Below are 70,507 nucleotides of genomic sequence, written 5' to 3' on the forward strand. Positions count from 1 at the left end.
TGACTCTTCATCCCGGAGAAATTTTGAGCCTTTTCAACACATCTAGAGAGATTCGAAACATACCCATCGGAGAATTTCACTTCTGATGCCACCCAGTTGAACAACACCGACTTTTTTTCTAAAGACAATCTGAATATCGAAACGGGAACTTGTCCATTGCTTTTTATATGTAACTCACTTCTTGAGCAAATATCCGGCAAGTCCAACCTCGATTTTATGTTGTCTTTTGTCTTCCTTGGGACATCCAATATTGTATTCATGATGTTCTCAAAGAAATTCTTCTCTATATGCATCACATTGAGGTTGTGGCGCAGAAGAAGATCCTTTCAATATGACAACTCCCAAAATATACTCTTTTCATGCCAGTTGTGATGAACACCGTAAGAATCATGCATATTACGAGGAACATGCAACCACCACAACAAACTGTTTCGTTAGCTCCGTAGTAGTCGATTTTCGCTTCAATTTGTTCTCCAGTTAGATATGGAGGAGGAGTGTCTCTCACAACCCTTTTGTGCCTAAACAATTTCTTGTTTCTTCGGTACGGATGGCCAATGGGAAGAAATCGACGGTGACAATCGAACCAACTTGTCTTCCTACCATTCTTCAGTTGAAACGCATATGTCGTTCCATTACAATATGGACAAGCTAATCTCCAATGTGTAGTCCATCCAGACAACATCCCATAGGCAGGAAAGTCACTTGTGGTCCACAAAAGTAGCATCGTAAAATTCGTCTTCGTTGAGCAGTCATACGTCATCACCCCTGTTGACCACAAATCCGTCAACTCTTTTATCAGTGGTTGTAGGAAAACATCCAGAGACCTTTTTGGATGGTTCAGACCAGGTATTAATATGGTCAAGAATAGCAACTCCCGTTGCATGCACATCTCCGGTGGAAGGTTATATGGCATAAGAAAGACTGGCCACAATAAATATTGTCTCCCTGACATTCTGAATGGACTAAATCCATATGTGCATAATCTGAGATACACATTTCGGGTATTGCTAGTGATATCTAGATGTACTTTGTTAAAATGTTTCCAGGCTCTTGCATCTGATGGATGAGTTATCTCACCATCCGTCTGAGTATACTCGGCATGCCATCTCATCTTTCCAGCAGTCTGCTCTGATTGGTACAATCTTTTCAATCTGTCTGTAATTGGTAGGTACCACATCCTTTGGTACGGTACCCTATTATGTTCCCGTCCTTGCGGCTTGAATCGTGGCTTCTTGCAGAATCGACATTCTTCTAACTTTTCATCATCTCCCCAGTTGATCATGCAGTTGTAGATGCAAACATCTATCATTTTCGAAGGCAACCCAAGACTATAAACGAGTTTCTGAGTCTCATAATAAGAATCAGCAGACATATTGTCTTCCGGTAAATACTCTTTAAACAAGTCTGCCCATTCATTCATGCAATTTTCAGGCAGATTATGATCAGTTTTAATATTCATTATTCTAGCAGCCAACGACAATTTAGAGAGACCTTCTCTACAACCACTGTAAAATGGTTGATTCGCCGCATTTAACATTTCATAAAACTTTTTTGCATCTATATTAGGTTCTTCATCTTCATCATGAGTTACGAATGCATCAGCTACCATATCATGAACCCTATCATAATCTACCATCTGCTCCTCCTGATGGTAACTAAGTTCATTATGCAAATGATGATCAACCGGTTCTTCCTGAAAATTGTTATTACTACTACTAGCTTCATTCTGATCATAATTATAATATTCTCCATGTTGAAACCAGATATAGTAATTTGGCGTGAAACCTCTATATATTAAATGCTTCAAAACATTTTCACGATTTGCTAATTTCGAATTATTGCATTCTCGACAAAGACATAACATCTTACCACTTTCTTGGGCGAGCGGTGTGGAATCTGCTCGATGCATAAATGTCTCCAGCCCCGCAAGGTATTCTTTCGTCACTCTCCTGTTAGCATCTCTATGCATATATATCCACCTCCGCAACTCAAAAATATTCCCGAAGCCCGACATTTTTTTTCTTTCACGTTTTTTTTATTGTTGGTGTGTTTAAAATGATGTTCACACGTCCATATTTATAGGAAATTTTCGAATTTGGTAGTTGTGATTTTTCTAGGAATTTACGACGAAATTTAGTTAGGTGGCCGAAAAAACGTGTTACAACTACAAAGTTGGTGGATTCAAAATTTCATCGCTAAGTAGAGTTAAAATATTTCCTCGTAAAGTACACGCTATATTTACGAAGAGTTTACGAGGAAAGCGTATTTCCTCGTAAAAGCCATGTGACATTATTTTGACTTTACGAGGAAATGATTTCGTCGTTATTTTACGAGGAAATAACGCTGATTTTATATTTCCTCGTAAGTTCTTCGTAAAGTCGACGTAAATTTACAAGGGTTAGTTTTCCTTGTTAAGTTTCCTCGCTAAATTTGTGTTTTCTTGTAGTAACATCTAATCTATTAATTTAGGGTCCTATTTTTTATCTACTGTTTAAAAGTCATTGTAAGACCATTTGTTTAACATGTTTTATGTTATATTTTATATTAATCATTTAATATACAACATTTAAACAGAAAATCAGACAGAATATTTTTTTAATTATTAATATGTTATATATTAAATGTATTAGCACTTTAAAATATAAAAAAATCGTGCCCATTTACCTATATTTTAGGAATTATCAATATGATGTGTTAAAAAAAGGGTTAAAATTAGAAATAATGCGAAAGATGTTAAAATGGTGGGTTAACTATTTTAACTTTCATATGTAATATTTATATAACCTTTCATTAAACTTATAAAATTATTTCTAATTTAAAATGTAATTATAATGAAACTAAAAACAAGTGTGAATGCAAAATTAAAAACGTTAAAAAATTCAGTATATATTATATTATATTTAAAATAAAAGCTTTTGCAATATCTAATTTATTAAATTAAATTCTTATGACTTTTTTATGTGTGATCTTTTATTTGGACCATGTCTTAGAAAATTTATTAAATTACACATAATTTAATTACAATATCATTAATATCTTAATCTTTTATTTGAAATACAAATAAGCAACTTTCCTTATAAAATTCAAACAAAATATTTAAAAACACTATTTGCAATTTATTTTTGTAATTAATTCGTTTAAATTCTGATTATTATTAAAATGTAATTAAATATAAAATTAATTCAGTTTTGATTTAAAAATTAAAATTAAAATCACATCAAATAATTTAATTATATTTTACTGATAACTGAAATTTAAATTAATTAATTTTGGGAATAAAAATTTAAAATTTTTTGTAAGAATTTTTTCAAAATATTCATTTGTATTTGAAATAAAAAATTAAAAATTAAAATATATCTAATCTATTTAATTAAAGTTATATTTTGGATTTCATATGTTATATTTTAATTTTGAACTATCAAACACGGGTTCATCTAATCAATTTAAATTTTATTATATAAAATATTTATAAAAAAATCTCTAACGATTTAAAGCTGGATAGAATAGAAAATTAAGATTACAATTAGTAGTTTAGGATGACTCATTTAGAGTTAGATTTGATATCGACTTATGGTTGATACTCCATATGCAAAGACTAATATTCGATTTTTAGATTCCAGGGGCGACGTCCGATCCTTCTTAAAGATAAAAAATACGAACTCAAAAAATCTGTAAAGCAAAATAATTGTTTAAAATGAAACTTAGCCGCGCAAAATAAATATTTAAAATGAAACGTTACCGCGCATGGCGCGGGTTCTATTCTAGTTTTAATATTAAAAAAAAGTGGAACACTTTATCTTTGACGGGTTTCTCCACCCGGGCTAGGGAACGCGCTTCTTGTCGTCTCGTCACCTCCATGTTGAAATTTTTTTGAACCCTAATTCCCAATTTCATATAACCTAAACACGGGTTTGTGGTTTCCTTGATTGTACTTTGTGTTTACAGTCTCTTTGTTTGCCTCTTATGTTTGGTTTTGGGCGCGGGAAGAACCCCCTTTGTTTGGTTTTGGCTCCGACAAGAGAGCTTGCGCGTCAGGTTGAGAAGGAGTTCAGGGAATTTGCTCCAAGCTTGGATACTATATGTCTTTACGGAGGTACACCGATGGGACAGCAAGTGCGGGAGCTCAACTATGGTGTTGATGTTGCTGTTGAGACTCCATGTCGTATCATTGATCTGATGAAAAGGGGAGTTTGTGGTTCTTGATGAAGCGGATCAGATGCTTCAGGTTGGATTTGTGTAGGATGCGGAAGTTATATTGGGAAGTTGCCTGAGAAACGTTAGAGCATGATGTTTTCTGCTATAATGCCGAGTTGGATTAGATCGCTAACCAAAAAGTACCTGAATAATTCTTTGACGATTGATCTCGTGAGTAATCTCACACCTTCTTGTGAATATATTATTTCTTACTGTGATTTTTCTTGCTATTTATCAGTCATGTTTATGTATTGCAAGGATTTATAGTACATTTTTTTCCTTTTCAGGCTCATGGTAAAGGAGGAAAATTCATTGTTGTTCAGGTGGTTATGGTGGTAGTGGTAGATATGGTGGTGATCGTTTAGGAGGATCAGACAACCATTATTCTGGCGGTTCAGACCGTTCTTCCAGTTACAGGGGCTTTGGTTCAGGAGGTTCGTTCATCAGGTTTTGCAGGATTTGGTTCAGGCCGTTCACAGTCAAGTGGAAAGAGCAGCTTTGGTGGTTTTGGATTGAAAGATCCTAACAGATCTTACTGAGAAGTCTTGTGTGAGTTATGATCTGAGCCGGCAATAATGGAGGGCTTGGTGACTTGAGACTTTGAGTAGAGTTTAGTTATAAGCTATATATAAATATGTAGCTCCCTGCCAAATAAATAAACATGTTTTATTTTGAAGTTGTTGTCATCACTAATTTATTTTTTACACTGGTAGAAGAATTGTTCCTTTCTATTTGTATTTGGCCACTTCAATAACTTAGAACGATTCTTTCGTCCACCAGAGAGACAAGAGTATGAACCAAATCAACTCTTGGGAATAGACTAAATCTGGTTATGTTCTCAACTTATCTCAATGGTGAGCCAGAAGAACGGTATGAACCATTAAGGTTGTCAATTCTCACATCTACAAGTCGGGAAGATCATACGTCCCAGTGATTAAACCACCATGAAAAAGACAACTTGATAAGGAAGAAAAATGGATGAAAGAACTGATGGCAGTTACCGGTCTTTGCCATGTCTTGCTTTAAACTTCCTAAGGGTCTTTGTGAGAAGCTCACTAGCGTGATGATTGAATTTTGGTGGGGTGGGAGTGCTGAGAAAAGAAAGATCGCTTGGGTGGCTTGGAAAAAGCTTTGTAAATGAAAGGAACTTGGAGGAATGGGGTTCCGTGATATTGCTTTGTTCAATCAGGCCTTGCTGTGTAAGCAAGCTTGGAGGATATGGGCTAAACCTCACTCCCTACTAGCCCGTGTCATGAAGAGCAGGTACTTTCCAAATGGAACGTTCCTAGAGTGTGGCATAGGTACGCGATCCTCGTATGCTTGGAGAAGCATCATGCATGGAAGGGAACTACTAGTGCAAGGTCTGATGAAGAAAATTGGGGATGGCCAGAGTACACATGTTTGGTATGATAATTGGATCTTGTTAGACGTTCCTCGGCCTCCACGATACAGAACTGATGAGGTTGATTTATCTCTCACAGTCTCTGCACTTATTGATAGAAGATATGGTACTTGGAACGTACAACGAGTCAGGCACCTCTTTGTTGAAGAAGACGCAAACTACATCTTGGGCCTGAAAATTGATATGAACCGAGCTGATGCAGTGGTGTGGGGGCTGGAGCGTAATGGTATGTACAGCACTAAGAGTGGATATAAGCTACTTGAAACTATACAGGAGGTTACTACCCACCCTCAGACGATGCCACCGATGGAGATCTATGGAAAGTGAAAACCTTGCCTAAGCTACGACACTTTCTGTGGAAGGCGCTTGCAGGGGCATTAGCTGTGGCTGATCGTTTTCGGACTCGAGGTCTCCAGATTGATCCTATCTGTAAAGTTTGTCAGTCAGCACCTGAGACAATATGCCATGTCCTATTTAACTGCCCTACCGCTCAGGAGGTCTGGCGTTTGTCTGGCTTTCCTCTGCCTCCGACGGGCGTCTCTCCTAACTCGGTACTGTTAAACTTACAGTATCTACTGCAGTGTAGTACAAAGCAATCGATCCCTCAACATCTTCGTCTTCTGTTTCCCTGGGTCTTATGGCATATCTGGAAGGGGAGGAACGAACTCATCTTTGCTAATACTCGTCTTGGTGCAGCAACAGTTATGGACAAGGCTCGGAATGATTATAATGCTTGGGCAGAGGTTAATACCTTAAATTCATCTCAAGAGTCTGATGACATGGCTGCTGGGAATGCGATCATGAAATGGGAGAAACCATCCCTAAGCTTTGTCAAATGTAACATCGATACATCGTGGGTCAGTGCGACTGAGAACACTGGAGCTTCTTGGCTCCTTCGTAATAGTTCAGGGGAGCCTCTGTTGCATAGCCGACGATCTTTCTCTGCCATTTCTACTAAGCTTGAGGCAGAGCTCTTAAGCTTTTCTTGGGCTATAGATTGTCTCTCAGACTTACGTTTTGGTAAAGTTGTCTTTGAATCATCATCTTACCTTGCGGGCGAAGCGATCCTCAGACCTGAAATGTTCCTTGGTTTTCAAGACCTGTTGGCTCATATCCGTGATAAACTGAGTGGTTTTAGACTGTGGAACATCTCATATGCACAACTCCAAGGCAATAGATGCGCCCACGAAATAGCTCTCAGTGTCACTAGGGATCAGCAGTATCAATCATACATAGCTCGTGGGGGACCATTTTGGCTACGATCGCTGATCAAAGAGGATGCAAAAGAAGACACATGAAGTCTCTTAGAGGGTAAGACCTTATCCTTGACTGGTCTGGTCTCCTTCCTCACCCTCCCCTCTGTCTGTGGTTTCACGATTCTACTTCTGTTGCTTGTTTCTGGGTCCTATTGGTCCCCTTGATTTATTTTCTTGTGTTCTGTTGCTGTTTTCAAACTTGTTTGGACTGAGCTCTATCTCGTCCCCTCCCTTATTTGAATGAAAGTTACTAAGAGTTTAAAAAAAAACATTAATTAAACCAGTTCCAAATTGAACATTAAATTAAGTTTGGTTTACATATACTCATATTTCGTCAATAAATCTGCAACAACATAAATTAAAAAGTCTTGCCACCACATAAGCAAAAAATCTACCAACAATTTTAAGTCAGATATATAACTTTGCCGTAAGAAAATAAGTCAAACTTAAGAAAATAAACCGACCACAAAAATCTACCATTTATAACAAGTCTGCCACCTCATTCCACAGATATATTCTTAAAAATCTGTTTTCTATTTAAATCGGACAATTAACTCTGCCGTGGAAACAAATCTGACATTTTTTTAAAAAAAGTCTGTCATTACTTTAACGGTAGATTTGTTTTTCTACATAGATTTTGTAAACAGATTTATTTTTTTGAAAAAAAAATAAATCTGTCGTGGATCAAATGTTAAGGGTACTTTGGTACGTAATGTTTTTTTTTGTTATAACTATGGGCAAGAGCAATTTCGACCAAAAAAATATTCTAATAATTTTCAAAAAAGTTGTGTCATTCTAGTAATAACACAACTAATTTGTATAATTTTAGTAAAATTCCCTATATAATATTGGTTTTACCTCAAGCGTCACTCGATCATGTAACTTCTGAACTTGTCATATGGTGTTTGTTCATTTGAGCTAACGCCACTCAATGTGATAATTTTTATTTTATTTTAATCAATATATATATATATATATGTACATGGCTAATTTTGTTCAAATACAAAACTTATTCACATGTTAATACCGAAACAAATCTATCAACTGATTATATTTAAAATTTTGCCAAAAATGACTAAAATGTATTCAACATCTCTATTACTAATTCTTTACAGATTAAAATTTATTTATTTATATATGCGACTATTTGTCACATATCTCAAATCTTTAACAAAAAAATTAAATATTTTGATTTAAACTAGTTGCATTATTTCACTTAAAATGAAATCAGCTTTACTAAGAAAATTCAATATATGTATATATAAAGAATATTCTTATTCAGATACAATATTAATCACTTGACTAAATTTTTGATATCAACAAAATTTATAATTATATTTTGAAATATTGCCAAAAAAATCATTAACATATATTAGATATCTATATTACTATATATGGTTTAAATTTATTTATTTACTTTTTTATATGTTGACTATTAACTTAGTTCAACCTTTTAACACAATTTTGAAAAAATTAGAGTTAAATTAGTTGTGTTATTTTTATTTCAAAAGAAATGATTTTTAATTATCTTAAAAATAAATTAAATTCTAAATTAATTAAACCAGTTCAAAATTGAACATTAAATTAAGTTTGGTTTACATATACTCATATTTTCGTCAATAAATCTGCAACAACATAAATTAAAAAGTCTTGCCACCACATAAGCAAAAAATCTACCAATAATTTTAAGTCGGATATATAACTTTACCGTAAGAAAATATGTCAAACTTAAAAAAATAAACCGACCACAAAAATCTACTATTTATAACAAGTCTGCCACCTCATTCCACAGACATATTCTTAAAAATCTATTTTCTATTTAAATCGGACAATTAACTCTGCCGTGGAAACAAATCTGACATTTTTTTTAAAAAAAAGTCTGTCATTACTTTAACGGTAGATTTGTTTTTCTACATAGATTTTATAAACAGATTTATTTTTTTGAATAGATTTATTTTTCTACTTAGATTTTATAAACAGATTTATTTTTTTGAAAAAAAAAAAATCTACCGTCGATCAAATGTTAAGGGTACTTTGGTAATATTTTTTTTGTTATAACTATGGGCAAGAGAAATTTCGACCAAAAAAAGTATTCTAATAATTTTCAAAAAAGTTGTGTCATTCTAGTAATAACACAGCTAATTTATATAATTTTAGTAAAATTCCCTATATAATATTGGTTTTACCTCAAGCGTCACTCGATCATGTAACTTCTGAACTTGTCATATGGTGTTTGTTCATTTGAGCTAACGCCACTCAATGTGATAATTTTTATTTTATTTTTATCAATATATATATATATATATGTACATGGCTAATTTTGTTCAAATACAAAACTTATTCACATGTTAATACTGAAACAAATCTATCAACTGATTATAATTAAAATTTTGCCAAAAAATGACTAAAATGTATTCAACATCTCTATTACTAATTCTTTACAGATTAAAATTTATTTATTTATATATGCGACTATTTGTCACATATCTCAAATCTTTAACAAAAAAAATTAAATATTTTTATTTAAACTAGTTGCATTATTTCACTTAAAATGAAATCAGCTTTACTAAGAAAATTCAATATATGTACATATAAAGAATATTCTTATTCAAATACAATATTAATCACTTGACTAAATTTTTGATATCGACAAAATTTATAATTATATTTTGAAATATTGCCAAAAAATCATTAACATATATTAGATATCTATATTACTATATGTAGGTTTAATTTATTTATTTATATGTTGACTATTAACTTAGTTCAACCTTTTAACACAATTTTGAAAAATTTAGAGTTAAATTAGTTGCGTTATTTTTATTTCAAAAGAAATGATCTTTAGTAAAAAAAATTACTGTATATGATAAATCTTTTGGTCAAATACAAAAATAAATCATTTGACTAATTTTTCGATACCGACAAAAATGATAATTATTATTTAAAAATTACCAAAACCATTAAAATGTATTCAATATCTCACTTATTATTCATAGATTTTAATTTATTTATTTATTGGTACGAAGACTAAATAAAATAGAAATAAAGTCATTCTTTGGTGGAGATAAACCAAAAAAGTGTATATATACTAGTCTCTGATATCAAATTTTAAGAAAACATTGCATTGCTTTCCCTTAAATTAAACACCAAACATGCAACCTTTTAACAAAATTTTGAAAAATTTAGAGTTAAATTAGTTGCGTCATTTTTATTTCAAAAGAAATGATCTTTAGTAAGAAAAATTACTGTATATGATAAATCTTTTGGTCAAATACAAAAATAAATCATTTGACTAATTTTACGATACCGACAAAAAATGATAATTATTATTTAAAAATTACCAAAACCATTAAAATGTATTCAATATCTCACTTATTATTCATAGATTTTAATTTATTTATTTATTGGTACGAAGACTAAATAAAATAGAAATGAAGTCATTCTTTGGTGGAGATAAACCAAAAAAGTGTATATATACTAGTCTCTGATATCAAATTTTAAGAAAACATTGCATTGCTTTCCCTTAAATTAAACACCAAACATGCAACCTTTTAACACAATTTTGAAAAATTTAGAGTTAAATTAGTTGCGTTATTTTTATTTCAAAAGAAATGATCTTTAGTAAGAAAAATTACTGTATATGATAAATCTTTTGGTCAAATACAAAAATAAATCATTTGACTAATTTTTCGATACCGACAAAAAATGATAATTATTATTTAAAAATTACCAAAACCATTAAAATGTATTCAATATCTCACTTATTATTCATAGATTTTAATTTATTTATTTATTGGTACGAAGACTAAATAAAATAGAAATGAAGTCATTCTTTGGTGGAGATAAACCAAAAAAGTGTATATATACTAGTCTCTGATATCAAATTTTAAGAAAACATTGCATTGCTTTCCCTTAAATTAAACACCAAACATGCAAGTTCAAACACTAGAAAAAAAAATTTCCAACCTTCTTGTCACCAATAAAAAAATCATGTCGACCGATGAGACTTTAACTGATTCGCAATTTCAGCTGGTTCCCGCTAATGGCTCTTCTTCAAACAACATTAGAGGTTTGATAATAATAACTATTATAATAATCATTTTATTTTATAATAATCATATTTTTGTCTAACTCTGAGAATAACAACATAAATATGTTCTCCCTTTTTTCTGTTTTTACAGAAGAAGATGTGAAGCGCCTTGTCGAGAACGGTGTACATGACAAAGGTACTCAAGTTTAGATGCAAGCTGTCTAATTAATTGTATTAGTCTTGAGATTTTACATTATGAAACTTTCAGGCATACAACTTGGCTCCAAGATTGAAGGGATCATCGATGGGAAGTTTGATAAGGGCTATCTTGTGACCATAAATATGGGACCACAGGAGCTCACAGGAGTGCTTTACCACTCTGCTCCTTCCGAAACTCCTCGAAGACGCAAGAAGAAAGCAAAACTGTGTCATGTGTATTCTTTGCGCCCTAAGTTCCCCAGAAGCGGCTATAACTTCTTCTTCTCCGAGGAGTACAAGAGGCTTAAGGCTGCGAACGCTGAGCAGGAACATTACCTCGCCAAGGAGATCGGGAACAATTGGAGGAACCTCTCTCCATCTGATAGAGAGGTAACGAAGTAAAAATCTCTCTTAAAACATAAGGAATGAGATTTGTTTTAATGGGGTTTTGTTTTCTTGAATGATTTATGAAAATAGGTTTATCAAGAAAAGGGGGCTGAGGATATAGAGAGGTACAAGAGAGAGATGGCTGTATACAAATCCTTCGTTGATTCCCTTGCTGCGGGAAGTGTTGCTGCGACTGATAATGCTGTGGCTAAGGCTGAAGCTGCGGATGAAGCTGAGGATGAGGCCGAGGCGGGTCTCTAGTTTGTCTTATCTGCTTGCAACTTTCTTATTTTTCAGCATTTTATAATTTAATAATAAGTTGTAGAGTTGGCCAGAGATTTACATGCGTGTAATATTTGCCAACTTTTACATAAGTTGTTGTCTTTCCTTTGTTCTTGTTTTCTCTGTTTTGCAACTTCTGTCTCTCTCTCTCTCTCTCTCTCTCTCTCTCTCTCTCTCTCTCTCTCTCTCTCTCTCTCTCTTCGGTTTCCCTTTGAGAACTTTTAATTTAATGTTATTTTACTTTCTTAGTTTTTTTTTGCTATTTTTCTTATATTTTTCAATTAGCATCAATTTAATTTATTAAGACATGATCTTAGCCATGAATAATGCATCCTGAATCAAAATGGATACAATAATGAAACGCATAACAAAAACTGAATATGAATGAATATGAATATTATAAAGTTTCTGAAATCAGTGGATTACAGATTTTAGTGTGTTTTTTTTTTACATTCAAATAAAATGTTTAAAGGCTTCTAAACCCACATCTGTTGTTCGAATTCTAGACTATGTAATTTTTTGAAGATTATATGATGCAAAATTTATCGAAGGTTCCAAAGTACTGTAGGCAGAGCCGTTCGTTGTGGTCGCCTGCTGCAGAGAGAGCATGCCCATCAAAGATGTCGTACATGCAGAACCATCTGTTGATCAAAGTGCTTAGGAGAAATTTTTACCGTGAAATCCTTATCCGTGTAATTGTTCATCAATATCGCATATGTTGGAGATAGTTGATCATCATATGTAATAGAGTTGGATATTATATGATGATGGTATTGTGTTATCCAATGTTTAAAAAAAAAAGAGATTTTAATGTTTTCATGAATATATCTAACACCATATCCAACTCATTCCTTTTTTAGAGTTTTCTATGATAGAATAAGAGTGTTATATTTTCTTCCATTTATATAGAATAAGAATGTTATATTTTCTTCCATTTATAGAAAAAAAAATCTATTTTTCTTTTATATTTAGAAATAAATCTAACATTCCTCTAGAAATAGAAGGAAATATAACATTGAATACATTGAAACAAAATCTTCTCTGTTTTGTCCTATCTTAGAGATGAGTTGGAAATGCTGTAAGCATTTAAATATATTAGCTTATAATTTCTATTAACATCAATTTAATTTATTAAGGCATGGTGTTAGCCATAAAATAATACATCCTGCATAAAAATGGGTACAATAGGAGTGATTTGTTACGATGTAATCGTAGAATTTTTACTATGTAAATTTTTTTGACGTAGTTGTTCATGTATCTAATGTAGCTACATAAACTAAATGGAATATATATATATGCCTATAACAATATTTATCTTTAATTACAATTTTGAACTAATTAATAATAAGAATTGAATTATATTATTAAATAAAATATAATAACATATTTATTTTTAATATTTGGTGTGATAAATGGTGTTACACCAAACTAGGTGTTACTATTCACACTACATCAAATTTGGTGGGATGTTGTTAATTTGGTACTTTGGTGTCTTGTTGGACAGTAATATGAAAGTTTGGAAGAGTAACATCATTAGATATTAGATTGATCTCAACATTTACAAAATCATTTGAATTTTTTTCTTAGGAATAAGAAGATTACAAGAAAATTTAGAAAAAGTAGATACAATCCAAGCAGAGCCGGCTTAACATTTTTATGGGCCTTAGGGCAAATTTTCTTTTTTACCCTCTAAGATTTATATTAAAATAATGTTTAAAATATTTTTTTAATTTAGTCAATAATATTTTGTATATTTTGTGATGAAATAAAACTATATGCATATCAAATATTTTTGGGCCTTTTTCAATTTTATTTATTATATTTATAATTTTTTTATATAAGAATATAGACTTTTTAAAAAAATTGAGCCCCTTCGCTATTAATATACGAGAGACACGGGCTTAGGCCCGGGATGGTCGCACCGCTTGTCCCCCCTCCTCAGTCGTCCCTGAATCCAAGATTCAGTTGAATCGTAATGACAAAGATGAAGTTTGGTTATAATAACTAATAGGACTGTGGTCCTGCATTTTCAGCAATTTGGCAGCTTATGCATTTGCATATTTGGAAGCTCTAAGTATAAACGAGGTTTCCTTGGGTATTCTGTTTTGGTCTTTGTTGTTTGTTATGATATGAGTGTTAAATTTGTTGCAACTGGGATGAACCAGTTCAACTACTTCCATGAATGGGGTTTTATGCAGTGTAATGACCATATGAATCTACTGTTTGAACAAAAAAAACTGTTTTTTTAAATGCAAAGAAAACTCCTCGCGGGACAAGCTTCTTGGCCGCTTCCAATATGTAAACCGTCAGTTTTTTGTATTCAGAAATCTTTCCTTAACTCTCTAATCTTGATCTTACCGATGAACTACCGGATTCGATGGGCAATCTAAACATACTAACAATGTTATAACTTGGCAATAACGAGTTGAGTGGAATTTCTTATTACAAAATTTGAGTGAGCCGACCGATATCAGCCTAATCATAACTCATAACCAGTTCAAAGGTATGATCCCATCTAACATTAGTAGCCTCTCCAAACTATAGTATTCTTATCTACATCCAGAACTCTACAACTTAATAGTCTCAAATGGAAATTCTTTATCATTGATATGTTCCACCATCTCTCTACGTAAAATGGAAATTCATATCATTGATATGTTCCACCATCTCTCTTTATGATCCCTTCATTGTCCTATCTTAACCTAAGAAGTAACAGCTTCATGGTCTTCTTGTGATTGGGTATATTCTTCATCATCTGAATTTTGGATACTGTACATAGGAGATAACAATTTCGACTGGATAGTCCCATGATATAAATTGCAACTAGTCCGTCGGGCTCCAGTATCTTGACCACTCCGGCGGTTTATTCACAACCAGATATCAAGAAACTTCCCAAGTATTTGTTGCCCCAGTCCGCAGATTCAATGACATGTTTCCATTATGGTTAAGATTGCTGCCCCAGTCCGCAGATTCTTGTCATTCGTTCTAACAAGTTCTATGTGTCAATATTTTCTCCTATAGATTCTTTGAGTTTTAACATACTGCAAAACATTTGACATTCATAAAACTGTTTCATTGGAGTCTTGCCAGCAAATTACTTTGTTGATTGGAGTGCAATATCATCGAGTTTGGAGGACTTCTAATCTCAGGATACTTACTATCATAGATTGGTATGACGAACAAAAGAGTGAATGTGGAGCTGGTTGGGACAAAACTATTGATGTCTCTGGAAACAAAATGCAAGGATATATTCCTTAAATCTCTCGGTTTTCTCAAGGAATTTTTTTTGCTCAACATGTCAAACAACGTTTTTACATGTCACATTCTGCAATCAGTGTCAAACTAGACTAATCTCCAAAAATTGGATCACTCTCAAAACTGATTGTCTGGAAAAATCCCGCTAAAGCTTAGAAAACTTATGTTTCCAGCACGGATGAACTTCTCTTACAACATACATGAAGGTTCAATACCACAAGGCACTCAGATTCAAAGCCAATATAGCTCTTCTTTCACAAATATGTCAAATAATCTCGATTGTGCTGTGTGCCTCTCCAAGAAACACAAGGTAGATGAGGAGAAGTAGAAGAAGCAACAAAGCAAGATCAAGAAGACGAAGAAAAAATAATCAAGCATTGGGTTGAACTGTAGCTACAATAGCCTATGTACATGGTGTATTGTGTGGATTAGAAATCGGCCATATTTTTATTTCATATAGACATGTCTGATTCATGGAGATCTTTCATTATTATCTTTAGACCATTTCTAATGTATTTTGTTATTTTTCTATGAAATAAATAAATTCTATAATAGAAATGAAATTAATTCTAATATATTTTTAAAATAGCTATTTTCAAATATATAATCAAACATTCCTCTCTAAAAATCAATCTTTATTATAGAATAAAAAATAGAAATGGATCGGAATAATTTTGAGTCTAAGAAGAGTGTATTGAACCGTGGATTTTAAATGTTTGCATGGATTTAAGAAGATTTAGAGATTTAAAGTGGTTCAGAGTAAATCTCGTTGATATAGGTGGGATTTATAAATACAAAAAAAGAACTGGTGATTTTAATTGAGATCTCCTCTCAAATTTCAGAGTACTTTTATATCTATCAGTGGTATTTTGATTTTTTTACTTAAAAACGTGAAGAGTTGTTTTGTTGGTTTGGTAATTTCTTTGGTTGGGGATTTGATCTTGTCGATCAGAGCTTCTGTGCTTAATTTATCTGTTACTTTCTTTTGTTCTGTAAGTTTGGTTCTAAATTCAATATTAATGACAACCCTTTCTACAAAAAAAGGTACATCTTCGCGTTTTGGTTTTGGAATGATAGATCATTCGAAAAGACCTTTTTATGCTCTTAAAGCAAGTAAACGTAACTCTAGCTCTCCTCTGTTTTCTGTGGAAGGAAAGAATCAAAGCACTTATCTATTACCTTAGTTTTCATATTTGGAGCAAATAGTCTTAAGATGTACAAAAAAAAGTAGTCTCACAGAAGAATACTTTCTAAAGCTTTTGAGCGTTGATTCAGTCATTACATATCCCTGCAACAACAAAAAACAGTGATTCCATACATAAACACTTTCAGCTAATTAGAAAAAACTTCTAACAATAAACACATAGACCTGAATCAAATTGACATTAGCAAGCGTCCCCAGGAAACCTTCAGTTAACTTCATGCTTTAAGCTTTTAAACACTTCCCCACCACAAATTTTTTTAGCCTTCTTTGTTAATTCCATCAACATAAAACTGACAATAAATGAGTGATCTTAAATCTTATGTACGTTTTAACAACATCAAAAGCATCATATCTCCTCACAACAACAATTGTTGATCCAAGAATTCCTTTTATAAAGAGTGATAATCGTAGATATGGCATAGTGGTATTCGTATTGCAAAACTTAATTCAAATTTCACAAAAGCTCCATTATATACGGAAATGGGCAGTACAAACGAGACGACGCCACCTTGTCGGAAACCCAAATCGACATCAGTCCTGACTGTCGTGCTTGTGAGAGAAAAGTGCAGAGAGACATTGTCGACATTTCTAAATTAGGTGTACGAAGAGGAATTTACTCCAAGGAGAGACGTTGGTGGGCTCGTATCATTCAGGGATGTTTGGTTGTAATTTTCTCAAGCTAATCTTACATATTAAAACAGAAGTCACAATTTTGATTCATGTGTGATTTTTTTTAAAATGGACCATCATTAGAAATCAATCATCATTTATTTATAACTAATAACATAGCTTAATATAACACAACTAATATAACTATAACCCCTACAAAACCGGAATGGTAAACATGACCAATTTTTAATCCTTATTAAATGTAAAATCAATTTATAGATAGCCAGGATGTAAACCATTATCAAACCAGTCCGTGGACCAATACACTATCCTATTGTTATTATTCTGAACATGCAATTTTAATCAAATTTCGACTAACCCCTTAGACTAACGACAACACTATACCAAATGAGTTTAATTAATCACCATATGTATATTGCGTTTATAAAACAAATTTTATACACAAAATCTGAATTACAAACTAACTAATTGCACCGTAATATTTTACAGGCACAATATATTAGTGTTAAAAATTTGATGTTTTTAACAGTTTCCCAAAATTTTTTTATCTATTACCAATTTGATTTAGTTTTTAACAGTAGGTCCAATTTAATTTAAATTTTATAATTTAGAAATAAAAAAATATGTAAAATAATACTGTTACATAATTATGTTTTCAAAACAAAATATGTTACAAGAATACAAAATTTGAATTTTTATAATAATAATATCATAAATCACATAAACACAGGTATAATAGAGTTAGATAATACATAATACTAAACTATATTAATTTATTGATAAATTTTGTTGTATAAACTAAAATAATTTAGTATATAAAATAAAATCCGCACGGTTGTGCGGGTCGAGGTATAGTTTTTAATATTAATATTGGATCTTTCCAAATAACAGCTATAGAGGTGTGATTTCTATAACGATGGTTTTGCCTTAAAAATGAAGAAAATCTTGCATCGAATCCTCTTCATAGATTTCTCTTTTCAGATTTGTATTTCTTTGAATAACAGGAGATTTGATTTGGTTTTTATAAAGTACTAATTGAATAACAGCAGATTGCAAGTCATTTCTAATGACTTTACTTAAGTGTCATATTCAATAATACATGATTTGAGATTTTTTTTTTAAATCATTAGTTGAATAACATGAGATTTTGAAATAAAACTAAAACACTTTAAAATTCATAATTCAATACACCCCCTAAATGTTTTTTATTTTTATTTTTTACGTCGAAATGTCATTCTATTACTCAAACTTGAGGTGGTCTGCGTAATCAAACCGAAATAGAGCAACCAATAAAATGTAACTCTCTATGGAAGGATCTAGCAGTCTTAGCTAAAAAAATCTGAAATCTGATTGCGCACTCGTGGAACATGAATGATGTTGAAATTCGGGAAGCATATCTATAACGTCTCTATCCTCTCCAATTCTGTTGCAAAGCTTGACCAAACCTGAGGTTTCTTTATTATTGCGATCAGCTCATTACAGTCTGTCCTGAAGCTCTGGCATGTTGAATGTTGAAGCATATTCTCCATCGTCCATCGCAGTGCTTCTACTTTTGAATGCAATGCTGATTCACGTCGAGCGAAATTTCTTGTCCCTATAAGTTGAATGTTCTCACCACTGTCCATCCAGACCCATCTGTATCCACTAAAATGAGCAATGGATGTCCAAAATCCATCTATCAAGCAAATATTACCCAAGTTTATGACTTACAGTTCTTTAGTATTGTTATCTTGTATTACTGGTTGTACCACTTCGTTAGCATCAAATTAGACTTGGCATTCACTTTCTGGATGTCGAACTAGCTCCAAAGCATCTATCTTGTGGCTCGTGGGTTGGAGATAATGTTAATATAAGCATCATTTGCCTGATGATATCTATTGATATATCAATAGCCTCCATTTTTTTTTGGGATTAATATTTTAGTGTCGTAAGAATTTGCTATGCAAAGATTTTATGGAAACACACAATTTTATAAATGTTGTGGAAAATTCTGTTTGTCGGAATTGGTGTTTTTTTCTTTTCTTTCTTGAGTATAATCAGAGTAAACAAAAGTTCTGAATCAAAAAGACTAATACAGTTGAACAGAAGGACCTAAATGTAAAAGGTTGTAAGTAACTCTTATGTGTTATATAGTTGTTGTAATATAACGAGTGTTGTTTGGTTTGTTTCACATGCTCCCATAATTTTAGTTACCTTTTAGTATCTCAATCTGTCTCTCGTCAGATTCACCTCCACAAAAAAAAAACCCTAAATTTCACAAGTCATTTCAAAAGGAAAATCACAATTACGTGTGAGAATTGAGATTTTTGTGTGTTGGTGTAGGAAAATGAAAAAGGTGAGATGCGAAATCGAATATTCTATATTGCTACTTTGATATTTTTTGTTCCTCCCTAATGGTTAAAATCGCGTGTAAAAGTTTTGATTTAAGTCCTATTCTTGCCTCCGTTACTGAGAATATTTTTTTTTTAAATCGGAGGACAAGTAAATGTTAGTTTGATGTGGTGAGCAAATGTAACGTATAAAAAGCTAGTTTTTTTCTCCCATTCGTGTAGATTCATGAACAATCCGTGAACAGATCCTTAGATTTTCTGTTTCATAAGGCATCTTTTGATTTTTTTTTTTTTTTAGATTTGTCTCCTGCCTTGCTTCCATTTCTACGTTTTTTGTAATTATTCTATTTGTTGCCATTTGTCTGGTTATCAATTTTTTTCTGAAAATTTTATATTTTTCTTTATCAGAATATATAGTTTCATAAGATTTTCTCCTTTTTAGAACCTACTGTTCTATGATTGGTCAAGGCAATTGCTAAATATTTCTGTAATCGTTTCGGAATATATATATGAGTCTTGTGTTGATTCTTGATTATAAACATAGATTGCTTGAGTGGGACTACTCTCTTCTGATTCTTCTGTGTTTTTGTGTGTAGAGACAGTAAAGCTATCTGGGAGTGGAGCCTTCATCACTAAGAAACCTGAACTCATCTGAAATTTGTTTAAAAGCAAACTATAAAACATCATAAAAGATGGAGGAGATGTCACCTGATAATATACACGGGCTCATTTTAGCTGTGTCTTCCAGTATATTCATCGGTTCTAGCTTCATCATCAAGAAAAAAGGTCTCAAGAAGGCTGGTGTCAGCGGACCCAGAGCAGGTTCTGACTTATATACTCTTTCTCTTCAAAATTTACTCTTTATTTTGTGTAACTGATCTTTCTTCTTCTTCTTCTTGATCACAGGTGAAGGAGGGTATGGGTACTTATGTGAACCTTGGTGGTGGGCTGGGATGATAACTAGTAAGTTCTGATCAAAAATATCTAGCTAGACATGTTTATGAGTTTGATCAGAAGCAAATATGAGATTAACCTGTTGTGATCAGGAGGGTATGTATACTTTCATAAACCTTGGCGTTTGGGAAATCATCATACAAGGGTTTAGCCTGTTATCTAGAGATGTTTGAATGTTAATAGCTTTGACATAATTATTGATGCTGATCAAAGTTAAATATTGTGTGTGCTTGAGAATGTCTTTTATCTGATGATTAGTTAACATTTCTGGTTTCTGTTTATAACCATCTGAAAGTTTTGGTTGTATACTAAAACATCATGATTCCGTAAGACAGAACTTATGATAGCTTGGATGAGTAACATCATTAGATTGATCTGAACCACACATTTTGTAATAATCTGGTTCATTGTAAGCCGTTTCTCCTGGAATAAGGAGATAAGCATAGAGTAATATATGATTGTAACGATCTTAATTACAGTGATTGTTGGGGAGATAGCAAACTTTGCAGCTTATGCATTTGCACCTGCTATTCTTGTGACACCTTTGGGAGCGCTAAGTATCATTTTCAGGTATCTGGGTCTACTATGCTTAAGCTCTCTCTCTCTCTCTCCCGTTGTATTTTTCTTAAAACAACATAGCTTACTGAAAACAGAAACCGTGTTATGCAGTTCAGTGCTTGCACATTTTATTTTGCAAGAGAAGTTGCATATGTTTGGTATACTTGGCTGCGTCCTCTGTGTTGTTGGATCCACAACGATTGTCCTACATGCACCCCACGAGCAGGACATTGAATCAGTCAAGCAAGTATGGTACCTTGCTACCGAACCAGGTATACAAAAAAGTTGTCAAACAGCATAGATTCTCGAATTAGACTGAAACATGTTATATTGTTTGAATGTGTTGACCAGGCTTCCTTGCGTACTCTGCTGTGGTGATAGTTGTGGTACTTGCTCTAATCTTCTACTACGAGCCGCGTTATGGGAAGACGCATATGATAGTATACGTTGGGATTTGCTCATTAATGGGTTCGCTTACTGTAAGTTTCTATCTATTTCTTGAGCCATCTAGTAGTTTTTTTTTTAATGTAAATGTCTCTCTCTCTCTCTCTTGTTAGGTGATGAGTGTTAAAGCTGTGGCCATCGCCATAAAGCTGACGTTTTCCGGGATGAACCAGTTCAAGTACTTCCACGCATGGATCTTCATCATAGTAGTGACCATATGTTGCCTTTTGCAAATCAACTACTTGAACAAGGTAACAACAACAACAAGATCCAACATTGTTCCCAAAAAAAAAAACACTTAAGTTTGTTTTCATCTTTGCAGGCTCTGGATAATTTCAACACCGCAGTCATATCTCCAGTGTACTACGTTATGTTTACAACATTCACCATCTTAGCTAGTATGATCATGTTCAAGGTAAAGATGCTGAACTGATCATATACTACAAGACTATTATTTGTATATAAGGACACCATCATCATTTGTTAATGGTTTCCAGGACTGGGCTTCTCAGAGCGGATTGCAAATTGCCACCGAGCTATGTGGCTTTGTGACCATTTTATCAGGAACATTTCTTCTCCACAAGACAAAAGACATGGGAAACAGTGCCAGCATACGTGGCGCCACGTCCCAGTCCCCTAGAGAGACTCCTGTGTTTATCAACTCAGGTTCCACTCGCAGTTCAAATTCCAATCTTTAGCCTTTTGATTCTACAATCCTACGGCTAAGATGGTAGATCATCTGATGCCTTTGAACGAGGCAACATAAGTAACAAAAGGCCTCAAAGAGAGCTTTTTTGAAAGAAAAAAATGAAAAACAGAGGAAATGGGTTTGAAAGGTATACTCTGTTTTTGAGGAGGGGAAGGTTTAGAGAAAAAAATTGTTAGAGACAATATTTGATTGATTGCTTAACGTTCTTTTTATCTAAATTTGTTTCTCATATGAGATATATGAAGTTTGGCAACACAGAATTCTTAACAGTTTCATTTTTTTCTTGTCATACTCTTCATTGTTGGCATACGAATAATCAAAAACTGCTTCTGTAACCAAACGAATTTTTTGTAACCAAGAAATTTCGAGCCTAGACCAAAGCAGTTTAATTTGTACGAGAGAACCATGATTTAATCTATTCTCCCAGTGGGCTTTACTCAACAACAGAAGTCAAACCAACACTATGTCTTTAAGCCTTCAGCTGCAACGGCTAGCTTCTGGGAAAACGATAGAAAGCATACGGATTTTTGCCCCTTCCACTATTCAGCTGAACAACCGTTTTGATGCTCTTATGGACACGGGCTACTGAATTGTCACTGACAGCTATAACACCTTTAAGATAGATTGTTCAAGATCTCTTCTCTTATGCTATATAAACAAATGTGATAGTAATAATGTTTGGTAAGTTGAATAGACATAACGTTTCAACATAACGTTTTCTCTAGCTACATCTTTGTTATTCAAGTTGATTTGCTTTATCTTTCATGGTATCAGTTAGGGCTGTTCAATATGGTAAAACCGAACCGTACCGAACCGAACCAAACCGAAATAGACAATATGGTTTGGTTTTGGTATATACTATATAAACCGAATAGATATAATTTTATAAAAAACCGTAGGATTTGGATATGATTTAGTATATAACCGATTAAATCGAATAAACCGAACAAAACTGATTAAAAGTAGAAACATGTAAATATGTATCTATTTTATAACAATACATGAAAATCTATTTGTTATATAAGTTAAATTTGTGTTAATAACTATTACCATAATGTTATAGTAATAAAGAACCTTATATAATTTGTAAAACACTTGAACTATAATTAAATAACAATACATCGCAATTCAGACATCTTATTTTCTAAGTCTTTTTTTTTATCTTTTTGCTTTATTTTAGTATTCACTAAATTAATATGAAGATGATAAATTTGATGGAAAATAATTAATGGAAAATTTTCGCAACTTTTTTCTTATCTATAAACAAACAGAGCATGACTTTAATGAAAACTAAATATGGAAGTGTGGAAAAACTTTTCTTTCATGTTTCTGTTTTGTTTCATATTTTTATTTTCAAAATTTCAGGCTCTGATTTTAATATTTTATTTGATGGTAGAAGCATTTTTACGTTTTTATTCATTTATTTGAACAAGTAATATATTTTAAATAAATGACTGTGTTGACAATATGACTCTAAAATTCATTTTATATGATCTCAAACTAAATAATTATGTTTTTTGGTATAAAATCGAATAAACCGAAAACCGATGGTATATAAACCGAACCGAAGTAAATATGGATTTAGAATGGTAGTTATATTTTACTAGCCGAAATACCGAAAACCGAAAAAAAACGAACCTAAACCGAACCGATATCTGGATTGAACACCCCTAGTCAGTCAGAACCATGGAAAGGAATCATGATCTGCTACTTTGCTGTGCACTTTTGATTAATAAAATTGTCACTTGGATATGTTATATATGTTCCCAGAAATCTTGGTCTTAAAGCAAGATAAGTTAGTTGGAATATAATGTGATAATCTCTTAGTTCATTAAATCTAGTTCTCCATAAGAGCTATAAGCATTTTTAGACTCACTATCATTATGCCAAAGAAAAAGTGTCTCTCTCTGAATGCTGATCATTCATCATGCATGTTCCTTCAGAGTTTCAGCTAGCCGACATCTTGAAAAAGTCTATGGCTCAACAGATACAAACTTGACGTTGATTTCTATGCACTCCGAATTTACAGGGAAACGTAGGAGACAAGCCAATATTAAAATCTATTACCCCCAATTGGATTTAAGAATATGAAGAAAAAGCCATTGGGCCTCACACAGCAACAGAAACCCAACCAACACGTTGTCTCTAGGCCTTCAGCTGCAATGGCCACCATGACTGAAAGTACGCTTTGCAGCAGCTTCAGGAAAACGACAAGAAAAACTAACATATGCTGCACCTCCCACAATCCAGCTGAACAACTGTTTTGATGCTCTCATGGATAAGGACTACTGAGCTGTCACTAACAGCTTTGACACCTCTAGTATTGTTCTATATCTCTTCTCTTATGCTATATAAACAAGAATTACGTAATGATGTTCGGTAAGTTAAAAAGACATAATGTTTTCTCAGACTACATCTTTGTTATTCAAGTTTTTTCTCTTTCAAGTACATTGCTTTATCTTTCATATTTTAGTTTCCCTCTGTCTCTGGTGCTTGAACTTGAAACCTTGCCGACTCTTTCATTTTGGGTGGCTATGATAAACCGCAGTCCAACTATTACAGCAGGGGCAGGTCTTGAAACAAGAACAATATCCACAACCATGTACATCTTTCTCTCTAGCTTTCATGGATGATGTGACTCTTTCGAAAGCTCAAAAAGAAAATTGGTGAGAACACTTATGAAGAAAAGGATAAAACCCAAATATCCATAGTGAGTTGAGAGATTAGTTTAGTGAGTTGTAGTCTACAACTTGGAGATAAAATGCACATGGCAATGCTTTATGAAGAAGTTTTTAATGCCATTTTCCGAACAATAGACCGGACAAAAGACCTAATAAAAGGCAACTTTTCTGTTCTGGTGGTGATCATCATCTTCCGTAGTGGAGATGTGACTGAAGAGAAACAGACAAGTGAAGATGGGACATGAGAGTTGGGTCGATTTAATTAATTAATAATGTGAAAACAAAATTGACTTCACTTTCCCTAACTAAACAAACTTCCACGACTCTTCTCTACCTTTTGCCATGTGGTCTTCTTCTTTCACTCTTTTGGAGTTATCAGTAATTCATGATACTCGCCTAAATACATCTTTATATCTTCTTTTGACCTCTCCACAAAAAAATCAAAAGGGTCTCGAGATGAGACGGGTGCCCATAATAAGTAGTACCCCGTACGTACTTTGGCCCGACCAGTTTCGTGAAACGGAAAAATCATTATTTATATCTGTCTCTTGGATAGATATTTCGAGATTTTTTTTTTCTTTTGGATTCTAAGATATTTCTAATGAGATATTAACGTGTATTACAAGTGTTTTAAGTTGCATATTATGGGAGGGGAACAAACGGGTACAAGAAACTGACATACTTAACGCGTTTCAGTGACTTGCTCTCCGGAACGGTTGAAAAATGCTTATGAATAGTGTTTGCCCTAGTGTGTTACTTAGCTCTAGGCAAAAAAACCGGAACTGAACCCGAAATATTCAAAACCAAAACCGGACCAAAAACCGAACAGGTATCTGAATATCCGAAAACAAGTTTCGGTTTCATTTCATCAACCCCACGCGAATCCAGGTAGGACAAGAAGAGTGAGAACTTTGTTACCACTAGACCATGTTATATTTTATGCTCTCTTATATTATAAACTAGGTGTCTTGCAGTAAAAAAATTTAAAATATTTTTAACAGATAAATATAAATTATATTTTAAAATAAAATATTATTAATATTGTAATTTTTTTCGTATCAATATTTTAATATAAATTTGATTTAATTAAACATAAAAGTTATATTTAAGAATATGCATGTATATATTTGAAATTATAATCTTAGATAGATTTTTCTATCTACTTATTTTAATTAAATATATTAAATAAATTTTTAAAGGTTAAGTAATTACCAAAAAATTAAAAATTAAACAATGTTTATAAAATTGTAGATATATAAGAAAATAATGATTTTACGATTCAATTTTTATAATTTTCTTAAAAAATGTATACATTTTTGAAAAATTTAGTAATAAAATTGTATAATTTAAAAATATATAATTAAATTATATTTCGAAATTTATAATACCATATTTGAATATATTTATTTTAATGATAATTTATGAGTTATTCCCATATTCTAAAAAAAATTTCAAAAATATAAATTGACATTAAATGTAATATATGAGTTATTACCATATTTTAAAAAGTTTACCAAAAATATAAATTAACATTAAATGTAATTGTCCATGTCATATTAAGCTATAAGACATGTCATCAATTTTAGTAGTCATGTCATATTTGTTTTGTGAAATTGATTGTAGAAAGGACATGTGGCAAAATCACTTCGCAAATATAGTCTAAAAGATATATATAATATTTCTATATTAAAACACAGTACATACTTATAAATTAACACCTTAGTGATTTGAACTCCAGCTAGATTGACGAATTTATAAATGTTTAACCACTAGACCATTAGATTAACATGTTAACTAATATATTATATATATATATATATATATATTTGATTCAGATATTAAGCGGGTACCTGGAACCGATCCGAAACCGAACTGAAATCTCATAAATACTTATTGGGTATAAGAATGATCTACCCGAAACCGAACCGAATACCCGAATGCTCAGGGCTAGTGTTACTCGTGTCATCATTCAGATTCAATAGATTTACCCAAGTCGACATCCTATAGCCAATGTAAAGATAAAAATTATATCACTACAAGAAAAATGACTTTTATTAGCGGACGAAAAACGCTATCTATCAATACGATAGCGGTTTATGAAGCGCTGTATCATCGCCCGTCATAATAGGTCAAGCACTTTAGATAACGGTTTTTTGCGATGCTATCTTATTGTCATATATTATAGCGTTTTTTTGTATGCAATTAAAGAGTCTTTAATAGCATGAATTTTTTGTTATTATTTACTTTTAAATTTATTTATTTTAGAATTATTTATTTTAGAATTATTTTTTATTTAATTATTTAAAAATAAAAACTTAATTAAAATTTAAAATTATTCATAGAATCAAATTTTCTTTATTACTTAAATTTATCTATAATGAAATTGGTTTACAAAAATACAAAAAAAAATCTAATTAAATAATAAACCAACAAACTAAATAAACCAAAAACTAAACCAGGCTTTAACCTAATTACTAACTAAACACACCACCACTTCATTGTCTTCTTCATCTACCGGCCGCACCACCACCTTCGTCTTCGTGTTTTTCCAGCCATGATTCTTCTTCTTCATCCTCGGATTTGAGAGGCAAGTTGCAGAGAGGAGGCAAACGTCACATCCATCTAGACCTAATCTCGTCGCCTCCTCACCAACTCGCCGTCAGCTTCCTCTTCCTGAATCTGAAGCCGTCATCTTCCTCCTCTAGCCGCCATACCTGCCTTGCCTTGCTTCCTCCATCCCTAAAACAAATAATACAGTTCAAAACAGAGAGAGAGAGAGAGAGAGAGAGAGAGAGAGAGAGAGAGAGAGAGAGAGAGAGAGAGAGAGAGAGAGATATGAGTTCTAACCGTGGTTGTGTGGTGGTGGTGATGCTTGGACGGCGAACGAACGGTCGTGTGGTGGTGGTTGTGATGCTGGGACGGCGAAAACAAACGGGTGGTTGTGGTGGTGGTGATTGAGGAAGATAGAGATCCAAAGAATTAAAAAAGATATGAGATCAGATTTAGATCTGTAACAAAAAGAGAGAGAGAGAGAAAGAGAGAGAGAGATAACGTGAGACAAGAAGAAAGAGATTGAGATATGAGATGTGTGATTTCTAGCCATAGGATCAAAAATATTCAGTGGTTAAGATTGCTATCCTTGTGCTTAAGATATTGACCAATGAGAAAGAAGAAAAAAGATAAACCAAACATATGTGTGGCCATTGGATTGAAATCAATCAAAGGCCAAAATTAATCCATTAAAAACTGTTTTCATTTAATATAATAATTAAGTTAAATATTTATATATAATTTTGACCAAAAAATATATATAATTAATGTAATTATAGTTTGGTTCAATGTTTCAAATAATAGACTGAAAATTTTAATATTATTTATAAGTTATGATTTACTTTAAATGTAAAATGAAATTAGTTTAAAGGTTTAAAATACAAGAGTATAGTAAATAAAATTAGTTTAAAGGTTTAAAATTTAAACATATTAATTTTTAAAAATGTATGCTCAAAGTTTGGTGTCTAACTTTGAGAATATTAGATTTGTGATTTATGATTTAGTTTAATAACTAAATGCGTATATTGAAGGTTTGAGGTTTATTATGATATATAAGATTTGAGTATATAAGGTTTAGAGTTCAAGGTTAAGACTTTAAGTTAAAATTCGAAAATAAATTTGAATTAATTTGAAGAATTAAGTTTAAGTTTGATTTTTTTTTGAATTTAGATTTTAGATTTAAAGTTATGAGTTTAGAATAAAGGTTTGAGTATAGGGTTTGGGGGTTAAAGGTTTAAGGTATTGGGATTTAAGATTAATTATTGAAAAAGAAATAGTTTTTGAATTTATATTTAATATTTGAGGTTAAATTTAAGATTTGATATCAAAATAGTTAGATTTTGAAGTTATGTTTAAAGTTTAGGGTTTAGAGATTTAAAAAGTCAAAGATAGCGTTTTTAATAATGCGCTATTTAAAATACGCTAGCATAGCGTTTTTAAATATATAATTCTATCATAGCGGTTCTAAATATACAAACGCTATCTAAAACTAACGGGTATGTCAACCATAGCAGAAAGGCAAAAAACGTTATCCTTCACTGCTATCAAAGCCCATTTTTCTTGTAGTGTATGTACATGTTAAGATGCATAGCCACGTTACAACAAATTCTATTACTTGCTATTAATGTTTTTAGTTTATTTAATGTGCACCATTCATCCGTTAAGTCGACGTAGCCAATGTAGCCATTGACCACATGCACGTAGCCATGTAGGACACATACTACCTCTCAACACCCCAACATTAATTAAGCTTTAGCTTTCTATTGTCCAAATGCTTAACTAATCTGTTTGCCAAAACAATGTCCTTGTAGGTCACACACACTACTCATGAAATACAAGTTGTTATTATTAAAAACTTTCTAACTTAGCCAATATATATAGACCCACATTTCCCTCTAGCTCACAAACCAAACTCAAACCTTCTCTCATCAAACAAGATCAAATTAACTTTACCTAAGCCATTAATTCAGAGCTTTTTTCTTTGTTTCTAGCTAATACTAGATATGGCATTCTTGAGGAGTCTTTTTGATACTAAGCAAATAATTCGTCAGTCTCTTACTACTGAATCATCAACACCGAAAGGTTTCTTAGCTGTCTACGTTGGAGAAAATCTGAAGAAGAAGAGATTTTTTGTTCCGGTTTACTACCTGAGCAAACCATCTTTCCAAGCTTTGCTGAGGAAAGCAGAAGAAGAGTTTGGCTTTGATCATCCAACCGGTGGTTTAAGCTTACCATGCGATGAAGCTTTCTTCTTCACTCTTACTTCTCAGATTCGTTAGGCCTACACAATAATCAAGCTGTTTAGGAGGAATACACATTGTAAATAAACTACACTTTAATATTTTGAAGTTGTGGATATATGTACCTATACTGAAATAAGAAGAAGAATTCAGCATAGTTAAAAATAAAGGTCAATGAGAGTATTGTGCTTTCGATGTCCATACTCTATTAACTCCATGTTTTAGTCTTTTAGATGCAGTGAGATTATACAAACGCGTTTTGTTTTCTTTTAGATGCAGTGAGATTATACAAACGCGTTTTGTATAAGCCATATTATGCAATAATTAGATACTGGGTTCTCTCTTATTTTCATGAAGGTGAGAACGTTAAAGACAATATAAGCTTCTGAGAAATTCCAAGTTTAATTCGAAAACTGTAACTTTTAAAGTATAATTATTTTACCCTTTTTAACAACCTATCATTTTTTGTCCCGAAAAAACTTATCTTTTAATCATAAAAGATAATCTATATGCGGCACTCTCATGAACGTTCTTTTTTTTTTCAAGATAATTCTTTGGTCCGAACCAACTCGACCTATTTGATCCTACGGTTTGTACACTCAGAGCAGCTTCAACGGTGTGAGACCATGAGAGTTTCTAAAAAAAGTATTAAATATTATAATTATTTGGTTTTATGTTTTTTTTTTAAATCAGTAAAAACAATATTTTTCCTCATGTGTTGACATCTGTCTATTAATTATCTAGACATGTTCTTAAAGGTCTAACACAAGAACTTTTGGTATTTTTTTTCCTGATTTTGTTATTATTTTCTCTAACTTTTGGCATTTTTTTTCCCGATTTTGTTATTATCTATACTATTAAAGCAGGATCCTTTTTCATAATTACCTTAGGGGCATCTCCTTTTTTAGTGTTTCCTTACATTTCAAAGATTAAAAAAGGGTAAATGCGTGAATTACGTACAACACGTTTTTTTCTGAGTTTTTAATATGGCCCAACCTTGATTGTTAGCCCAATCGAAATTCTCCTTACACTTTTGTCTAAATGGCCCACGGCAAGCACATATTAGGAAGATATGTAACAAATATTTAAAATCTTAACTATATAAATCCTCTTACGATTTTCCCTTTTGTGAATCACAATATACTAGCTTGCCCATGAAGCTAACGATTTATCCTTTAATGAATCAGAATATACTAGCTTGCCCATGAAGCATACGTAATAACTACCCAAATATTTGTTTCATTTAATTCGTTTATGTTAAAAAAGATTTTTAAACCAACAGAATTGTAAATATTGTTAAGATATGTAAACAACCAGACATTAACGATCTCTAAATATATTTTCTTGATCAATACTCTAACTGTTTCCTATAGAGAACTAAGAATATACGAGAGATATTTTTTTACCAGACATTTAGAACCATCGATTAACCTACTGCTATATAAACACCTACAACATGCCTAAGCTTTCTCACATTTACTCACAACTACATTCGCAATCAAAAAAAAAATGTCTACCGCAATGGCAATGAAAGTGACCCCTTTGAAAGATGTGAAACCCTACAAAAGTGGCTGGAAAGTACATGTGAAGGTTCTGCACTCTTGGAAGCAGTACAACCCAGTGCACGGGGACACCCTCGAGATGGTGCTATCCGATGAAGCTGTGAGTGTTCTAATAAGTAGTTGGTTATTTGTTGTTTAGCGTAATATGTAGCTTTACGTTTGTTCACTAACTTTTTTTTTTTCAACCTGAACTAGGGATGTAAAATACATGCCTCTTGCAAGCGAACTTACATGGAGAGTAAAGGCCGCCTTCTTCCTGTTGGAGCATGGAGGCACATCCAGAATTTCACCCTCAGTCCTTCAACTGGCATGTACCGAGCAACCGATCATCCCTTCAAAATGAGCATCATTCAGAATACGGCAATCACAAGGTCTCCTCTGATCAACGAAGACATGTTTCTGAGCTTGGTGGACTTCCAGACTGTTTTGGGTGGATCACTCAAAACATGTTTTCTCATTGGTAATTATTTGCGCATTCTTCTAATTTGTTTTACTCTCGTGGCCTCTGTATATTTATTGATGTTTTTTTTTTTCCAGATGTGATTGGTCAAGTTGTGGACTTGGGAGATCTTGAAACTATTCAAGTCTCAGGCAAGCCAAGGATGAAAATAGAGTTTACCCTTCGCGACATGAAGTTTGTATTCCTGAACAAATTTTTTTTTATTGAGATACTCAAGTTAAATTGGTGCTGCTGATGTTTTTCTTTATATTAATCATAGTGATGCTCGTGTTCCCTGCTGTCTGTGGGGTAAATTTGCGGAGATCCTCTACGAGGGGTGTAGTAAAGACGAAGAAGGGAAGCCCATTTGTCTAATAAGGTTTGCAAAGATCGGGAGATTTAGAGGTATAAGTTTATTTCAATATAGTAATGACTTTATAATAAAGTTTGTAAGGAACGTCTTATAATATTTATTTACTTTGAAAAAATCTTCAGGTGAACTCCAAATCACCAATGCTTTTGAGGCATCACTGCTCTTGATTAATCCTGACATAGCAGAAACTGCAGCTTTCAAACAAATGTAGGGTTTCATTACTTTAATAATACTTACTGTCTATACATGTAATTCTGGAGTACTCTTTTATCTTATTTGGTTATAACACTTTGTTAGGTTTGTTGATGAGGTTAAACCCCTCGCCATTTGTGAGGGTCGTGATGAGATACTTGATTTGGAAGAGGTGAAAAGTATCCAAGACAAGCGTGACAAATGGATGCTCTTTCCCAAGAGAACCATCCATGGACTTCTTGAATCCACTCAGGTGAGCCTTCATTTTTTATTGAGGTTCTTTGTTTCTTATAGTGATTCAATTATATTTTAAAACTACCTAATTTACTAGGTGGAGAAGTGCTTGGTCGAGTGCGAAGTCTATGCTATTGACTCGGATTGGGGATGGTATTACTTTGGTTGCTGCACATGCAACAAAAAGGTAGTGAAAGTGGGAACTTTAGTTAAGACAATTCATGGAAAGGAGGTCACTACACATCTCTGGTGGTGTGAGGTGTGCAAAGAGAATGTTTCAAGTGTGTCACCAAGGTGAGAAATTTAAAACATTTTTATATTCAAACCGCATGTATTTGACTCATTCCTAATCAGTCTCTCATTTACGCAATTTTGCTTACTGATGTTTTGATTGTAGGTTTAAGCTCCATTTGATTGTTAAGGATGACACAGGAGAAACAAAACTGATGTTACTTGACCAAATTGCCAAGGGAATGATTGTCGAATCGGCTGCGACTCTTTTGAATGGATCATTTGATGAGGTATGCTTTACATAGTGTATATTTTGAGTTATTTTCGAGATACTTGAATTATTTCTAATATATTCTGATTTGGTCTTTTTGTCATCTAGCTTGAGGATCCTACAGATTTACCTGACGCCATCCTATCTGTTGTTGGAAAGACTTTCACCTTTGGAATTTCTGTGGAAAAGGAACATGTTTTGTATGGATCTGAGATTTACAAGGTTGGAAAAATCTACCGTCAAAGCCAAATTGTTTTCAATGAGTCAGCCAATGTTGAGAGTTCTGAGTCTGATCAAGATCTAGCTCTTACAAGTGGAGAAGAGGTTTGACTGTATTCTTATATTCAGTGATGTGCAGTATTATTAATTTTAATGCATTTGTTGTATTAATACTGAGACTTGCTAAAGTTTATGTTTCTTATTTTTCAGAACTCTGTCAATCTCCTTGACAATGAAGAACACATTGAATGTTTGTCCACACCATCCACCACACCATCCACGAAGAGAAAGGGAGCATGGTCAGACCCTCCACGCGATATCACTTCGACTTCAAAGAACCTTCGCTTAAAAACTATCAAGGTGGAGAAGATGAGTGATTTGGATCTTGAAGCAGGCAAGAAGACCTAAATCTGCGAGGCTGAAGTTTATGTTTTTTTTTGTTTGGTTTTATTTGTTTTCTTATTTCTGAAGCAATTTCATGTTTTGGTTTTTTTTTTAATAATTGTTTGGTTTTGGTTTTTTATTAATGGTTATGTTTTTGGTTAAACTTATTATAATAAAGTATGCTTCAGATAATTTCTTTGCCTTTTTTCCTTTAATTTTTAAATTTCTATATTTATTATATAGCATTGCTTGCTGTCTAACCTAACTATCGCAATCGACTATGTTCCCTATGTACCAATATCAGTTACATAACTAACCTCCAAAAATCTATGTATTGCAATCCACTGTGTTCCCTAACTACCAATCAGTTTCATACCTATAATGCATTTGCTATGGTTTTAAGAATGGGCTTACTTTATCGTGTGGAGTTCTTCTATTTGGGCGTATCTATGAGGGAGATTCCATTGTTCCCATGTCCAAATCATCAACTGATTGGTAGCACCTTAAGTAAACCGATGAAGCTGGAAGATCAAAGTTGATGATGGTTAGGAATTATTTTTTATGAATTGTTAAAAAAAAAACGCCTTATACTCACAAAGGTAATTCAATATTTATAGTTTATTTTGTAACCATAACTAATAAAGACAATAAATAAACTTGCAAGGGCAATCCAGTAACAAGATTGTATCCTATATTCCCTAACTAATTATTCTTCAATCTTAACAATAGAATAACGCAGAGTCTATTTTATTTCAGAGAACGATGAAAGATACAACCAAAAAGACAGTACCAACTGGATCTACCATTAAGAGAGAACAGAGTACAAAAAACAATGAAACTATTGCTCCAACCGAGAATTCAGCTATCTTGTGTAAGTCATCCTTAGCCTATGTTTTTAAAGATATTGGATTTGTGTCTTTTGAATTCAGCCCAAGCGTACTCACATCTTCAAATTCATACTTGACAAAGCACAAGCAAACATCGTGTCTACTCAAAGCACTATCAATTCAGCCCAAGCGTACTCACAGATACCACCCATTACGTTAAGTTCACGCTCAGTAGCTCAACGTCTTTGTTATAAGAGGAAGAGAACAACCAATTCCATTGAAGGAGAACTAATGGTGTTATCTGATATTACCAATCAAGTTCCTTCTGGAACCACACAGACACGACAATCTTATCTAACTGCAACGCATGATGAGAGAACTATAGCGAATACAAGAATTCATTCAACGACTACGCCTACCGGATCTAAAAAAGATTACCAAGTCAAAGGAAACCCATGTGAATCTGCTAAGAGGCTAAGAAAGAACGATTCTTTCTCATGTAAGTCCTATGCTATTTCAGTGCTTTGAGTGACTACGTGTTGTATTGCTCTTGGCAGTTTATTTGTTCTTAAATTGTCGTTCTGATGTGATTGTCCAGCCCGTTCTAACCTTCACACACCACCAACTTCTTTTCCTACAAGCTCTATACCTCTATCTGATACGACCAATGTCAGTCCTTCTGTAAGGACACAGACACAACAAGAGGTTCTACCATCTACGTTTGAATCATCTAAGTCCAGATTAACAGCTAAAGGTGATTATTATTTGTGTAAATCTGTTTATTTTTCTGATAAACCTTGGGAAGTTATCAAGATCATAACATTATTACTGCATAATTTATAAAATCTGTTTGTTTTCAGAAAAAGGAAAAGGAAAAGCTGTTGCCTCAGGAAAAAAAGCAAAAACAGTACATGGTATGTAGTTTATGTTATCTAGGGCGTATTGAATTCAAGGAATATGTTTACATTGTTTTGAGGAATTTATACATCCGTCTTGCTTTATTTTATAGCAACAGAAACAGAAGGAGTTGGCCTTCATGTTGATGGATACTCGAGTGAAGAAAATGATGACTCTATATATCATGATTACGAGGGTAATCAATACGCACGAATCCTATCGATAGTTTAATGTTCTTTAATGTTAAAAAATTCAGAATAGCGAAAGAACTTAACATGGAATTTTTAAAATAAAAGGTGCATATGAAGTCGAAGGAGAACAACATTATGATTGCAGCAGTGAAGAAAGTGACATGGAGTCTGAATCAAATGTGGATTTTGACATGTTCTCAAAAGAATCAGACACAGTTGGACCCTCCAAAAGGAAAACTTCTTCGAAGGGGAAAAACAGTAGGCAAAATTTTTATTTTAAAGTTTAATTCGTTATATTGACTGTGCTTGCCTATAATTTACCAATTAGTTTGGTTCATGTTTTTTCCAGAGGCAGTATACATCGACGAAGGTGATGCAACCCATAAATGTGAGCATTGTGGGGCTATAATGTGGTATGGTGAGCGCATAAACAGGAAGAGATCTACCCGTAAACCTAAATTTTCACTGTGTTGTGGGCACGGTCAGGTACAGCTGCCACTGTTAAAAGAATCCCCAGCCATATTGAAAAGATTTTTGACAGAGGATGATGAAATGAGTCGATATTTTCGTGAGAATATTAGAGTTATCAACATGGTTTTCTCATTTACATCTCTTGGTGGGAAAGTGGACCGCTCTGTTAAAAAAGGTATTGGCCCTCAAATGTTTCAGCTTCAAGGAGAGAACTACCATTTGATGGGTAGTCTAAAGCCACCAAACGGTGAACCCAAGTTTGGTCAGCTTTATATTGTTGACACAGAAAATGAGATAGGCAATCGATCTGGTATTATCGGGTAATTTTTTGATTCTTAGTTTAACCAGTTTGCGATATGATTTTCCACCATAAATGAGTTTGAACTAATCTGGACGACCTCGTGTTTATATTTTTTCTCAGGAAATACAAGAAATCAACTGAAAAAGCAAGGAAAGAAGAACTTAGGAAAAAAGTTATACAGGCACTAACGGCTATGCTAGACGAGTGCAACCCCTATGTCCATCAATTTAGATCAGCACGTGATCGATTTGACACTAATCCTGACCAGACATTTCATATGCGTATCATTAGTAGTCGAGAGAAAGATGGAAGAACATATGATACTCCTACCGCATCTGAAGTAGCTGCACTAATTCCTGGAGATTTCAATTTGGACATGGATAAAAGAGATATTGTTTTGCAAGAGAAACAGACGGGATGGCTTAAGAGGATTAGTGAAATTCACCCTGCTTATCTGGCTCTTCAATATCCTCTAATCTTTACTTATGGTGAAGATGGGTTCAGACTTGGGATTCAAAAGAGGGAAACGGAGGCAACAGCAAAGCTAAAGAGGAAGGCACTCAGCATGAGACAATGGTATGCGTTTCGTTTACAAGAAAGAGAGAATGAGTGTCATACTCTTCTCCATTCGAGGAGATTGTTTCAGCAATTTTTGGTCGATGGTTATACAACAATTGAGGCGAACAGGCTGTTTTATCTTAGAATGAACCAGAAAAGTCTCAGATCGGACAGCTATGACTCTATCCAACAAGCTGAAAACTCTGGCAAAACAGATATGCATGAGCAAGGGAGTCGATTTGTGCTACCAGCATCGTTTACGGGAGGAGCAAGATACATGAAGAATATGTATTTAGATGCCATGGCGATCTGTAAATATTTTGGGTTTCCTGATTACTTTATAACATTTACGTGCAATCCTAAATGGCCGGAGATCACCAGGCATCTACAACCCAGAAAGCTTAGTGCTGAAGATAGGCCAGAGATTCTCTCCAGAATCTTTAAAATCAAATTGGAATCTCTCATGACAGATTTAACAGATAAACAACTTTTGGGGAAGACATCTTCGGGTGAGTTATTCAGTACAATTTCACCATTCCTGTTTTTGGTCTGAAATTTATCAGTCTATTTTTTTTTTCAGCAATGTATACGATTGAGTTCCAGAAACGTGGCCTACCCCATGCACACATTCTGTTATTCATGCATCCTAATTCCAAGATTAGAACAAACGATGACATTGACAAAATCATCTCAGCCGAAATTCCAGATAAAGAAAAAGAGCCAGAGCTTTATGAAGTGGTTAAGGACATGATGATCCATGGTCCTTGTGGAGCTGTTAATGTGAACTCTCCGTGCATGGAAAATGGGCAATGTTCAAAGCAGTATCCTAAGACACATGTTGAAAAAACATTTGTGAACAAGGAAGGATTTCCAGTTTATAGAAGAAGGAAAGAGGGGAATGGATTTATAGAGAAAAAAGGATTCAAGTGTGACAACACCCATGTCATCCCTTATAACAAGGAGTTGTCTCTTCGTTATCGAGCTCACATTAATGTGGAATGGTGCAATCAGAATGGTGCTGTAAAATACTTATTCAAGTATATTAATAAAGGGCAGGATCGTGTTACTGTTGCTGTTGAACCTCCGGATAATGGTTCGTCGAAAGAAAATAGTTCTGTGCCAGCAGGTGATTAACGTGCATTAGAAGTTATTATTTAACTGCTGTGAGTAGTGTGTATTTTTCGACGACATTGTATCCTCTACTAACGGATTTGCTTTAATGTTTTTCAGATGTGACTGCGCCTAATTCTGAGACTTGCACAAATACAGCTTCAAAAGAAGAGAATAAAAATGAGATCAAAGACTTTTTTAACTGCAGGTGCAAATTTTCTCGACTCTGTTAATGCTTATATTTTGATTTTTGAAATATTTAAAAGTAAACATCTATGACTAATTTATTTACAGATATGTATCTGCAAGTGAAGGTGGATGGAGGATCTTTCAGTTCCCAATACATTATAGATCAACTCCAGTTGAGAGAATACAATTCCACCTACCAGGAAAACAGATCATTGTTTTTAAGGATGATGACACATACGAAAAAGTGACCAGCCGAAAGCTCATTGAAAATACTATGTTTATGGGCTGGTTCGAATTGTGCAAGGTTAGTGAAGTTGCTCGGACTCTGACTTTAGCTGAGATTCCAACAATGTTTACTTGGAATAAAAAGGAGAAGAAGTTTCATGATAGAAAGAAAGGATTTAGTATTGGGAGAATCAATTATGCACCACGTAAGATAGAAGAAGCTTACTACATGCGTGTCTTGCTAAACATTGTTAAAGGTCCGTTTGAGGATAAGGACATAAGAACTTTCAACGGTTTTGTTTATGAAACATATAAAGAGACATGTTTTGCAAGAGGGCTACTTGAAGATGATCAAGAATATATTGATGAGCTTGTGAGGACAAGTTTTACTGGTTCGGCATCATACATGCGCCATGCATTTGTGATCATGTTAATGTCTGGTACTTTGTCAAAGCCTGAAGAGGTGTGGGAGAAAACTTGGGAATTCCTTTCTGAGGACATTCAATATAAACGAAGACAGCAACTGCATCGACCAGGTAATATATGTTCTTATTTGAGTCTGATTGCGTCGATTCGGTTACTAAAATACCACTTAAACGATTTTGAACTTGTGACACATGCAGATCTTTGTTTGTCGGATGAAGAAAAAAAAGAAGCAGCCCTTATAGAGATCGAAAAGATTTTAAAAAGTAATGGAACTTCATTGGCTAACTGGACCTCTATGCCACAGCCAATCCCAGACATCATTAATGAAAACGTGCTGATTATGGATGAGCTCAGTTACAACCGGGAGGAGTTAAAAGCTGATCATGATCGTGACTTTCCAAAACTCACTGATGAGCAAAGGAAAATCTATGATGAGATTACCGATGCTGTTTTTACTAAGAAAGGAGGTGTGTTTTTTGTTTATGGGTTTGGTGGAACTGGAAAAACCTTCTTGTGGAAGCTGCTTTCTGCTGCTATCAGAATGAGGGGTGAAATCTGTCTGAATGTGGCATCAAGTGGAATAGCTTCTCTATTGCTACCAGGAGGAAGAACAGCACATTCTAGATTCGGGATTCCTATAAACCCAGATGAGTTTTCTTATTGCAATCTGGTACCAGGAACTGATCAGGCGGATTTGGTGAAAGCAGCCTCTCTTATCATCTGGGACGAAGCTCCAATGATGAGTAAGCACTGTTTTGAATCTTTGGATAGAAGCATGGCAGATATCATTGGAAACAAAGATAACAGACCATTTGCCGGGAAAGTAGTTGTCTTGGGTGGAGATTTTAGACAAGTACTGCCAGTTATTCACGGAGCTGGAAGGCCGGAAATAGTTATGGAGTCACTTAATTCTTCTTATCTCTGGAAGCATGTAAAAGTTTTAGAGCTAACAAAGAACATGAGGCTGATGTCAAATGATCTCACACCTGAAGATGCAAAAGAATTACAAGAGTTTTCGCAGTGGATTTTAGATGTTGGAGATGGAAAAATTGGTGATGGAAACGATGGCGAAGCTCTAATCACTATTCCAGATGAGTTTTTGATTCTTGATGCTGATGATCCAATAGATTCTATAAGCAAAGCGGTGTATGGGGATGCTGTTTCTTTACTGCAGCATAGAGAACCTAAGTTTTTTCAAGAAAGAGCAATACTTTGTCCTACTAATGAAGATGTGAACATGATTAATCAGCATATGTTGGACAAGCTGCCAGGTTCGTTTGTAGATATGTTTTTGTTTAGATTACTGACTTCTCAATGAACGATTTGTTTGTTATAAATTAAAATTTTCGTTGTCAATGCAGGTGAGGAAAAGTTCTATTTGAGCTCTGATTCTATAGACTCTTCAGACAGGTTTTCAAAGAATGACCAAGCTCTTACTCCAGATTTTCTGAACAAAATCAAGGCATCTGGTTTACCTAACCATAGTCTCAGATTGAAGATAGGGTGTCCTGTGATGTTGCTTAGAAACATTGATCCTATAGGGGGACTAATGAACGGTACTAGACTCCAGATTACAGAAATGTATGACTTCATGATACAGGCTAAAGTCATTACAGGGGAAAAGGTCGGTCACACTGTTTTTCTTCCTAGACTCTCAATAACACCTTCTGATAAAAAACTGCCGTTCAAGATGAGGAGGAGACAACTACCTATTGCTGTGGCATTTGCTATAACAATCAATAAAAGCCAAGGTCAATCACTTTCGGAGGTTGGTTTGTTTCTACCGAGACCTGTTTTCTCTCATGGGCAGCTATATGTGGCTATTTCTAGAGTGACTTCTAAAAAAGGACTGAAGATTTTGATTGTCGACCCTGAAGGCAAGCCTCAGCGTCAAACAATGAATGTGGTATTCAAAGAGATATTCTCGAATCTTTGATTTTCGTTTTGCATTTGTTTCTCAGGACAAGTTATACTACTTCCAATTTGATACTGCTATTTATTTACTTTTAAGCAAAACAATTTGTTTCAAATGAGTTTTTTACATTAAGGATATTGTAGGAATTTGAACAATTCAAACAGTCCATCAAACAGACAAAAAAAACACCACAATTCAATCAGCATTCATCAAACAATCTCCGGTTTTTATCCTAACTACCAGTATCAGTTCGCAATCTAATCTATACAATTTGATCCTTCTAAAATGCACTTACTTATTGGTTCGCACCAGATTGACCCTATGTATTTGTCCCATGGTCCTTCAGCTGAATTAATCTGTGTCTTCAACTTTTAACTGCACGACCAGGTCAAGAATTGTTAAACTTTTTAGTCAGCGGACTCAAATATAAAACACCTAAAGTTTCTCATGTATGTCCCATGTCAATAAATCTGTAACTAATCAACCTATATTTATATGTAAGTTACACTTTTGTATTAATGTAAGAGAAGAAAAACTTTCAGGAAGGAACTTATCTTTGATTTTGACCCGCAAGTTGTTGTCCATAGACAGATGACATCTCTATGATCGCTGTATTTCGAATATTTTATTTTCTCTGAGAGTACATTGTTCCTGAAAAGAAAGAAACAAATAACCCATTTTTAATAAACATACTTTTAAACACAGATTCTAAAGTCGTCAATAATACTTCATCAGAAATTAGACTTTGTCAAAACAATCTTACGCTTTATTGGGACAGTTACTTGGCTTTTATTTAGGCAGAGATGTTGTCGAATCAATTTTAATTGATCAGATTTTCACCCGCTTCAGAACTTCGTCGGATTCTTGGAAACCATTCCAATCTCACCTGCAAAAAAATATCCGAAAAATGTTTCATGCATATATTTGGTGACTACAAATCTGAGATTAACTTTTACCAAATGATTAAAAACTTAAATTATACTTACCGTTTAATTTTCTTTCAAATCTGATTATCACTCGGCCAAATTGAAACCCAAATATCAAACAACGGAAATAGAACTGAAGCTTTCGGATCTGACATGCAAAACAGTTACCAAATATTTCTTTAGATCTTCATCGAAAACGATCTATATAATCTGAAGAACAAAAGATTGAAAAAATAACCGAAAGAGAAAGGAATACGAGAAGTCCTTGGTGGATCTTACGAGTTTCCAACCAACGGTTTGATTTTGTTTCCAAATCAGATTTGTTACCCTCATCGTTGAAGATCTTCAAGCCATCGTTACTGCTTTACCGGTAATGATATTGATTTCTGAACCTTCAATCGCCATGGATGGGGATGAAGCGTCGATTTGTTTCTTTCTATTTTTTTCTTTCAATCGCCATGGATGGGGAAAGAAGCGTCGACGGATTTGTTCTTCTTTCCTTTTCTGTTTTTTTTTTCTTTAAACATAGATGTGTCCGTCCCTGACCACCTATTTGGTCGGTGAAATATTTTAACAAGGGCACTAATACCAATTTCAAAAATAATTTATTATTCAACTATTGTTAATATTTTGTACAATAAACAAAAAATCAGCAGAAATTTTTTTTTGTATATTCTTTTCTGAATATAATTCAAGCATTTATAAAATAGTTGCATTTTTTTTTCAGGAAAAATATATATTTATTAAAAATAATATACTAATTTAGGAACAGTTTAAATTATACAAAATATTTTTACAAAAATAAATAAACAAGATAATAAAATATATTTATTAAAGTTATACAAATTTTGATGCATAAAAAAATAAAGTTTAGTTTTGTGAATATAAATGTTTTATTTAAAATGAAACATGATAAAGAAAAAGATAAAAAAAGTTATATAAAATAAAACACAAATATATTAAAATATGATATTTATTAAAAAAAATCCGTTTATAGAATATTCCGTTTATGGAAACTTAACCCGCGCTTTGAAAGCATAAATGACTATTGGAAACTTAAACTTAACCCGCGCTTTGAAAGCATAAAACTTAACCAACTTAATTCATTAAAAAAATAAAGTTTAATTTTTTAAACATAAATAGTCATTTAAAATGAAATACGATAAATAAAGATAAAATTTTTAAGTCTTTTATAAAATAAATCACAAATATATCAAAATGTGACATTTACTAAATATTTGTCAATTGAAAAAAAAAACAAAAATAAACCCGCGCTTTGAAAGCGCGGGTCAAAATCTAGTTTTCTCTTAAATGTTGAGAACCTTTTCTAGAAACTGCAGTTGGAAATGCTTTTGGCATGCTTACGAATGGGTTTTTGTCTATTTCTGTCTTGGCTAAATTTTGTTTTGCTACTGATTCGTGCATCTGCATAGTTATTGATTTTTACATTTTTATATATTGATATTTGTTTTTATAATTAGTGTTATATATTTAAATGGATTGTAATATAAATAATTATATTCAAAAGATCTAGACCAAATCATGTAATATGGTTTATCTGAACCCATTTCAGATATATTTTATTATTTAAATATTTTTAGGTTCTGATACATCATAACCGAACTCATCCAAACACAAAATGACTCAACTCAAAACCCACATATAAATTTATAATATTCAAGTGGAGTCTTATTTTTATACAAAAAAAACCGATACCTGAAAATAACAACCCGTACCTAAATAGATAATCAATGTTTATGCCTAACTGATTTTATAAACTAATAAAAATGACTCTTTTTATGTGTTTGGCTAAATTAAGTGAAATATAAAAACTTTTTTTAGTAAAATAATTATAGAGAGTATTGGCCCAATATACCAAGATGGATCTAAAATTTGCAAAGTGTCCGATTCAGAAAAGAACCCTCAACACTGTTTATATTTGTGTGTCATCTGACGTTATTACCCCTGCGTAGATTACACGTACCGGAGAGAAGGTGAAACAGTTAGATTTTGCGATATCTCCGAAGTACAGATTGAATCGGCGTGAAATCTCCAAGTACAAGCGTAGGTTCCTGTTGAAGGGTTAGGTCTCCAGCTATTTCACCACCATCCACTCGTTGTGTTAGAGAGTCGTGTAGAGTACAAGTTATCTTTGGAGAATCAGCGAAACGATCTAGTTGTAGCAGAGAATGGGGGTTCGTAGAGGTTATCCCCATACGTTTAGGGTTTTCGATTTTCTATTTAAAAGATGCAAGCGATGTCATAAATGTCAACTTGATTGGGTAGAGAGAAAACAAAGACTGTCAAAGAGAGATGAAATAAGTTGGAGAACTCCTTTTACATTAGTCGTTATCCCTTCGTTTAAGGTTTGTACTTCTACTTTATTCTTTTGCCATTTATGGTTCCTGGGTTATACACTACAATCATTTATATTTATGTCTTGGTTTATATATTGATCTCAGGTGTAATAATTAACTTTTGTAATTTTTCAGATAACTAGATTATCATGGGGCAGCTTGTTAATCTGGTCGTTGGAGTGTGGGAGCAAGTTAGTAGTGGAGGATGGTTGTTCTTAGAGGATCCAACTGAACGCAAATATGCAGTAATGGTTCATGAGAGCCAGACATACGCAACTTTGATGGATCTTGTACGAACACGTTACAGTGTTGGTGTTCAGACCGCAAACTTGCTGACTTATGAGTTCCCGGATTGGATGAAGGTACCAGGAGGTAGTGCCACACCCCCTGGTGATGTAAGAGAAGACGGAGATGTGGAACTGTTTATGTCTATCTGGCTTGAGATACTGGAACTGAGGCTGCTGGTGACAATAGGGAATGATGTGGTTGCCCGTTATCTATTCAAGAGGAGAGATAACTACACAGTTATTGGTAGTTCTACTGGAGGAGTGGTGCCTAAGGCTTGCACTTACCGGAGCCACGTGCCTGCCACCAATCACTCTGTTGGGGCTTGGCCTCATATCGAAGATGGGTTACCTGATGGAACAGCTTATTGGGAAGGTATGCTTGCGCAAGGATGGGTTTCGGCCAACCAGCAGTACCTCATGGATCTTTGCACTGATGAGGAAATGGGGGTGTTGCCTAAAAATGCTTTATCTACAACAACTCCACATGGTGTGCTGGCACAAGAGAGCAGTGAAGCGACTCAGTCATCTACAGACTCATCCACTGAACCGCTGCATTCTATTGCACCGATTGATCAAATGGGTGTCATTAGGCTTGATGAAGCGAACCAACATCTTGTGTGTCGGCCAAGCATGGCTCTAACAATAGGTATCCCTTATTTAAAGAAGTAATGTCTAATTATTTTGTTACCTGTTACTGATTATGTTAGCTGTTATTTATGCAGTTGAATCGCAACAGAGGCGTGTGGCAATACTTGAGTACCTACGCAAGAGGAAAGGAAAGGTATGTGATGACAAAGTTGGACCCAGAAAAAGGGAGAGACCCGCAGATTTCCACAACACTGAGGCTCTAAACACGAATTTCGCCGATCCAGAACCATATGATGACTCCACAGATGAGGGTACATCACCTAGTTTACTTAGCGCTCTAGTTTTATAGGTAGCAGTTACTATGCTTATGTTAACACTAAACGCTTCTATTACCGATTATGGCGATGGAAGCAACCAACATCTCTATGTGGGACAAGTTTTCATCGATAGGTCGACTTTCAAGACGCACATGTCATTGTATGCATTGGCTAAGAAATTCAGGTTCTACTGCCGGCGTTCAGAACCTGGTAAGATGGTTCTGGATTGTAAGGGTGATAGGTGCAACTGGAGAGTTTTGGCATCGAAGTTGGCTGGTTGTTCAAGATTCCAGATTAAGGTCTTGAGCGAGCATCACACCTGCACTGTTGACGACCGTTGTGATTTCAAGAGACATGCAACCTCTAACCTCATTGGTGAAATGGTGAGGAGCAAGTTTTCCGGGGTGGGTCATGGACCAAAACCAGGAACGCTGCGTGAGTTCATGCGCACCGACCATCAGGTCCCAATCACATACTGGAAAGCATGGAAATCCAGAGAAATCGCCATCGAGAGCGGGTTAGGCAACACAACCGATGCGTACAAGGAGTTACCTTCTTACTTGGAGCAGTTGTGTTACACAAAACCTGGGACTGTGGTTGCAGTAGAGACAGTCAATGATGGCACAGGGGTTGAGCGTTTCAAATACATGTTCCTCGCTTTCGCAGCCTCCGTGAAGGGTTATGGTTATATGAGGAAAGTTGTGGTCATCGATGGAACCCACCTAAAAGGGAAGTACGTCGGTTGCTTGCTAACTGCCAGTGCTCAAAACGCCAATTACCAAATCTTCCCCCTCGCATTTGCAGTCGTTGATGGAGAGAATGATCAAGCTTGGACCTGGTTCTTCAGTAAACTATTAGATGTGGTTGAGGATGGAGACGAACACCGACATACATCGATCAGTCCATCTATGCAGGATTGCGTAAGGTTAGGTCGATAACATTATGTTTTGAAAAATGTAATTTCTTAGCATATAACAAGTTTCATTAACTGCTATGTCAAGTGTTACTTGCTAATGATAAAATATTGTTGTTACTTGTAGATGTATCCGAAGTCAAAACACTGTGCTTGTCTGCTGCATCTCTAGAGAAACATCGTGACCATGTTTAAGAAGAAACACTTAGCCTACCTAGTGTCTAAAGCGGCAAGGGTTTTTCGTGTTTGTGACTTTTACACCTACTTCCACAAAATCAAGATGGTTGATCTTGGTTGTGCTGATTATCTAACAAGGGTGGGCTTCGAGCACTGGACCAGGTCGCACTCACACGGAATGCGCTATAATGTCATGACTAGCAATGTTGCCGAGTCGCTCAATCCAGCTCTTTCTGAAGCACGCGAGTATCCAATTGTCGCACATACAGTCAATGCTTATGGGTTGGTTCTCTGGCAGACGTGAGGCTGCGGCCAGTTGTGGTGGTCTTGTTACTCCAAAGGTTGAGGAGCTTATCTTCAAAAATTTTGATGTTTCGACTGGTTTTGTGGTCCGTCACATTAACAAAGCTGAGTACGAGGTGAAGGGGATGGACTGCGTAACCTTTATAGTTAACTTGGAGCAAAAGAATTGCAGCTGTCTGGAGTTCGATATGCTCCTAATTCCTTGTGTCCATGCTAGTGCTGCTGCAATACATTCGAATAGAAGGGTGGATTCTCTTGTTGGTGAGAAGTACACGAGAAACATTTGCGCAGCGAGGTACTCAATGAGCATCAACCCAAAAGGCAGCTACAAGGCTCATGCACCCGAGCCAGATACACTTGGTTCACTGCAGTTAGCACCTCCAAAGACCAGGCATCCCCCCAGAAGGCCCAAGAAATCAAGGATCCTGTCAAAGGGTGAATTCAAGGTACGTTGTTGTTACTACTTACAACGTATCTGTTAATATATCTAGTTACCTGCTAATTGATCTGTTATTGGTAAGTAGTTAACTTTGTATTGGTTTTGATCAGTTCACAAGGGGTGGTGGCTTGGGTCGCAAAGTCAGAACTTGTCGCAGATGTGGTGGAACGGATCACAACCGAGCCACTTGCAAGATGCCTATATAAGATGGTGGCGGTTAGTAAGGGGTCAGTGTAGTGAAGTGTTTCGCTATAGGTCAGATGTGGAGGGGCCAAAAATATCTATGTATAATATAAGTTGTTCCCCATGAGATTCTCAAATGTTTTTTGTGTAAAATATGTAGTTTGGGATCTCGAATAATGGATGTATGACCCCTTCATGAATGAAAAACTATGTTATATAATATCTTGTTGTTTGTGTAACTGCTTCTTCGTAAGTAAAAGAAGTAATCCAGATAAGATAACTCCATTGCACCGCACCCGTAAATAAAGCGTTACATAAACAGACAAGTGAATAGCCTTAGCAGCGACTATATTAGTGTAACTTTTAAGGGTAAAGATTCTTCGTTATGCAATGTTGGTTAAGAAACTTTTAACTTTAATGTGTAAACTATAATTAATTTGCATCTCGTTTGTACTTTTGATGGTGATCTGTGCAAACTATACAAACATCAAAGAATGTACACGAGTATGATATAATCCCTTAGCTTTCTGCTTACACTTCATCAAATACAAAACTAGAATATTATCCACTTCGGAAGAGTATAAAACTTCTTTTTCGAAGAATAAGACTCCAACCCAAAGTGTGTTTAAGATGTGGTGGATTTAATTGTTAAGGAAACAAATCTGTATTACAACAAGAACTTGGAAAATGGGTAGGGTTAACTGTTAAGGAAGCAGTTAACTTATAATCTTTTATAAACCATCCACTGAGTTTAGGTAGAATTGCATAATAAACTTGGAAAGCATCCATAGACACAAGTAAGACATGAAACCGAGCATGAAACCGAACATGACGTCTTCTAGGACTTCTATGTAGACACAGCTAAGACTTGAAACCGATCATGACGACTTTTAACACTACTATGTAACGGTTAATAAATATTGTACCGCTTACGTTATTGTGTAGTAAGCAGTTGATATAAGTAATGGAAAAGTATAAACCTTCCTATTCGAAGAATAAGACTCCAACCGAAAGTGTGTTTAAGAGCTTCTTTTTCGCCTATTTAGTTCTGTTACATGTGGTGGAGTTAACTGTTAAGGAAACAAATCTGTATTACAACAAGAACTTGGAAAATTGGTAATGTTAACTGTTAAGGAAGCAGTTACCTTATAATCTTGTATAAACCATCAACTGAGTTTAGGTAGAATTGCATAATAAGCTTCGAAAGGCATAGACATAAGTAAGACTTGAAACCGAGCATGAAACCGAACATGACGTCTTCTAGCACTTATAGTAGACACAACTAAGACTTGAAACCGAACATGACGTCTTCTAACACTACTATGTGACCGTTAATAAAAATTATAACCATTTACGTTATTGTGTAGTAAGCATTTGATATAAGTAGTGGATAATGATAAAAAGTGCAAGTACCTAATATTATTACATGCCAAATTGTTTGGTTAAAGATAAGCAACGTGCATAACGAGAAGAGTTTGTGAAGATAGTAGATGTTTTGGAAGACCAATTAAGACCATACAGACGATAGTGAAACAACATTAAGCTGGGTTGATGTCACGGTAGATAAGTACAGCCAAATGCTTTGCAGCCGCAGCCAGATGAGCTTCTTTGACCTCTTGGGAACCATCAATACCATTCAACGCGTGGGCCTGTATGAGTAGAACTGTCATGATTGCAGACTCAGTGAGGTTATTGTTCTGTGGGATCTCTTTAGGCCTAGTTATAACAAAGGGTTTCCTTCCGTTGTTGGATTGCTGGCCCATGGTATAGTTGAGGATGTGGGGAACAACGATGGTGATTGGGTTGATGTCTTTTTTAAATCTGGCTCTCAGATCGAAAACCACAGTTGCAGTTGAGGACGTGGATTGAGTTTCCAATTAATGCAATGTAGAATGGGAAGTAGATCATGTCGTATGTGTCTTCTCCCTTATGATCAACTCTGAAGAGTTGGAGAACAGAGTTATCATATTTGATTATGCACCTGTCCTTCACAGCGGTTTTAGTAAGCTTGCCATAATGATGCATGAGGGATCTTGGGAAGTTGGTGTCATAGAATGCGATCTTTGGGGTGGATGTTAGTGTCATCTTTCGTGAACGATCAAGTGATATGTACTGTATAAGGACATCCATTACCTGCGGTTTACAAAAAGCAGCAAGCCACATATTTTGTTAGGCGTTATCTAATTAGTTAGCTTTTACATTAGGGAGATGGTCACAATACAGTACCTTCGGGGGCATCTGCTGTGAAAGGTCCACGATGCAGTCAAGTTCTTCTGTGCTCAAGGATACTCCATTGCCAACAGTGAATACCCTATTAAACATGTTTGTGTAATTGTTAAGAATCAGGTTAGTTTCATTCTGAGCAAGGTACCTGATACTGCACAATGTTGGAAACTCAGACGAGGCTGGTACTTACTTGTTCTGCCCTGCGCTGTCTCTCATAGAGAGGTAAACTTCTTCGACATTATTATCCTGAGGATATGCGTTCTCCTCTGTCCTGAACGATTTGATCTTAGGGTCGTATTGGTAATCGTTGAATATAGGAGGAAGGGTCCGGGTTCTTTTGCTCTTTCGGGTCTCGCAAATTCCTTCTCTGGTCATCGGAGGCTGTGCGTTGTTTAGTGGCCCAACGTCCTCCTGCGATAGTCCGAGTGAGAATGTCGGAATTTCGATCAGAGATAAAAGGAATTCGATCTGACAATTGTAATTGGAATCACTAAGATTAACGGTTACTGGGAATGTTAGACGCTATTGTTGACATTTTCATTCAAGTCAATTATTAGAGATCATACCTCATCGTCTTCAGAACACTCTTCCTCGTTAGCTGTAGGTTGGGCGTGTGGGGGTGTTTGAACCTTCTGCTGCTGTATGAGGTTAGTGTCATCCACCTCTTTTGAGTTTCCGAGCGACTGCACATCCAATACAACGTCGTTGATGATAGTGTCAGCATTGGTTTCATCAACTATATGTGCGGTAATTTTTGTGGTATTAGACGGCTCCGTATTTGTGATCTCATCTGTCGTGTCATTCTCGGTCGAAGTGTCTTTGGCCTCTTCCCTTGTGGCATTGTTAGTAGGAGCAGATGGAATTGGCCGGCTCTCTCGTGGAACACATGGGTTGTCTTCCCCCCCACCCCCTTGTTGGCAGAAATCGATTTGCCCATGAGATCGATAATACTCTGGATTACAGCTCCTTGCATCTTCTGAACTTCATCTTTGATGACTGCTGCCAGCTTCACTTCCAATCTTTCACTTTCATTTGAAACTGAGTCATTGATGAGAGGCTTTAGAAGATTCGCAACGTCTCTGGCCATTTGGTTTTGATCACCAGGTTCGCTGGCTTCGGTATCAGGAGAATCCGGCAGGTTCTCTCATTCCTTTCTCTCTCTTGTCTCTTTGTCTTTTTGTTTTCTCTCTGCTCTCATATGGACCAGTTCAACTGCAGTTAGGCCTCCAACAAACATTGTGTTCTTAAACGTGTAGCCTTCTTTGGTTAGACGGACAAGTTCATCCACCGCGACGTCAACAGCCTCGTCTTCCCACGTAAGGTCATCGGGGTAGTGTGCTGTATCTTCGAACAAGGATATCACCTGTGTCTGCTAACATAAACAGGCAAATATTATGTGCTGCAAATCATAAAGGTTACCAAACAGTAGTGGGGATCACAATGACTGTTTACAACAAGCTAACATATATTTTGACTGGACAATTACCCTCTAATCATATAGTTAACCGCTATTGATTTCCTTGCGAGTTAACGAGCATTGTAGTAAACTGAAACTACCAGCTAACAAAAGACATAGCGACTATACCATGGTACTAGCATATTGATTACCTGACATGACCGTTAACAAATAATATATCGACAGTTCTTTCCAATCCTCTTTACGTAACACCAAAAAAAATGACACCTAACTAAGCAACCAAACGATATCACAACGCCATAAATTTGGATTACGCGACCAATCTACCTTCAAAATGTACTGAGGATACTACTTATTAGTGCCTGCTAATAAAACTAATAGTTGTTAATTGCCCGGAGACTGACCTTTTCATCTTCGTCCAACGATTTGACATGTGCTGGATTCACGTAATAGCGGACTGCTGCTGGAGGTGTGCCAGGTCTTACGACAACTTCGTCTTCTTCCACCTCAGCTTGCGAGTCACCACCTTCAGTGTCTGATTCAGAATCTGACTCTATCACCACTACATTTTCCGGCTGAGGAACCACCTCTTTTATCTGCGGCACCGCCTCCATGAACACAAGCTGAATAGCATCGACAAACCCGGGTAACGCAATGTTAGTCTGCGAAAGTATAATCTCGTCTTTCTTCTTGATCCCAGTTACTAACATCTCGAAGGCGACTCTACCCCAAGGGAAAGCTAGAAATTCTTCCAAGTCTCGTATCATTTCAACATGCTCTGGAATGATCCGGGGGTAATGAGACGTCGGCAGAAGCACACACGAGGTAAAGGCAAGGCATGTGTATTTCAATCGGGTCATGCGGTTCTTCACTGCTCTTTTTTGAGCATCTCTATTGCTAGATCTACGAGACAGAATTTGAGTGATCCAAATAGCTCTTCCCAGTAAAGTTTCTCCTTTATCGGATTCTTCTTTTTCCTCTTGTTGTTTTTAGGAGGAATCTTTTTGCAGTTGAGTCCGGTGACACGAGCAAACTCATGAAGTGACATCCTTACAGGTTTCCCGGCGAAGAGGAACCAAATCTCGTATTTTTTCTTCACGCGGAGAATCCGGACGATGACGAACTGGCCAAAACTACCGGAAAACGAAGGGTTCTCTGCTAGCGATATAATCTTCCCAAAAGTCGAATTCCGCAAAAAGTCGACCTCTTATGGATCTAGAGCATCGAGTATGGTTTCGATTCTCTTGGGTTTGTGGTATGTGTTCACCCGCTCGCTGTTGGGTTCTTCACCATAAGCAAACATCCGCTCTGGAAGTCTTAGGTTTTCCATATTTGGGAATTTTTACGACTTTTCTCTGTATGTTAGGAGATATTTTATATTAGTGACGGGAAAACGAAGGGAGGGGAGAGATGTAAGAAAGACTTTAAACAGTTCACTATTGATAAACGTAATTTTTTCCTTTTCCTCTGCCATGTTTGTAATTATGAGACTGGTGAAGTCCAACGCATCTGATGTAGGTTGGCTACTTAGGTCATAGGTTCTGACAAAAAATCTACAAGTACATGATATGGAAGTTGCGAGTGTGTAGGGGTATTTCGGCATTAAGAAAAGTGTAACAGTGCAGGCGGTAGTCTCCTAATTTCTAAATTTTCGGTGTGTATAGCGCCTAAATACTCATAATTATATAGTGTGAAAAATTAAGTGACAATAAATGTAATATATTTTTATAATTTTGATTTAAGTTATTATTTTATTCACAAAAACATGTATTTGAATTATGTTTTTGGCTACGTAATATTTTACCGATTGAAACTAAAATTAAAAAAAAAATTTACTACAACAAACTAAACCGAACATTTAATCATATGCAAAACTCAATTATTTTACATTTTTTATTTATAACTGGCACAAAGTTAATATTGATTAACTAATAAATAAAAATCCGTATATTGTTATTATGGTAATATAACTAATGATGTGATGTATTGTTAAAGTAATATAATTAAAAGAGAATTGAAAAAAAAAACACTTTTAACTTTTATTTGTCACAATAGGACTTTTGAACTATTGATCATTTTGGACAGATTTTACATTTCTCTAATGAAAAAAGAATAAGCTAAATTTCACCTTTCTCTAATATATTATATTTAATTTTACTAAGAATAAATAATTATGCTTAGTATCTCTTTTTAAATAATTATGCACAGCATCTATACCTAATAATATATACGAGAATAAATGAGTAGGATAGACGTATGGGATTCTGGGTTATTCAAAACGAGTAAGACCAATAACCGGGTTTGATCAAATTTGGATCCGGTATGAAGTTAAACCGGGATCTTTATGTTCCCCATAAATAAGTTAACTAGGTTTTAGAGCTCTCTCTTCTCATTGTTAGCCGGAAGCCACTCTGATATCGTCTCTCTCTCTCTCTCCGATTCTTCGAGAAAAGCTTGTGGTCGTCATGGAAGACGGAGAAAGCTGCCCCAAGCTGCCGATTCCGGGGAAGAGAAACATACTAATCACCAGTGCCTTGCCTTACGTCAACAACGTCCCCCATCTCGGAAACATCATTGGATGTAAATTGAATCCTATCTCGTCTCCTTATCTGATTGCTTGTATTCGTGTGTGCGTTTCGTTTAAGGACTTAGATAAAGCCCCTGCCAAATTTGTTTAGGTCAGATGCAGAGATTAGTTTTAAGCTTTTGGAATCTGATTTTGCATTGGTTGATATATTTGGAATAGCCAAATTTTGTTTGGACGAGTAGATAATGTGAGTCAGTTTAGGGCTATACTGATTCTTTTTTTTGTGTGTGCAGGTGTTCTGAGTGCTGATGTGTACGCAAGATACTGCCGTCTCCGTGGCTATAATGCGATATATATCTGTGGAACCGATGAATACGGTACTGCAACTGAGACCAAAGCTCTTGAGGAGAACTGCACCCCCAAGGAGATCTGTGACAAGTAATGCATCCTTATTTTTGCACTGTATCATCTATGAAACACAGTCTTTTCATTGATTTTGTATGTGCTTTTTAGGTACCATGCCATTCATAAAGAAGTTTATGACTGGTTTGATATAAGTTTTGACAAGTTTGGGAGAACTTCAACTCCAGAACAGACAGAAGTGTGCCAAGCAATTTTCAAAAAATTGTTTGAAAACAACTTCCTTTCAGAGAACACCATGCAGCAGGTGAATAGTTCTCTGCTCAAATGCCTGTTATTTGATCGCATTTCGCAAGGGCATTCTTATATGTTTCATAAGTAGAATGATCTACACCACTGAGTTAGTGGGGTTTTAACAAGTCTTTGTGGCCGTTTTTATCTACAGCTTTACTGCGATACATGCCAGAAGTTCTTAGCTGACCGGCTTGTTGAGGGCTCTTGTCCGTTTCCAGAATGTAATTATGATTCTGCTCGTGGTGATCAGTGCGAAAAATGTGGAAAGCTCCTGAATCCTACTGAACTCAAAGATCCGAGGTGCAAGGTGGGCTATGCTTTTGAAATAGTATTTTCTATTGAAACACATTAACCATTATGTTTAAATTCGTGCGGTAAATTGTTGATATTAAGCGAAGACGGTTATCATACAAATAATTATAATGCTCTGTGACAGTACATTTCTTTTGGCTATGTTGATATTATATATTACTGGTAATGGCTAGCTGATTGTCCTTGTCCTGTGCTTGCATCTTTTCTGTTACTTTCTTATTTGCATGACTCACAGATTGCTGTAGAATAGATTTGCACTGTTATTACTGGCTTGACTTTCTTTAAGAACTGCATGACTATGGTCTGCATTTACAATTATCTTGAATGCTTAAGTTTTCTCTTTCAAACAGGTCTGTCGAACCACACCCCGAATTCGCGACACAGACCACCTGTTTATTGAGCTTCCATTGCTGAAAGATAGGTTGGAAAAGTATATTGACGATACATCTGTTACTGGATCTTGGAGTCAAAACGCTATTCAAACGACGAAAGCGTGGCTTAAGGAAGGGCTAAGGCAGAGATGTATTACAAGGGATCTAAAGTGGGGAGTTCCTGTTCCACATGAGAAATATAAAGAAAAAGTAAGAACATCACTGCTAGCCAATTCTGTCAACGTATTAAACTACATCTTCTAATTCGGTTTGTGTTTATAGGTCTTTTACGTCTGGTTTGATGCTCCTATTGGATACGTCTCAATAACGTCATGCTACACATCTGAATGGGAGAAGTGGTGGAAGAATCCTGAGAATGTGGAGCTTTATCAGTTTATGGGGAAAGACAATGTGCCATTTCATACTGTGAGTTTATAACATATCAAAATTTGAATACTGCAAATTCTCGTTCTTTCCTCTAAACTAAGAAATCAAAGGTGAATTAAAAATGTCTGCCTGTTCTTCAGTTTCCATTGACTAGGATATCTTGGAGACATGCTTCAGATGTTTTTTTTATCTTTTATAATTCTGTCATCCTTGTTATTAGGGTTGTTATGTTTTCTCCTCCGAGAAAGGTTTATATTTGTAAATCCGACTGTTTCAACTGCCAACATGTTATGCAGGTGATGTTTCCATCTACGCAGCTTGGAACTGGGGAAAATTGGACACTGATGAAGACAATCAGTGTGACTGAGTATTTAAATTACGAAACCGGTCAGTTAATGTTTTACCATGGCTTCCATAAACCTTTTTAAGATGCATGATATTATTTTGAATTAGTTTGATGTGCTTTGCTTTTTTTTTTGCATTCATAAAAACGAGAACATGTTTATTGTGTATGGGTTGCAGGAAAGTTCTCCAAGAGTAAAGGTGTTGGAGTGTTTGGTAATGATGTAAAAGATACAAATATCCCTGTCGAAGTATGGAGATACTACTTGCTGACCAACAGGCCTGAGGTAACTGATTGCTCGTAAAAATAGAAACATCCTTTTTTCTCTCATTCATCATGGGCATGCATAAACGTATAGATTTCACCAACACTAATTTGTTCTGGGGATTGGCCCGTCCAGGTGTCTGACACATTATTTACATGGGGCGATTTGCAAGCGAAACTGACTGGCGAGTTGCTGAACAACCTAGGAAACTTCGTTAATCGAGTTCTGAGTTTTATAGCAAAGCCTGAGCCTTCAGGTTGGTTAATTCTTTCCGGATTCAAGTATTGGTTTTCCTTGTGAGTGGTAGCTATAGATGACTTTTCAGATTGACATATCCAATTGAAAATATCGGATGTGCTGCATTCTTTTATTGAAACCAGCTAGTAAGTGTGCAAGTCAGAGATATTTGAGCTCTGGGACGTCAATCTGTTGTCACGTGTTAGTCTGTGAACAAAATTCGTAGTCTAGAATGATATAAGATGCATCTGGCTTGCAAGAGTCGATACTATAATTCTGTTGTGCTGATCTAATGCCATGATTCCTCTTGCTGTAAAATTGCGTGTACATAATTATTAACTGGTCATAAAACATATCTGATGTTCAAGTGTCTTTACATGTGTGTATCTTTTCATACCTCTCTAGTGGACTGTGGATAGTCAGATGTTGAATTTTGTTTTCCAAAAAAAAAATTGCATGAAGTAGCTGGATAGCATAAAGAATTAAATTCTCTTAGAAACAGAAAGAGCACTGGCTAGGATTTTGGCTAGATACTCTTGAAAACAGGGCCTATACTTTTCCATATCTGCTCTCATGTTTTCCCTGCCTCTTACTATGTCATGTACTAATTGATGTGAAGGTTATGGGTCTGTCATTCCTGATGCTCCTGGTGCTGAATCTCATCCTCTAACGCAATCCCTGGCTGAAAAGGTTGGAAAGTTTGTAAAGGAGTATGTTGAAGCTATGGAAAAGGTGAGGAACATTATATGGACGTTGGTCTGGTATGGCTATCTTAGTTAGTTCCTGGTGGTTTATGTTCTTACTAAAGACTGTTCATTTGATATAGGTTAAGCTCAAGCAGGGGCTGAAAATTGCTATGGCCATCTCGAATGAAGGGAACGCATACTTGCAGGTAATTCTACACTCATAAATGTATATTAGCTTTATTAGCTGTTACAGTCTAACCAACTTTATTGTTTTTTTTTTTGATGTAGGAAGCCCAATTTTGGAAACTTTTCAAGGAAGATAAACCTTCTTGTGCAATTGTCATAAGAACTGCTGCTGGTTTAGTATACCTTCTTGCACAGTTGTTAGAACCTTTCATGCCGTCCTTTTCTCGGGAGGTAAGTTTGACTGATTGTCTTCGAAACATATATTTCTATTTAATTTTAGTAGAATGGCAAGCGTGATTAGTGCTGCTGTCTTTCACATTTTTTTGTAGGTATTTAAACAGCTAAATTTGCCTCTACATTTTTCACTCTCCGACGAGGGAATAGCAAGTAGACTTTGGGAGATACTGCCTCCCGGTCACAGGATAGGCACCCCTCAACCATTGTTCAAGGAATTGGTACATACCTGTCTTTGATTTTATCCATAGGAAAGGCGGACTTGTTGTATGTTTAAACGTGATGTAGCATTTGATTTATATCTTGTGAAATACTATCTATGATCACAGAAAGATGAAGAAGTGCAACAGTACAAAGACAAGTTTGCTGGAAATCAAGCTGATAGACGTGCTCGGGATGTAGAAGCAGCAAATATGGCGGAGCAGCTTAAGAAAACAAAACTTTCAGGTTCTATATTTTTATTATCAAAATGCTGTTCGCATATACACTAGAGATCTCGAGCGCATCATAGTAATTTGTACCGCAGTAGCTTTGATGATTATGTACTGAACCGCTGTTTTGCCTCCTAGATGCTAAAAAGCAAAAGGCGTCAAAAGGAGCGGGAACATCCAAACCTCAGCCGGCTGCTACTCTTGAAATTACAATGGCAAGACTTGATATTCGAGTCGGTAAAATTCTAAAGGCTGAGAAGCATCCTAACGCAGATTCATTGTATGTGGAACAAATTGATGTTGGAGGAGGTGAAATTCGCACCGTTGTTAGTGGACTGGTCAAATATATTCCTCTTGAGGAGATGCAGGTTTGTTCAAATTCAATCTCACCAATCAACTTAATCCATTAGTTTTCTTCCCAGTATCTTTATGCATCGCTTCAATAATCGATATGACTGTTGTTTCTGGACAGAACCGTATGGTTTGTGTGCTTTGCAACTTGAAGCCCTCAAAAATGAGGGATATTATGTCGCAGGCAATGGTTCTTGCCGCTTCCAGTAGTGACGGCAGCAAGGTAAGAAGACTCTCTGACCTGTTCATAGTTCATCTAGTTTCGTTTATGTTATAGATAAATTGTTTTTCTATGTTTGCTGGAAACTTACAGGTGGAGTTAGTTGAGCCCCCTGAATCTGCTACGATTGGTGAACGAGTTAGATTTGCTGGGCATGAAGGCGAGCCAGACGTTGTGTTAAACCCAAAGAAGAAAGTATGGGAGACACTTTTGGTGGATCTTAACACGAACGAGAACCTAGTTGCTTGCTACAAAGATATACCCTTTACTACAGATGCAGGTGTCTGCAAGGTTTCATCCATCAGCAATGGCACTATCCGTTAAAATCTATCTTTTATTCTCCATTTCTATCTCTCTTTTGAGGGAAAACACATTTCTGAGATTTTCATCTGAAATATTGAGATACTATTAGCAAAACATGTTCTTCTTTGTAAACTGTTTCTTACATTTATGGTTCTTAACTGGTTTTGAGTAACAATATGTTATGCTTTTCTATGACTTGGTTTTGCTGTCAGCTTTTAGAAATGGACCCCGATGGAAATCAACCACACAACTTTATCTTTGTCGGACTGATTTAGGAAGGTTATTGGGAGATGAATTTGTGTAGAGTTTGTCAATTTTGAGAGTTGATAGATTTAAAAAAAATTATGAAAATTTATATACATTGACTTATGAAATTTGATTATAACTTTTTTAGATTGATATAGATTTTCATGAATTTGTATTATCTATTTTCTATCATTTTTTGTAAAATAAATATAGAATATATTTATTTTCTAAATCATATAGCATGATTTTTTTTTTGCTTTCAAATTAAAAAAAAAATACTGATACATACAAAATTGAACAATTTCTTAAATAGCTATTTTAAAAGATTTTGTCACAAAAAGAGTATTAAAAAAATGACCAAAAAAAGTTTCATTAAAAATATAAAAGACTATTTTATCCCTTACGGTATATAGATGTATAAGTAATAAAAATAAAAAAAAATAAAAAATTTGTTTAATATATATTTTTTAAATTCAAACATTTTTATAATATTTATAATTTATCTATTTAAAAAAATTGTTTTTTTCAAATTTTATTTTTGAAATTCGAATTTTTTTTTGAAACTATTTTTTAAAAAATATTTTAAAATTATTAAGATTTGTAAATGTAATTATTATTATTTATATTAAAAATATAATATTTTTAAAAATAATTATATATTCAAAAATGTAAAAGTATATAAATGTAATGAATTATAGTTTTGAACATATAATTTGGATTTAAGGTGCAATAGATATTTGGTAAGAATGATTGTTTTGTTTTTTAGTATTTTTATCACAAGAATTTTGAATATCACATAGATACATATGATATTTTGAAAGTTGAGACTTATGAGTAAAAATGAATAGAATTCATCTCCCAATAACACTAGATTTAGTTAGAATTAGAGAATCAATAATAACTAAACTTTTTGAATAACAAGAGATTCGAATGTATTTTGAAAATTCTTAAACCAATAATAATGGATTCTACTAAGATTTTTGAAATCCAAGAACAATAACAATGGATTCTTAAAATTCACAAACTCTACACAAATTCATCTACCAATAGTTTTGATATTGTTTACATATGATTGTCGTATTTTTATCAAAAAGTCTCAGTCACATCAATTTTGTTTTTCAGACACTAACTTTTGAGATAAAATGTTCAATATGTTATAAAGTAGAGAAGAGAGAAATAAGAATTGGTGTATCTTATTCATTGTATAATGAGCTTTTTATATAGGATTACAATAGCTTGCGAAGAAAGTTTAATTTAGAGTGGGGAAAAAGTATATTTAGGACTTTGATATGGACATCACCATAATATTCATAACACTTTCACTTGATGTCTATGATACTAAATTACTTCTCAAAACACCGTAGATGCTGCCTCGTTGAAAAGCTTTCCAGGAAAACTCAGTAGGAAAAACCATAGTTAAAAAAAAAGAGTGCAACGCGTAATGACTTCTCCTCATGTGTACATACGTCAAGATCTTTGAGATGACTTAGTCTAATAAGATGAACTAACTTCTTGATAGGAACAGTGGTTAGCGCTTTGGTGAATAAGTTAGAGAAATTGTCACTTGAACGAACTTGTAAGACGAACATCGCAATTCTTCTGCAGTGTATTTGCTGTCAGCTTTTAGAAATGGACCCCGATGGAAATCAACAACACAACTTTATCTTTGTGGGAGTGATATAGGTTTTGATATTGTTTACATATGATTGTCGTATTTTTATCAAAAAGTCGCAGTCACTTTACATCAATTTTGTTTTTCAGTCACTAACTTTCGAGATAAAATGTTCAATAGACTGTATATTGGCTATATATTTCACCATTTTGATTATTTTCATATTGCTTTGAGTAAATTGCTTTTTATTTAGAATTTCTAAATTGAGTATGTTTTAGAGTTTCGGCTAGGGCTGGGAAAAATTTGTCAAAATACTCGAATCCAAACTGAATTTTACAAATTTAAAGCAGACCGAATTGTATAATATAATCCAAATAGAATATATATTTATTTAATAAATTAATCAAATGCAAAACTGAATCGAATTATTAAATAAAACCAAAATAATCAAACTATCTAAAAAGCTAAGATTTAAACTAAAACTGGAAATTTCAAAATTCTGAAAATTTAAACCTAATTATATGTACTACTAGGAGGTTGTCCGCGCTTCGCGTGAAATATTATTTTATTGTTCTTAAATATGATTTTTTGATGACGTGGTCAGTATTTATTTTTGAAGATTATTATTTGATGTTTTATTATGTTATGTAGTAGTAGGCAATAAGTTAATATATTATGTTTTTGTCTTTTTAATAATGTGTTGTTGTATGTATAATATTACTTGTTAGTGGTGAAGTGAGTTTCTGATGTAAAACATATTGAATTTCAATAACTTTATCTTGGCATTTGTTGATTCTAAGATTAACGACATCAAAATTGTATTTTAATTTTTCACATTTTTGAATATTACTCTTTTAAGTGTTTTTTGCACTCTCTCTCATCTTTTGGCCTTGAGCCATCACCATCTATGTATTTCGTTTATCTCTCCTATGTGCAGTGCTTCTCACCATCACTGAGATAAGACTCACTTTCATGCTCTTGTTTTTTCTCACCTTCTTTTTATGTGAGATTATCTAGTATTTGTTGTAGATCATGCATATTAGTTCCATGTTGTGCGGTTGTTTTTTTACGGCGTTGTATGTTATTTCGGTCAATATTGGTCCTCTTTTTCCTTAGGTTTTGGCTACGATTAGAAACTACATCTCGTTGGGTTGGGTCAGAGTTTAGTTGTCGTTGATGTTGTTTTCCTCGTCGTTGGTTTGGCGTCAATAGTCTCTGCTCGTCTTGGTTTTCAAGACGGGTTTTTGGTGATCTAACTTCTATGCTCTTTTCATAGCTCGAGGATGGCTCCACGGTTTCTTGATTTCATTTTGTCTTTTTTTTATCTCTTTGTTCTCTCATCTCGTTGCACTTTTTATCGCTGATCACGTCTCTTGTGGCTCTCTTCCTTTCGCCATATTTGCTACTCCAAATTTGGATAGTGCTTTTTCTGTGTATGCTTTGTACACTTGGAAGATTGTTTATGGTCTCAAGCTTAAGATGGTTTCTCGGTGGTTGGCTTTCATTCTTCCTCACTCAGGTTGTTTATCTTCTTCTCATGACCCGCTTTTTTGGTTTATTACGCTGGTGCTTAATCGCGATCCTTTGTGTTCTGGGGATTGTTTTATCTCATATTTTATCTTTTTACCTTTTTTAAAAATCTTCTTGTTTTAGCAAAGATATTCTATGGTAAGATGAGATAGGTTAGTCTTCTTTGTTTATCCTTTTTAAGCTTCAAACCTTTATTGAGTTAGTGTTTTTTTTGAATAAAATGTTAAATTTGATTCAAAAGAAAATACACATTGTTACGGCCGTTGCTACTTTGTTTTTTACTTTTTCAAACCGATGAAAAAAAAGAGCTTAAGTTCCTACATATGCAATTCAGACTTGAAAGGCTCTCTCCAGTCTCTTTTCTTGAGTCCTTAGAGACATAACTCTGTTATTGATCATCTTGTCTATTGTTCTGAAGAGGTTCTCCAGAGGCCGAGGATTCTCCCCATGATTTTTTGAATTTCTCTCTCGCCAAATCACGTACACTACCGAGTGGAAAACGTAACGAGCTAGGAAACTCTCAACCCGCGAGAGCTTTAGCTGAGACATAAAAGCCAGAATGGCACTCCACTCCTCCGTATAGCTATTCCCCATGATCCCACTCATCAACTTATGCCATAAGAGTGAAGTGTAACTACACTCAAAGAAAAGGTGATTTCGAGTCTCCAAATGTTGATTACATAGCACACAGTTACCATCAATACTTGTGTTCCAAGAAATCATCCGGTCTCCTGTGGTAAGTCGGTTGCGTATAGCAAGCCAAGTGCAAAATCTGAATTTTGGAGTGGCATGACCAAACCAAATTCCTTTGTGCCAAGAAACCTTTTCACCTGTGGTTCTTACATGGTTCCACGTATCCCGATTACTGAACTGAGGTTTATACACATCCTGTTTCCCTCTCCAAAGAACCACGTCCTCTGCAGCAGATTGATTCAAAGAGCAAAGCTGGTGTTCAATAGTGAGAAGACGATCTTGTCGATGAGTTCTTCTTCTTCTTTTTGTCCGAGCTGTCTGGATAGTATCATGCTGTCCGATTCCCATGTCAATCTGACCCCGTGGACCTATGGATTCCATCAAGCAACCCCCAGAAGACCACTGATCATACCAGAAAGAGGTCGACTTCCTGTTATTAACCTCAACTTTACAAAATTGCAGAGCAAGAGGTCGGATTTTTAAAATTTTGCGCCACATCCATGAACCTTTTTGATCATTCTCCTTTACAGACCAGATTGACTCATTCTTGAGAATGCTTGAGTTAATCCATTTTACCCAGAGAGAGGACTTATTTGAGATCAGCCTCCACAAGAGCTTGAGCTGAGTGATGTTGTTCAGATTATGTATTGCACTCTAATTTCTTCTTATTAGTTTGGTCATTTTATATTTTTAATAGTTAAATAAATATATAATTTATAAAATTAAATAATAGAAAATGGTAAAAAAATAATAAAATAATAAAAATTTATGTTATGTTTAGTTGTGAATAAATTAAATATGTAAAATATATTTCTATTATTTTATTTATTTCTTTAGTCATCTTGAATTTTAGTGAGCAATAAAACATATTATCAAACTTCATACGATAATAGTTGGTGTGAAAATGATTAGATAGTTCACGATTAGAATATACTTGGCCGAATTGCAATAATGTAAAAGAAGGACCTAAAATGTAAACAAAATACATGGATGACACGTTTCGAAAAAGCCCCTTGCCACTTGTCAGAAGAAGGAAAAAAACTAACTTTATATATAGATAATTTGATATGATTATAATCTAGTTCTAAGATCTGAAAAAGAAAACCGAAGTTCCTAAACTGATTCAGACTGAGTAACCGAATGTCTTTTTTCCTAAGCTGTTAATCCCCTATATATTAATCCCAGAGCATTACAACATATTTTTGTAGGCGCGTGCAGTCATCACGAAGATAATTCTTAGAATTCTTAGAAAAATATGTTGGTCCATATAAGCATATACTATGTTTTTTATTAAACTAACTATCAAATTAATTAGTAGTGTACAAAAGAATATTTTTATTTCCTTAAATAAAAGCTACGGAGTTACCTAATATGATTAACATATATATGACAATTAATGATTGTGAATAATACATATTTGATAACAACTTTTGTATCTTCTCTCTTTTTTGTTTAATTTTATATTATATTAAAAAATATTAAACAATCACATTAAGCATATAATAAAAAAATTAGATTTTTTCTTATATGCTATATTTTTTGAAATTAAAAAAAAAGAATATAAATTACTAAAAATGGTAAAAGTCCCACATTAAATTTTTTATGATCAATGGTTTAACTTCTTTTTTAAGAAAGATACAAATTATCATATATTGTAGGAGTGGGCATTCGGATACACGTTCAAGTTCGTATCAGGTATTTAGAATTTTTGGGTATTTTAGTATAAAGGTATAGAACCCGTTCGGGTATTTCTACACTTCGGGTCGGGTTTGGGTTCAGATATTTTGGGTCGGGCTCGGATATTTAAATTTTGAAGAAAAAAAAATTATTCATTGTTTAAGTTTTTGTATTTAAATATATTGTTAACTTAACTGGTTTTCTACTTTTTAAAAGATTAAACTATTAATAGGTTTGAAGGTAAAACATTATGGAAAAACACTAATTTAATTATTGTTTTGAAATTTTAGATGCAACTTTTATTAATGCAAGAAATAAGAGCTTGATATGTATTTTAAGTGAGTAGCAAATGATTGTGTCCATAATTATATGTATATTATGTAATTTTGAGAAAATATAATGTTAAGTATACTTATGTTTGGTTATCTTCGGATAACCATTTTGGTTCAGATATTACCTGTTCGGATATTATTCGTTTGGATTCGGATATCAAATCTCTCAGAATTCAATAACCGTTTTGGTATTTTTCTACTTCGATTTAGATTTTCGGATCAGATTCAGATACGGGTTCGGGTATCGGATAAAATTTCCAACCCTAATAAATCCTATGAATATGAAGACTCATTAATATATATTCATATTATATATATATATATATTGAAATAAATTATATACTATATAAAATATATAAATATGTTAATTTCAAAATGTACAGTGAAAAATAATTTAGATCTTAATATTTTAATTTGAAATCTATATTGAAAAATCGTAAATTAAAAGTTTTGTGATTAACGATTTAAATTTTTGTTACAGAAAATATATAAATGTTAAAAATCATATGAGTATGAAGTGTCAATAATAAGTATTTATATTAAAATATACTATATATCTATGTCAATATCAATAAAATTTAATTTATACCATATAAAGTAAATAAAATGATTATTTTGATTTATTTACTAAAACTGTGATTGTAAATTAACAAAAGGTATTTGTTTTGATTTACTCTAATGTATATACTTTTATGTATACAAATTATTCTTTAAATAAGTGGTTTCTGATATCTTATTTGATCCTGACAATCACAAAAACACACTTCTTCAAATCGAAGTGAGTTTTAATATTGGAATCACTATATATATTATTTCATTCAGATTAAATAATTTAGTCGTGATTTTTATTTCTAAAATTTCTTTAATGAAATATCATGACAAGATTCCAATCACCTTCTTTTGAGTTTGTTTGAAGAATGAGAGATTTGATCATTCGTCTAATATTGTTTCTCCCTAATACCATATCTAGCAATTATAATTGTAAGAATGAGATATTTGAACTATTTATTATAAGTTTTCTGGTTTATCATTTAATAAATCAAACAGTTCGTAGTTTATAAATAGTTTACATATACTAGAATGGTAAAGTAATTTACATATTTTTATATGTATACTCTTAAGTAACTAAACTTCAAAAGTGTAGGCTAATAAAATAAGTAATATATTTTGTTGTTCTAAAATTAGATGATTTTTAGACCGAACTGGTGAATATATACTAGACAGACATTTATATTGAGTCTGCACTTATATTTTATAACAACTTGATATATTAGATTCGAACACTAACCTGTTAATATATTTTGCCGGTGATGTTTTTCAAAAATTTGATTCTTAGATATGTATCTGAAGTTGAACTAATTTTTAAAGATGTTCATCTTTTTAAATTGACACTTATGTTATTCACCGAGTTTATAAAATGTTAAAAAAAAAAAACTAAACCATATCAATGAAACAAAGACAAGAACGAAAGTACAATTTTATAGAGGTAGAAAATGAAATCACTTATGGAGAGTCAATAGTAAATAAATCGAGAGCAAAAAACCTAATCCCCTTTCTTCATCTTACAATCGATGTTGTCTATTTGGTTTTGGTGATTTGTGTCAGCCGCAAACCTTAATTTTATTTTGTGCATATGAAATCTTAAAAATACTTAAAATGAGATGTAATATGTTAACTCTTCAACAACAATGATATATTTAATTAAGAGACCAACATTTGTATTTTACATTTTATAATCGATAAAGATTGTAGTGTTGCAAAATGTTAAAACCATTTAATGAACAAACATTATTATAAAAACTCACCCCCTGCTTGCGCGCGGATCATCATCTAGTATCTAACAATACTAAAAGGAGAATATCCTCCACTATAAAGCTATCCACATCATTATAAAAAATCAACTAATAGTGAAGCTTCGTTTTGCCACGTCAGACCGTCTTAGAAGTTATAATTGGGCCACACTCATGTGGGCTGATAAAAATCAAAGTGGCCCATTTTAAACCATTATTTCCTTTCGAATCCGATGTTAGCTGCAGACAATGTTCTCCGACTCTTCCACTCCATCATCATCGTTTTCAATTTTTGAAACTCACCGTTACTGTGAAGTCATCAAGCCCCACTTTTAATCATTGAATTATGTTCTTTACTTCTCTCTTCATGAGAGATGAGATATACAGTGATTAGTTCAGTAGTCGCAAGGTTGAAACTCTCCAAATTCTCCCTTCTCACATTATAAATAACAGGAGTCACTCTCTCAACCACTACACTCCAAACACCGTTGATATTATTCACCACCTCCACTGCACATAGATTGGCGACACCTACCACCGCCGTCTCTCCCAATCCGAGTAGAACCTCAGTGAATAATAGTTCCGAAGAGCCTTGACTTGGTCTTGCGATGCTGTTGATAGATGACCAGGTATACAAACTACTTACTATAATCATTTTCAATCGTTGTATCTCATATTGTACAGACCAAATTGTTTAGATGTTCCAGAATTGAATTTTAAGAGATTCTGATTGCATTTCTCTCTTATGGAATCCCAATCACTCACTGTTACCATTTCGGAATATTTTGAGCACCTTCAACTGCCCCAGGAGCACTGCTGATTCTCCACATTTAGGCCATGTTCGGGAACGCGCTAGGCGCTAGTCGGGCGGTCTGGTTGGGCCTAGCGCCTAAAGAGAAAATCGGAGATTAATCGAAAATTATGCGGGGTATAATTTTTAGATTGTGTACTATGTTATAAAATATGTTAATCTTTAATTGTGTATAACATTAATACATTTTCATGTTTAAGATTGTATAAAACACACAAATAGAATATATGAACTTTATATAGTGTAATTTTTATCAAAATTATGAATATAAATGATATTTATAAAATTTTAGATCAAATAAATAAAAAAAAATTATTAAAAAAAAATAAAAATAATAAAATAATAAAAAAATAGATTAGGCGGCCGCCTAGGCAGCTAGGCTGTCTAGGCGAAAAAAATCGGATATCCGATTTTTTAAACCAATTTGGCATAAATCGAGACGGAATAGTGATGCGTAGCGCCTAGGCGGCCGATTTTTAGAACAGGGCATGAAGGTATTATCTTCTCTTTCTCTTGCTAAAATTTTGAGATTTTAGCTGTTTACTCATGTCTAGCTGCTACTAAATATTTACTTTCTGTTTCGAACCTAAAATACAATTGTTTTTCTTTCTATCAGGAGCTGATGCAATTCTCCACTCAAGAAAGTGATATAGCAGCTGCTGCAAATGAAGCTCTTAAAAGATTCAAAGACGAAAGCAGGAAACAGTTTTGTTCTGGTGGACATGGAATCCAGCTACCTCACATTTGAGTTATTCAGAAAACTGCACCTTGAAACCAAGAAAGAGAAACCAAACCCGAGAAATGCCCCATCACAAAACGCAGACATCTACTCCAATAATCACTTCAGGTAGATTGGTACGTGTCTCTGCCTTCCCTTATTACGAATGAGACATATAGAATGTGACTTGCCTATAAATTAATTATCTCAGGATCCAACGTAAGTGCCTACATAAACATGCTCTTTGACTCACTGAGAAACTCTCTTCCCAAAACTGTTATTTACTACCAAGTTAGAGAAGCTATGATATCCCTCAACTTCTCTACGCTCATGTCGATAGGAAAGAGGTAAAAAAATATCATTACCCTTTCATATTGAAGATGAAAGCACTTTCTAATGATTCAATAAAATAAAAGGTGCAGAAGGAGAAGCCGGGGACAATGTTGGAAGAAGACACACAGCTCATGGAACAAAGAGGAACCTAATCCAAACGGCTCAATCTTTACAAACTAGCTTGAGATGTATTGATCATGTGCCTTAGAGATATAATGGGTTCTAAGGTGGCAGCACTCTCCTCTCTCCATTCTTAACACGAAGAACGAAGAGCAAGTTTGTTGTGACTCCTCCAGCTAATGTCACATAGACTCTTCTAAGTAAGAACCCCATACTATGCTCATTGTGGCTTTATGAAGTACTTTCCTGCAGAGGAGTTCCCGGGTCAGTAGGGTGGTAACGAAAGAGATGATGATACCAAATTCTCCAACGAATCTGATTCTCCAATGAAGCTGTTTCTGAAGTTGTCGTTAAGCCTGGGTCATCTGTAAACACAGAGATCCCAGCTTCTGAGGTAATAATTTAGAATACAAACTCCTATCTGTGTTTGGGAGTTGTAAAAGATCTATAGCAATGTTTTTGTTTAGTCCTTTTCTTTTTAAATCAGAGTTTATTTCCAGATTGTTGAAGACTTAATTTTTTTTGCATGGGTTCACTGATAAACCCGAAACAGTTGCCAATAAATTCCCTCTAGAGACAATGATGCTAAGTGTTATCATTAATCTTTTTTTGGACAAATTTACCATTCATCTTTTATTCACTAATCAATTCTTGAGCTTGAGACTAGAGATTTCTTTCTTTCTTTAATACAGGAACAAGGTGAAACCAAAGCCTCTGAAGATGATACTCAATCTTCAAAAGTATTTGTCAAATTAATAACTGGCGCTAAATGGCATGGGACGGGGGAGTCTAAATAATTTAGCAATGCGTGTCCCTGAGCTTCGGCTGTTTCTATCCATTGATTACATGGCCGGAGGATGTAATTCTTGCTGCCTTTCCGGGGCACATGGCAACCATTGCAGCCTTTTTTAATCTTTATTTTAGGTTTCTAATAACTATCCGCTAAGTTTCGTGATTTTTAAGCTTTTAGTTCTCTCTCTCTCCTGAGTTATTGCTGATATCTGGAAGAATCTCAGAAGAAGATATTGTTTGGGGACAAAGTGATCTTTGCACAAAAAGATAGAAAGATTAAATGTTTCTGAAGATTTTCAAGACCATATATACACATAAAGTTTATATATCAAAATCCAAGTCGGGAACCTTTTATAAATTATTTGACTAATAAATTAGCTAAGATACATAAAGAACTTAGAAAGATAATTGCACCAAATTTTAGCAAAAAAAACATAAAAAAAAAACTTAGAAAGGCAATGTGTGAGACTTGCCCGCCATCGAAAGTATTTATTAGAAACTAATCACTGTCAATTTGTACCAATGGATTACATTTTTCAAATAATTTGTATGTTCTTTCTGTAACATGGTACGATGAATAACTGGACTCAAAACAATATATGTAGTTAGTCTAAAATTAAACACATAAATTGTTAGTAGTTACGATAATTGAAAGTTTGAACACATTTCATTGGTAACAGTTACGATGAAAAGAGTGTATAATAGAGAGTCAAAAACATCATGGAGAGTTGTTTAAAGATTTAGACTTAGACCACTTCTTCAAATTATATTCATTCAACAACAATCTTCATAAGTAATTTAAAAGTTGTGAATATTAAACTAACTCCTCACCATATATAAATTTTAAAAAAACACCAGATTATAACAGAGAAGGAAAGAGAGGAAAGAGAGGCAATGGAACTGGAGAAATCAATAGACGAGTATGCACTGCTTGCAATGACTGATAAAATGGTTGATGAGGATGATCTGTTGGACGACATGGCGGAGCTGGATGAGCAGAATAGAGATGAGGTGATGGAAGATGGCCGGATAGAAGCTATCTCACAACTTTCCCCGGAACGGCCAAGCAGCACAACAAATGGGACGGGGGCTATGACAAGTAAGGCTGCACCTCAAGAAGTGGAAAAGGGCGAGCAAAGAGAGAATAACAACCGGAAAAAAGATCAAAAGAATACGCAAACCTTACAACAGATTACGACCCTAGGGAAGAGAAGAGGAGCTCGCAGTCCAGACCTTAAGGGAGTTTCAGCATCAAGGAAGCTAGCGAGTCGAGGGCGCCTATCACCAAGGAAGAAGGTTTTGAAGCCTGTTCGAGAGACAATGCTAGACTCTCAGAGAATCCCTCGACATGAGGTGTACCCTTCTGCGATCAAGAGCAGAAAATCAGTGTCCAAATTTGGTTCGGTGGTGTCCCAGAAACCATCCAGTTCCCAGATATGAATGCAATTGCATGGAACTGTCAGGGGGCTGGCGCCTACCTGACTAAGCAACACCTTCGGGAGTTGCATCGCTGCTTTCATCCTCGCTTTCTTTTTCTTTCTGAAACAAAAAACAATTTTAATTTTCTGCAAGACTTTAAATTTGAATTTGGTTATGATAATTTGTTCACCGTGGAGCCATTGGGGTTAAGCGGTGGACTTGCTTTGTTTTATATGAATGATGCTGATGTGAAGGTTGAATTCTCGAATGAACGGATGATAGATGTGGAAGCTAAATTAGAAGGTCATAAAGTGTTTATTACCTTTGTGTATGGCGATCCGGTAGTTGAATACCGTGAAGCTGTATGGGAGAGACTTATGAGAATCAGCCTGCAGAGATCGGACCCTTGGCTAATGGTGGGAGATTTTAACGAAATTACTAGCAACCTGGAAAAGAAGGGAGGCAGGAAACGCCC

The 70,507-nt window shown here is 34.4% G+C and overlaps 8 protein-coding genes and 1 long non-coding RNA gene across 12 annotated transcripts; all 9 read left to right on the top strand.

Annotated features, from left to right (window-relative positions):
* Positions 1–3,795: 3,795 nt before the first annotated feature.
* On the top strand, positions 3,796–4,925 carry LOC111215340. The gene is made up of 2 exons (XR_002664323.2): positions 3,796–4,365; positions 4,482–4,925. It is a non-coding gene; the product is annotated as an uncharacterized LOC111215340 (long non-coding RNA).
* Positions 4,926–5,350: 425 nt separating this feature from the next.
* On the top strand, positions 5,351–6,894 carry LOC106430088. The gene is made up of 2 exons (XM_013870866.2): positions 5,351–5,822; positions 5,870–6,894. Exons 1-2 carry the CDS (start codon positions 5,351–5,353, stop codon positions 6,892–6,894), a joined length of 1,497 nt encoding a protein of 498 aa, XP_013726320.2.
* Positions 6,895–10,698: 3,804 nt separating this feature from the next.
* On the top strand, positions 10,699–11,882 carry LOC106430100 (high mobility group B protein 10). Its single transcript, XM_013870876.3, has 4 exons — positions 10,699–10,921; positions 11,034–11,078; positions 11,151–11,470; positions 11,558–11,882. The coding sequence occupies exons 1-4, from the start codon at positions 10,783–10,785 to the stop codon at positions 11,726–11,728; spliced, it is 675 nt and encodes a 224-aa protein (XP_013726330.1). The 5' UTR covers positions 10,699–10,782; the 3' UTR covers positions 11,729–11,882.
* Positions 11,883–18,995: 7,113 nt separating this feature from the next.
* Positions 18,996–22,124, top strand: LOC106430079 (probable magnesium transporter NIPA2). Of its 4 annotated transcripts, none has more exons than XM_013870859.3 (9): positions 18,996–19,173; positions 19,765–19,990; positions 20,075–20,131; positions 20,602–20,692; positions 20,792–20,952; positions 21,032–21,159; positions 21,238–21,375; positions 21,447–21,539; positions 21,622–22,124. In XM_013870859.3, exons 2-9 carry the CDS (start codon positions 19,861–19,863, stop codon positions 21,820–21,822), a joined length of 999 nt encoding a protein of 332 aa, XP_013726313.2. In that variant the 5' UTR covers positions 18,996–19,173; positions 19,765–19,860; the 3' UTR covers positions 21,823–22,124. The 4 variants fall into 4 exon arrangements, with proteins under 4 accessions (XP_013726313.2, XP_022573743.2, XP_048634307.1 ...); XM_022718022.2 differs by lacking the exon at positions 18,996–19,173 and adding an exon at positions 19,304–19,339; XM_013870858.3 differs by lacking the exon at positions 18,996–19,173 and adding an exon at positions 19,512–19,655.
* A 6,865-nt stretch (positions 22,125–28,989) lies between these two features.
* LOC106430103 (auxin-responsive protein SAUR15-like) lies at positions 28,990–29,510 on the top strand. The gene has a single exon (XM_013870879.3). It carries the CDS (start codon positions 29,068–29,070, stop codon positions 29,341–29,343), a length of 276 nt encoding a protein of 91 aa, XP_013726333.2. The 5' UTR covers positions 28,990–29,067; the 3' UTR covers positions 29,344–29,510.
* A 1,222-nt stretch (positions 29,511–30,732) lies between these two features.
* On the top strand, positions 30,733–33,362 carry LOC125608269 (replication protein A 70 kDa DNA-binding subunit D-like). The gene is made up of 10 exons (XM_048778351.1): positions 30,733–30,966; positions 31,062–31,326; positions 31,404–31,500; positions 31,586–31,710; positions 31,801–31,885; positions 31,976–32,123; positions 32,202–32,398; positions 32,502–32,625; positions 32,715–32,930; positions 33,036–33,362. Exons 1-10 carry the CDS (start codon positions 30,814–30,816, stop codon positions 33,231–33,233), a joined length of 1,608 nt encoding a protein of 535 aa, XP_048634308.1. The 5' UTR covers positions 30,733–30,813; the 3' UTR covers positions 33,234–33,362.
* Positions 33,363–34,327: 965 nt separating this feature from the next.
* Positions 34,328–40,602, top strand: LOC125608138. Its single transcript, XM_048778084.1, has 12 exons — positions 34,328–34,535; positions 34,635–34,790; positions 34,897–34,950; positions 35,046–35,129; positions 35,230–35,382; positions 35,474–35,610; positions 35,794–35,915; positions 35,984–36,963; positions 37,035–37,580; positions 37,685–37,772; positions 37,853–39,675; positions 39,766–40,602. The coding sequence occupies exons 1-12, from the start codon at positions 34,328–34,330 to the stop codon at positions 40,338–40,340; spliced, it is 4,926 nt and encodes a 1,641-aa protein (XP_048634041.1). The 3' UTR covers positions 40,341–40,602.
* A 5,292-nt stretch (positions 40,603–45,894) lies between these two features.
* LOC125608139 lies at positions 45,895–46,832 on the top strand. Its single transcript, XM_048778085.1, has 3 exons — positions 45,895–46,130; positions 46,183–46,633; positions 46,737–46,832. The coding sequence occupies exons 1-3, from the start codon at positions 45,895–45,897 to the stop codon at positions 46,830–46,832; spliced, it is 783 nt and encodes a 260-aa protein (XP_048634042.1).
* A 5,978-nt stretch (positions 46,833–52,810) lies between these two features.
* Positions 52,811–58,154, top strand: LOC106430122 (methionine--tRNA ligase, cytoplasmic). The gene is made up of 17 exons (XM_013870901.3): positions 52,811–53,032; positions 53,273–53,417; positions 53,493–53,646; positions 53,785–53,940; positions 54,296–54,526; positions 54,599–54,742; positions 55,000–55,090; positions 55,226–55,332; positions 55,447–55,567; positions 56,168–56,280; positions 56,375–56,440; positions 56,523–56,651; positions 56,750–56,875; positions 56,984–57,101; positions 57,224–57,453; positions 57,558–57,659; positions 57,750–58,154. The coding sequence occupies exons 1-17, from the start codon at positions 52,918–52,920 to the stop codon at positions 57,978–57,980; spliced, it is 2,379 nt and encodes a 792-aa protein (XP_013726355.2). The 5' UTR covers positions 52,811–52,917; the 3' UTR covers positions 57,981–58,154.
* Positions 58,155–70,507: the final 12,353 nt, after the last annotated feature.

This window comes from Brassica napus, chromosome A4, assembly GCF_020379485.1.
Source record: "Brassica napus cultivar Da-Ae chromosome A4, Da-Ae, whole genome shotgun sequence".
Taxonomy (NCBI): Eukaryota; Viridiplantae; Streptophyta; class Magnoliopsida; order Brassicales; family Brassicaceae; genus Brassica; species Brassica napus.

Coding starts and splice junctions, on each gene's coding strand:
- LOC106430088 (XM_013870866.2), top strand. CDS start 5,351: ATGGGGTTCCGTGATATTGCTTTGTTCAATCAGGCCTTGCTGTGTAAG. Junction 5,823..5,869: donor GTGGGGGCTGGAGCGTAATG/GTATGTACAGCA, acceptor GAAACTATACAG/GAGGTTACTACCCACCCTCA.
- LOC106430100 (XM_013870876.3), top strand. CDS start 10,783: ATGCAAGTTCAAACACTAGAAAAAAAAATTTCCAACCTTCTTGTCACC. Junction 11,079..11,150: donor GAACGGTGTACATGACAAAG/GTACTCAAGTTT, acceptor TGAAACTTTCAG/GCATACAACTTGGCTCCAAG. Junction 11,471..11,557: donor TCTCTCCATCTGATAGAGAG/GTAACGAAGTAA, acceptor TTATGAAAATAG/GTTTATCAAGAAAAGGGGGC.
- LOC106430079 (XM_013870859.3), top strand. CDS start 19,861: ATGGAGGAGATGTCACCTGATAATATACACGGGCTCATTTTAGCTGTG. Junction 20,693..20,791: donor GCGCTAAGTATCATTTTCAG/GTATCTGGGTCT, acceptor CGTGTTATGCAG/TTCAGTGCTTGCACATTTTA. Junction 21,540..21,621: donor CTAGTATGATCATGTTCAAG/GTAAAGATGCTG, acceptor AATGGTTTCCAG/GACTGGGCTTCTCAGAGCGG.
- LOC106430103 (XM_013870879.3), top strand. CDS start 29,068: ATGGCATTCTTGAGGAGTCTTTTTGATACTAAGCAAATAATTCGTCAG.
- LOC125608269 (XM_048778351.1), top strand. CDS start 30,814: ATGTCTACCGCAATGGCAATGAAAGTGACCCCTTTGAAAGATGTGAAA. Junction 31,886..31,975: donor ACTGCAGCTTTCAAACAAAT/GTAGGGTTTCAT, acceptor ACACTTTGTTAG/GTTTGTTGATGAGGTTAAAC. Junction 32,399..32,501: donor GTTTCAAGTGTGTCACCAAG/GTGAGAAATTTA, acceptor TTTTGATTGTAG/GTTTAAGCTCCATTTGATTG.
- LOC125608138 (XM_048778084.1), top strand. CDS start 34,328: ATGGTGTTATCTGATATTACCAATCAAGTTCCTTCTGGAACCACACAG. Junction 34,791..34,896: donor GTCCAGATTAACAGCTAAAG/GTGATTATTATT, acceptor GTTTGTTTTCAG/AAAAAGGAAAAGGAAAAGCT. Junction 35,611..35,793: donor TGTGTTGTGGGCACGGTCAG/GTACAGCTGCCA, acceptor CAAATGTTTCAG/CTTCAAGGAGAGAACTACCA.
- LOC125608139 (XM_048778085.1), top strand. CDS start 45,895: ATGTTTAAGAAGAAACACTTAGCCTACCTAGTGTCTAAAGCGGCAAGG. Junction 46,131..46,182: donor GCTCTTTCTGAAGCACGCGA/GTATCCAATTGT, acceptor GTTCTCTGGCAG/ACGTGAGGCTGCGGCCAGTT. Junction 46,634..46,736: donor TGTCAAAGGGTGAATTCAAG/GTACGTTGTTGT, acceptor GGTTTTGATCAG/TTCACAAGGGGTGGTGGCTT.
- LOC106430122 (XM_013870901.3), top strand. CDS start 52,918: ATGGAAGACGGAGAAAGCTGCCCCAAGCTGCCGATTCCGGGGAAGAGA. Junction 53,941..54,295: donor TCAAAGATCCGAGGTGCAAG/GTGGGCTATGCT, acceptor TCTTTCAAACAG/GTCTGTCGAACCACACCCCG. Junction 55,091..55,225: donor GTATTTAAATTACGAAACCG/GTCAGTTAATGT, acceptor TATGGGTTGCAG/GAAAGTTCTCCAAGAGTAAA.